We start from the raw sequence: 72,089 nt of genomic DNA, 5'->3' as shown, positions 1-72,089 counted from the left end.
AAATACTGATGCCAAAAAGTTGACAGCTGGTTATCACAAGACAGAAAGACCCTCACCTGAAAAAGACTAATCAGCTAACTTAATGTGTCCTTCTTGGGGAGGGAGAGGTGAGGGGGAGACAATTCTTATATATTAAAGGTGAAAAGAAAATAAAGTGATAGCAGAAAGGCACAGGGAAGCAAAAATACAGAAAAATAAAACAAAAAGGAATGCATAGAATACGCAAATGTGAATACATCTAGAAACTGGTGGTGATTATCTGCCATTATGCGGGTGGTAATTCTTATGATTGTCTTTTGTAAGTGCTTCTTGCTTTTCAGTTGGAGTTTAATGCGGGAGAGGAAGCAGGGCTTTGGAAAGTTACTTTTGAAGATCCTCCAGTTTTTCAGAGATAAAAACCTGGACACATGAGCCCAAGCAACATCAGAGTATGATCAAGATGGCAAATGTTACTGATGAGGAAGAACACACCAGTTAGGAAAGGATGCAGCAGTTTGTTATGCTTGAGCCTACTGGGAATGGCAAGATATTTTTCCCTCCTCTGCCCTCCCCTTCTGAGTTAATGGAGTGTAAATGACTTTTGCCATTTGAACTCAGCAATAGAAAGAAACTGAGAAAAAAAGGGGAACATGGGAGGCAGAGAGAGAAACAGGGACACTTCAAAAGCAGCTGAAAAAGTAGAAGGGTAGAGGATTAAACAGAACAATCTCTGCCAAACCAGGAAAGTAGAAGAGTATGCTTTTGAAAGTAAGGAGCTTATTGTATGGACAAAAAACCCAACTGCACCCCAACTGGATGCAGCCAGGTTGCAGGATGCAGGCAGGAGTTATCACACATAATTTTCCGCCAATTCCGCTGGGTGAGTGAAGCCCAGGTCCCAGCCACACTTCTAGAAGAGTTTATTCCTGATGTTTCATCAGCATCTGTGGGAGGTCATGGGCCTGAAATTGTAGGACCTGAACAGAGCAGTGGAGGACAGGGAGTCTTGGAGATGTCTTATCCATGGCTCAGGGTTGACTCAAGGGAAGTTAACAACAACAACAACAACAACAACAGTCTTTATTTCAGAGGAAGGAACTGGCAAAAGCACCTCTGAGGATTCTTTGCTTAAGGAAATCCTATTAAATTCATGGGGTTGCCATAAATCAACCTTAAGGCACATGCATGTGTGCACACAGAATGCAACATCTGCATTTTGCCCATAAGGATAGAAAGTAGGACAAGAATTTCCCTCTTAGCTCAAAGGCACCATAAAACTTTCTCTAAGGTCCTGTTTTTGTATGCTGGTGGAGAGGAAAGCATTCTCTTCCTCCAGCCCTCTCCACCCCCATTTTCATTTTTCCTTAAGCCTTAAAAGAAGATCACGGGCAAAATCCTTGAAATAAAATATGATAGGTGCCCCAAATCTGTACGTTAATCAAAGCTATGTTGCAAAATTGATCAACCTTCTTCTTCAAAAAGTATCTTTTCCTTTTGGCTCCTCATCTCCCTCACCCCCGGTGTTCTTCTGTTGAGCAAAGAAGCATCCCAAAGGATTTCCCTTTAGGAATCCTGATCTCAGCATGAAAACGAGTAGCACGATTTATGTTGACACCGCCAGCTCTTTTCTTGTTTCCGTTCTCTGAATGAAAATGGCTTCATCTCATCAGGTAATGCCGCCATGAATTAGTACAGTGGAAATTTCATCACTTGGATGGGGTTTAAGGAGACAAATAGCCATATAGGGAGACTGCACAGATATGTACATCATATCAAGGTAAATGAATAGTGAAATAACTTGGTAACTTTGTGCATCATGAGCTGTTAGAGGTGTGTGTGTTTGTGTGTGTGCAGGCACGCATATGGCCATACATGTGTCCTCACCTGCAAAACCAATAACTTCCTCAAATAGATGATGGCAACTAACATCAATGATCATTCCTTTCCCATATTCTTCAAGGCAAGGAGCAGGATTTGAATTCTGGTTTTCTGAAGTCTCAGTGCAAGACTGTAACTACTACACTGGCTCTCATGTGTAGCCTGCTACCATGTGTAGCATCATGTTTGGACATCCTGAGATAGCTGTTGGAGCCATTCACGAGAGCCTCCTCAGCCTTACAGCAAGCACTGAGGAAAAAAGAGCCATTGCTTTCAAGAATGAGTGGTGCAGAATTATTCACCGGTTGTTTCTCATCCACTCCAAAGACATTCTCTGCCCCAGTTTGCGAAAGATACTTCATAGTTTTCTCCCCTCACAAAAGTACAAGTGCATCTGAAATGAATGTAAGTGACACTGGCATCTCCAGCCCTTTTAAAAAGAGTTGTTTGCTACTTTCCTTTCTTTGCATTTCATCATTCATGAATGCATCCAATCACCCTAAGCTGCAGAAGCCCATAAATTCATGAAACAGCCCACACAATTCCTTTTATTTTTAAGAAAACGTGTAAAATATTTATGACCCTGCCTGCCCTTCCTATCATTTTCTCTTTGCTTTGTTTTATTCCAAAATACATCCAAAAGGCTATTAAAAATTCACAACACTACAAAATAATATAGTTAACTTGTACATCGTCACCTGCTCTTTTATGTTGCACGATCCTAAATATACCAAATCAGATGCAAGTCTAAAGAATTCAGTGGGCTTATTCTTGAGTAAATGCATAGTTTGTGTCAAAGTATTGTAGTAACAGAATGGGGGAGCTGATCTGACCCCTTTTCCTGTTGTTGATGATGATGTTCATTAAATAGATCATAGGATGGAGGAATCTTTGGTCCTCTAGTCTTGGGAGGGTCTGTTGCTACTACTTTCTCTTGAGGCAAGGATGGAAGGGAGGGAGGCTACGAAGCATCTGGACACAGCTCAGAGGGGGAAAGAAATGATGATGTTCTCAAAGATGAAGTTCACACTGCTTTTCCTTCCCCTTGGAGCTCCTGCCAGTCACCTCTTCAGCATATCAGTTCTCTGCTCCCCCTCCCTAACCGTAATAATAATAAGCAGCGGTAGACCCTCCTGGTTCTAGATTTCTGTTGGGGGAGAGAAGTTTTGGACAGAGCACAAAGGGCTAAAGAACAGATCCCTATGCTGTCATCCAAAAATAGACATATGTGCATGCAAGTGGCACTTACATGTGCATACATCGCTAACAGGATATCACCCTTTAAGCTTTATGAAAGGACAGTGAAGTATTGGTAATTTACTGCCAGGGATCCATCTCATGTACCAGAACAACATATCTGGCTTTGGATTCTATGCACCTTGGACTAGGAGAACTAGGAGTGTCGTGTACTGTTATATCTCAAGTAGCAAAATTTCTTGGGCCCACACTGGGTGGCAGGAAGTATCTACAAAATAGCTTGTTGTTGTTAACTGCCTTCAAGTTGACTCCAGCTCATGGTGACCCTGTAGATGAAATACCTCCAAGACACCCTGCTCTCCACTGCTATGCTTAAGTCTTGTAAATTTCATACCTGTGACCTCCCTAATAGAATCTATCCATCTAGTTTGGGTCTTCCTCTCTTTCTACTTCCCTCCATCTTTCCTAGAATTATTGTATTTTCTAATGAGTCTTGCCTTCTCATGATGTATCCAATGTACAACAGCCTAAGTTTGATCAGCTTGGCTTCCAGGGAGATTCCAGGCTTCATCTGTTCAAGGACCCATTTGTATCCTCAGCACTCTTCTCCAACACCACATCTAAAATGCACTGATTTTCTTATCTACTTTTTTTAACCGTCCAGCTCTCACATCTGTTATAGTGATGGGGAATACCGTGACTTGGACAATTCTAACTTTGGTGTCTTTGGTGGGAACTTGGTATCTGCAGGGGATCCGTTCCGGACCCCCCCCCCCCTTCAGATACCCAAATCTGTGGGATCTCAAGTCTCATTGTCCCCAGTGGCAGAACGTGCTCCCAGATGTGCTGCCATTAGGGACAATGGGACTTGAGGTAAAGCCCCATTGTCCCTAATGGCAGTGTGTCCATGTGCACACACCACTATTGGGGACAATTAAGGCTTGCCATCCACAGGTGCTTAAATCAACAAATGGCAAGTTCATGGATAGCGAGGTCCTACTGCATATTTTTACTCTTTAGGATCTTGTCTAGTTCTTCATAGAGGCTGTTCCCATTCCTAGTCTCCTTCTGATTTCTTGACTGCAGTCTCCTTCCTGATCTTCAGTAGCTACAGTTTGTAAAATGGCTAGAGCTTCACTTTTCACAAAGCTAAAATTGGGCTTGTAGAAATAGAACAGCACTTTGCAAACAGCTGCTTGAACTAATGGGTGCTTTCACACAAATAACTCAACATCACTGCTCAAGATGATTTCACAAATATTTTCCCTCTAACCTATTTACAGTTAAAATTCAAATAGGTTCAGTTATCAGTTATTTATGGCAAAGAAAGAATCTTAAATTAAACCTTTTTTCTTTTTTTGCTGTGTCAACAAGCCTACTAACCAAAGGGACCTTCAATTTCTTTTAATTGCTGAAAACAAAACAAAAAAAGCAACCCCCAAGTCCCCCTCAAAACAGGTTATAATGTTCAAGGAGGACAAAATAATGAAAAAGAGATCAGTATTCATTTGGGTCCCATTATTACACACAAAAATAAGGTGCTCCTTCCATTCCCCAAGATATTTCTTTCTAATCCCATAAAAGCATCTGTCTTTGATTTCAAGTGGAATTCCTGCTGTGCAGGTTTTAATGCAAATCCAATTTGTGTGTAACAAAACCAAATAGGTTGAAATGAACTCTGCATTCCAAAGATGTTTTTGTTTAATCATTACCTTCCCCCGTCTTTATAACGAATGCATAATCAAGTTATACTTTAAGAAGGGGGAAAAAATAAGGAAAGCAAAAAGAAAAATGGAGCAGTGAAGGAGGAGGGTTTAGAATGATATCTCAGCAGTATCTGCCTCCTTCTAGTCTTCTTTTGGCATGAAAGGAGAAATAGGAAGAACACCAAATGCCTTATCAGAAATATCTGATAAGGAGAGTAGCTTCTCTGAGATGGGAACACAGGGTGATTTTGGGAAGCATGGAAGGAGATGCCAGAACATGCAACCACGTTGCTGATTATGTTTGTGCCTCAGACTAAGTACACCAGGTCACCAGTATTCCAAATCCAAGACTCAAGTCTGGTTTCAAAAGGTGAGGCTTGATGATATCACAGGGTAGGGTTTAGTGACATCATACAGCAGGGCCAAATGATGTCATATGGCAGGAACTGATGGTGTCATGAAATCACAGTTTTGACACATCTCGAAAGTCCAAAATCTGATGAAATCATGGTTCACTGGCAAAGGAGTAAACACGGATGAGCAAATGAACTGTGGGTCACCCTTTGAGGAGTCACACTGATTGCTAAAAATGCCCCCCTAACAAACAACCACAACAAAAAGTGGCTTTAAATCCACTTCTGGTTTTGAAAAAATGGCTGGTTTTCAGCAATAGGTCTAAAACCTATTTAAAAGGCAAATTACCTTTTCTGGAGTAACAATTCCCCTTGCCCATTTTTTTTGATATTTTTTTTTTTTGGCCTTGGAAAGTGCAGTTTATGGTATGTTGAGGACTGATTACCACAAAAGCATCCTTTGTCATGCCTATGTTTCATCTTTGATGAAGCTTATGATGACTTCCTTGAAATCTGAAAGTAAACGTCAGCCTTTTGTAACATGGTGCCATCCAAATACATTAGATTGCCCCACTGACATCACAATCACAAACCATTCACTGCCTCCTCCTCCTCCTCCTCCTCCTCCTCCTCCTCACCTGCCATTTTTCCTTTGAGGATGCCTTGCTTGCTGGAACTTCAAAAATGTACCTAAGAAAGCACTTCCCAAACAAATGCCTATTATCCCCTAAAGCTCTGAAGGTTTTTGGACTTGCTTCACTTCAGACCACATTCACTTCAGTTTGGAGGTGATTTGCATAGCTTCCCTAAAGACTGTCCTGTACTTTGGCTTTGTTTGAAGTGGATGTTATTAAAGACATTGGCTGAAATCCTGTTGGGGACTTAGGTCTTCATAAGAGGACTTATGAAGTTCTCTGTGGGAATTAGAACTTGGTAGTTCTGAACCATCCATATCCAACAAAGGGCTACTGTTATAGTTTTTTGTGTGGTTTTCGGGCTATGTGGCCATGTTCTAGAAGAGTTTCTTCCTGACGTTTCACCAGCATCTGTGCATCTTCAGAGAATGCTTGCCTAGAAAGGAGTTGGATATGTATATATTGTTTGACCCTGGGAAGGTAGGAGTGATTTACATGTGTATGTTCTGTTGCTAATGGCAGGCCTCAGGGTGGGACGATCTGCAAAGAAGGGTTAATGTCTGCTTGCTTATTGCTCATTGTCTGCTGGGAAACCCCGGACCCTGGGAGATTTCTCATTTGCATTTGTTGAGACTTCATCTTGCTGTTTTTCAGGACTGGTAGCCAAACCTTGTTTACTTTAAGGGTTTCCTCTTTCCTGTTGAAATTGCCCAGGTTTTTGTGGATTTCAATGGCGTCTCTGTGCATCCTGACATGGTAGTTGTTGGCAAATCACTCCTACCTTCCCAGGGTCACACAGTATATACACACCCAACTCCTTTCCAGGCAAGCATTCTCTGAAGATGCCAGCCACAGATGCTGGCAAAATGTCAGGAAGAAACTCTTCCAGAACATGGCCACATAGCCCGAAAACTCCACAAAAAACTATGGATGCCAGCCATGTAAGCCTTTGGCTACTGTTATATTACTACATAGGAAAATACAACAAAATCCAAAATCCACAAAAGAGCGATGCCACTTTTGCCTGGCCTAAATGCAAAAGATACATTGTGCAGGTTGTCAAAGCTTCACTGGCTTCTTTTTTATCGAGCAAAGATGTTAAAAATCATTTATGAGAAGCAAAGTGACAATGTCATAGGTGTGCATTTTGTCACAGATGTTCTTTCAGTTATCGGTTAAGATAGTCTTGAGGGATCTCAGTGCAGAGGCCATTCTACTTTTTGACCATGTGGAGACCAGGAACAAAGGGCAATAAAAGTCAGGTAATAAAATTTCAACTCCATTATGTTAGGAAGGATCGAATTAGGGGAATTTAATTAGCTCAAATATTACGAGAGGTGTGTCCTAACAATGCACACAGTGGATCGTGTCCCTATGTGTATACCAAAGGTCATCTAGTCCAACCCCAAGAAACAGAGACTCCAATGCCAAAGAGTTGCAATAAAAATATAAACATTTATTAAAGCCACACAACCAAAAGGGATCACACACACACACACACACTCAATGCTAAAGCAAGGGAGGGGAAGAGTTTGGGAGTAAAGGAGAAAGGATAGAGGCACCCTTGAAATAATTACCTTAGGAGTCTTCTCCAAGCCACGGATGTGAGGGATGGTGGATGGTGAACACAGCCGTGGGGAATGGGGAAAGCAAGCGGCGACCGTGGTGGCTAGGAGCTGAGTTCCAGCGGGCAAAGCTAACTTAGAAGCCTGAAAGAAACAGTGAGCATTGGCTTAGCTCAAGTGATTTCAGCGGAGCCCAAGGCTCAGAGAGCACAAGCCTGGAGCAGCAGCTCTGACAAGCAAGGTTTTGAGGTATGGAACTTCAGCTCAACAAGCCCAATGAAGGCAGGAATCTAGGTCCTATTTATACTGTGAAACGTGTCCTCAGGCTATAGCTACCTGCGGAACAAAGGTCTTGATGGCTATCTATTGACTAAGTCTAAAGCTAAACAATGGATATACAAGAGGGGTCTGCCACTTCTTTGGGAGAGGACCACTATCTAGATGGCTGAGTACTTAATGCCATCAATAGGAAAGGCAAACTTCCTTTGTCTTCATTCTTTCAGGTTGCCTGCAAAACTGGTAGGGCAACTCCCAGAACTGGTTTCTTAAGGTTTAAATCTACCTTTTGCTATAGCCTTGCAAGGCTGCCTGGCTACGTGGTCAGCTCGCTTTTGGGATAATGGCGGCTGCGATGGGGTCAGTCAGGGGTCATGATTTTTGATCGCCTGGCACCCAAAATTTATATAAATCCAAACTTGATAACAATTAGCAACAGAAAAGTAACCTCCCTTGAGATCCAGATGGACTTTTCTTGTGCAAAGCTAACTTTCTTAGGCAGGGAACATTAGTATGTCAGGGAATCAGCAAAGCACCCATTGCACAACAGGTCTGATGCACAATGAGACTGATGCACATTGGGATCAATGTACATTGATCCCATTATGCATTGGGACACCAGATAGGGAATGCCAATGCCCATTAAGACACTCTTGCAGGTATCTTGTTACATCTCTGCAATTCGTTAACAAGGTTCCATAGTGCTATTCTGCCACGTATATGCAAAGGTATGTGCTGAACATGATGACAGAGCATTCTGGTCATAGTTAAATACATTTTTTTTTAAAAAAAAATCTGTTGTCATATGTTTCCAGTAACAACAGCAGCAGTAAGCTTCAGCGGTATGGCTTTTGCATTGGCTCCAACTTTGATTTTATTTGGAAGCAGGACACTGGAAACTTGTGTAATTTTTTAATTAATCAATCTGAAGCCAGTTCACTCCTCTTATCAGTTCTCAAGGGATATGAAGCTCACACCACAGAAAGGCAGTTAATTTAGGGATCTCCAAAATTCCTCTCTCTGTGTCTTCCTATGTCCTGCTTAAATTTTAGTCTTTGTTCCCTTTCCTTGAGCCCAAAATTATGTCATCCTTAGCCTTGGGTCTAGAAAATCCTGTCTTTGCCTCATTCAGGAATCTCAAGCAAGATTTATCTATCCAGAGCAGAAATCTACTCTCAACTCCCATGGAGACCCATCACCAGAAAATCCTGTGCTATTAATACAACTTTGCTAAATTGGAGTCTCTAGCCAGGTACTGCCTTAAGTCTAAGCAAAGCTGCAGTGATAGCCTCCAGGGCATAGAAATCTGATAGCAAAACACATTATTTCCCTCCCCCCCTTCCCCAACAATGCACATTTTAAAACAATTTAAATTTTAATGTATTTTGATAGGGGTTTGAGCTGGAAACTGGGTTAGGACATGAAGGTAGTGTGGAAGCCCAGGGGGACAACTCAGACTGCATTTGACTGCAGAAATGATCCAGTTTGACACAGCTTTAACTGCCGTGGCTCAATGCTACAGAATTCTGGGATTTGTAGTTTTGTGAGATATTTAGCCTTCTCTTTCAGAGAGTTCTGATGCCACAACACACTACAAATCCGAGGATTTCTTAGCCCTGAGTCATGGCAGCTAAAACAGTGTCAAACTGGATAATTTCTGCTGGGCAGATGCAGCCCTGAAAATTAGTAACTACAACTGGAGAAATGATGAACATGAGAATATAAATCAGTGCTCTGAAAAGTTACTTTTTGGACAATGCTGTCTGGAAGATTTTTGGAGCGGTAGTCCTGAAAAGAAACACTTCCCAACTTTATTATTATGCTTTATGCAAAAGTAGATAGTACTCTTAATGGGTGTGGATCATGGCCCAATACTGTCAACCTTGGGGTGTATTTTCATTGTTACATTTGTAATCCCTGCCTTGGTTATTTACATATCTCCTGCCTCTCTCTTCTGGTGCTGTTGACCTTAAATTGTCTCTATCCTCCAAGCAAGACAAGAGAGCTTCTGCTCACTTGTCTTGCCCTGTACAAGTCTCTTTGAAATGGATAAATAAAGCAATAATGCCTGTCCACACCCTGTCAAAACCCACCCCACCAGAGTCAATGAAACAGGTCAGCTTTGAAAGCTTGCTGTTTGATCAGACAAGCAAGTGCCAATGAATGCCAATTCAGATTTTTTTTAGCACCACAGAGTAATCTGTCACATAGCCAACAGGCAGTAACTTGTCCAAACCAACTGTCCCTTCAAAAATGGACATATTTCACAGACACCAAAAAGAAAGAGAGAGAGAGAGAGAGAGAGAGAGAGAGGCAATCATTTCCTCCATTTCATGTGCAGGCAAAAAAACAAAAAAAAATTGATCTAATTTGGAAAAGCGGTATATAAATAAACATTATTATTATTATTATTATTATTTTATTATTATTATTATTATTATTATTATTAAAACAGGTCCCAATGCTAATGCTTCATGGCCTTGGTGAAAGACACATACTCTTGAAAAAGGATGTTTAGTTCATACGAAGAACTCAGCTGTACTTAGTTAAGCCATGTGACCACTGGATGTCACCACAGTTCCTCCAGTGTAGCTTTTAAAGCATTTTTTAAACATTTTAATCTTTTTAATTGTATTTTATTCTTTTAATGTATAACTTGCTTTAATATTGTAATAATTTAATTCCATTTAATGTACTATTTTTGTATGCTTTTAATTGTAATATTTTTTTAAATGTTGTGAGCCACCCTGAGTCCCAGTTTTGGGGAAAGGGCAGGATATTATTATTATTATTATTATTATTATTATTATTATTATTATTATGCTATTTCACAACTGACAGTGAAAAGGAAAATGGGCAAGAGCCATAGTAGCCCATAGCAAAGTTGCATTTGTACTGAAGAAAAGGATTGGAGAAGAAATCTTTAGGATTCTTCTTTCTGCCTTCAGTCTCAATGTTTTCTGGAAAACTATTCTGGAAGGCTGGAGAAACTGTCCAAAACAGCAAGGGAAGCAGTGCTGAGGTCTTGAGAAAGGAAGGGGAACTGGCAAATTTGGCCTCCCTGAACAGTAACTTAAACTACTGTAGATTCTGGTGATTTCCCTGAACAGAGAGAGTGCTTCCGCTAAGAGAATATTGAATCTGGATTAGGGATGCATATCCGAAATAAATGTGGGTTAGGGAGTGGAAACCCTGAATTGGATCTAGGTGTTGTTAAGACAGTCTGGACCTGATTTGGGAGTTTGAGCCTATACCGTGCTAGCAGAATGTGGTGAGCTTGGGATGAATGAGTTCAGGGTATTTAGTCAGTGTATGCAAGTCCTAAGTAACACTCTATTACTCTTAGAGGAAGGCACTGGCAAACCTACTCTGAATAAACCCTTTCTGCTCTTTTTTTTTTTTTTTTTTTTGGCCAACAGGCAAAGACAGTGTGTCTAAGATCCTACATTGAGGTAGTGTACTTTGAAGCTCAGCATGTAGTTATGCATTAGTTGCACTGTGGAGCCCTTCCACTGAGTGGCAATGTTGTGTAAGTGAACCAAACATGGTGCAAAGGAATGAACAACTGAATGCACATGTGTAGCCATGTGCAATGTGTATTCATTCAAAAGTACATTCATGCACAATGGCACTGCAGGAACAACTCCACTTCTGCAGCCTTTAACCAAAGGTGACTTTTCTGCATTGCACAAAAATGTCCACTTCACATGCATACATAAGATACCAAGAAGATTCTGGCCAATGACTCCTATAATCTCTCCACATTAGTGATAATGGTGAGGTCTCATGGGAGTTGTAGTCTAGCAATATCTTATCTGGAGACCCACAGTTGTCTGCCCTGACCTACTGCACCTCTGCTGCTATTGTTGCTTTTCTTTGTTGTTGCTATGTGCCTTCAAGTTATTTCCAACTTATGGCGAACCTAAGGTGACCCTTTTATGGGTGTTTCTTGGCAAGATTTATTCAGAGGTGGTTTGTCATTGTGTTTTCCTGAGGCTGAGAGCATGTGACTTGTCCAAGGTCACCCAGTGGGTCTCATGGCTGAGCTGGGGAAAATGGTATCTAGAGTCATGGTCCAACATTCAAACCACTACAGCATGCTGGCTCTCTTTGCTCTATTTTTTACCACTTCATTCTTCCCTCTCCACAAGAAGGAGCTGAAGCGGGGTGGAAGGCATAGACACTTCCAAAGGGACTAAGCTATATCCCTGGTTCTGGGAACTGCAGTCCAATAATGTCTGGAGGGAAAGATAATTTTAAGATAAAATCTAAATCAAGATTCTGCATCACAGTCTAACTTTCATAATGTTACAAATCCATAGCTGCATTGCAGAAATGGAATGAAACACTGTTACGGAATAGTAAAGATGTGCATCAGGTATGTATGATGCACATTAGGCATTTTGGATGTACACTGGAGACTCCCATTGTGCCTAGGCACTCCTTGGCTACTGTTGTGATGTGCGTCAGGGAGTGCCCCGATGTTCATTGATGCACTCCTTGCATTAGGTCTTACCACATTAGTCAATCCATTGTCTGCCATTGCTCAATGGATTGTGCATTGTAACATCTCGGCTCCCCTTAGGTGAATACAGATGTTGTAAAAATATGCAATTCAGTTTTGTGCCTCTGTAAAGCCTTTAATGAAGATGCAAGTTCCAAGCGGAATATCAATCTATATAAATGTGTAAGATAAATACATTTTAAATATACAGATTTCTTAAGCTACCATCTTCTATGTACAGATATGATGACAATATCATAGTATTTTCTTTGCTGTATTACCTCTTAACAGACATCATTAGTGTATTCCTTTGCTTCCCAAAGACCTCTTAGGAGAAATCAGGCTAGAAAAAAAATCAAATACAAAACAACTGCAGAAGGAATCTTCAGAAGCCCCATGTTAAACAGCAGTCTAATCTTCTCTGTGATTATGACTTATTTTCCAGTGTCACTGAAACAAAGTAATATAAAGTCAGAAAGCAGAGGACTGGGAAGGAAAGTGAGAAGTCAGGAGTGCATGTCTAGAAGTTTAACAGATGTGCCGGATGATTTGCAAGCCTCCAAACAACTCGTCCTTTGAATGATTTTTATTTGCAGTCTTCTGAAATCAATCAGGCATTAGTCAGCACTACAAAATTATTGTCATTTTCTTCACCTTCCCAGTTTCCTCCTCTGTAAATGCCATATTTTAATACAGTTTGCAAAGGCTGAATTAAATTGGAGCCAACCTAAGGCAGGAAAGCAGAGGCCCTTGACTTTTAGGTATTCTTCACTCTTCCTTTATTCAATTTGGCACAAACAATGAGACTGCATATCATGTCGCAAATAAATGGAGGTGTGTGAGATCAGCCATACATTGGAAAAATTACTTTTTTGTACTGCATTTTCTAGAAACCCAATAGCCAACATGATTACTGGCCAGTAAGATAAATTTTATGCATGTTTCAAAGTTCACTACAATTTCTTTCCAGGTAGATGTGTAAAGGTTTATATCTTCAGAATTATGTCCATATTGGCTCCTCTTCTGAAGTAACTAGCATTGAAATTAACTGAGTCACTTATGTTATAGGCGTGGCATTTATTTCTTCCTCTTGTTCTGCTGTTATGTGACTTCAGTTTGACTTCAACTACTAGTGACCCTGTTTCTTAGTAAGATTGAGGCTGCTGTTAAACTGCAGTTTGATACTGTTTTAGCTGTCATGGCTCCATCCTATAGAAACATGGGGTTTGTAGTTTGTTGTGGCACCAGAGCTTTCTGACAGAGAAGGCTAAATATCTCGTAGAGCTACAAATCCAAGAATTCCATAGCATTGTGACATGGAAGTTAAAGCAGTGTCAAACTGCACTAATTCTGTACTGTAGATACAGCCTTATTTGGAGGAGGTTTGCCATTGCTTTCCTTTAAGGCTGAGAGAATGAGATTTGTCCAATATAATTCAGTGAATTTCCATGGCTGGGCAGCAATTTGAATCCTGGCCTCCCAAGTCCTAGTCCAAAACCAAACCACTATGCCATCCAGGTTCTCTGGGTGCTGATGCCTCACAAAACTGCAAATCCTAGGAGTCTGTAGGAAGAAGCCGTAGCTTTAACTTCAACACCATCCAGTATGAGAACCAGAACAACTGCTTTGTGAGGCACCAGCACTCTTTAGCAGAGAAAGCCAAAGACTTTATAAAACTACAAATCCTGTGATTCCAATGGCTGGAGCTACAGCACTTAAAGTGGTGTCAAACTGCATTATTTCTAAGCTTAATAAATGGAAGAAGAGCAACCTGTTTTTGCTTCCTGAAAAGAACAGAAAAGGCAACCACTGCTGTTCAAAGTAGAAAAAGTGAACAAACTAGTAGTTGAATTATAATTAAGTGCTGGTAAAGAAATGGCATCTTCCATCCCATGTGAAGGTAGTGTAGCCTAGGAGGTAGAGGAGAAGTTGTTCCTTTCAACATCCATTGATAGAACTGATAGTGTTGTGCCTAGTGGCACAGAAAGCTTTAAAATCGAGGCTTTTGGACACAGGAGTGGAGATGGAAGAGATGTGTCTATAACACCATCCCTAATTTTTCAGTTCTTTTCTAAAAATGCAACAATTGATTTTAGAACATTTTGAATGAATTGACTGCTGCAGGGCTACAGTGCCTCACTCCATGTGAAAGCCATAAAATTCAGCCAAGTTAAGCCAGTAGTGAATTTGATCCAAAGAGTTTTGTGGTAAACAAGAGGATGAAATATTTCCAGGCTACAATATATAAAAAACTTTTACTTGAAAGAGAAGGAAAGAAAAGAAAGGAGGACAATCTTATTACTCTGAGATGTGTTGCAGGGGAAATTTTTCTTGCCATTAACTCAAAGAAAGCGAGTCAGGCAGCAGAAAACATTTGGTTGCGAAAGCAGTCCAGCCTCAGCTTAAGCAGATTGTTCTTGGGTTGTGTTATTATTAGTGCAAGCTGGACAGCTTGAGTGTGAGAATAATTTATTCCCTGTACACTTCTAATTACAGCAAAAGAGGTTCAATCAGTGACACACTTGTCCATCTTGTTCTTTCTTGTCTTTCAGGCATGGCTGGTTGCAGCTCAGCAGACAGACCAGCGCAAAGCATACGAGAAACACAACTCTTGTCAGAAAAGGACTGAAGTGTTACCGTTAATTATTCTGGACCATGTGCTCATTTACAACCCATCTAACATGAGAAATTGTCTCAGAGGTGTCAAACAGCATCACTTACGTAAGTGCAGGGGGAAGCAATAACAAAATGTTTGACTGACTGGATTTGGGTGACCTGCCAGAGACCTGCACCAGAAGCTTTGAGATTTAGCTCCCAATTTGTGTCTTCAAGTTTGATGCAGAATTTAAATTGGGACTCACTCTTCAAAGGCTTCCTTCTCCTTTCTTTCTTTCTTTCTTTCTTTCTTTCTTTCTTTCTTTTAAAAGCACAGGAGGAGGGGGCAGGGAGAGACCCAATCCCTATCCCCATGAACCTGTTCTGATGCCTTGTTCATGTGTGAGTTTTACCTTTGCAACAATTTACTTAAATAAAACATAGGAACATTGCTGCCGTTTCCTTCAGTTCTCACAAAACACGATGAAGAAAAGCGATGAAGAAAAAGAATGACCTATTTGTAGCAAAACCACCATTCTGAGTGTTAAGTCAGTGTAAGAATGAAGAAGACATTAAGACAGAAAGAGAAGCTGAACATAGACTCTCCATGGAACCACATACTTTCTTAATATAAGCATGCAAACTATGTCTGTCTGTCTGTCTGTCTGTCTATGCACGCATACACACAGAAAGACACATACAAAAAGTTTTTCAAACATTTTAAAATTCTTTTTTAGCATTTAACAATAAGAAACAATCCTTAACTCCCTATCCCGCCCCTGACTATTTCAAGTACTATCCTATGGATCAATTGGATTTTTGTCATAGTAGATATAGAAACAGAGAAACTAAAAGTAGACATTACAGTTAGACAGACAGACAGACAGACAGACAGACAGACAGACAGGAAAACAGATCATTTATTGGTGATTTGATAATGTACGCACACGAAATGATTTATCTCCCTGAATTCTCTTTATTTTGCTAAAATCTCAAGGGAAGTGTACAACTATTCAAACTAGAGCTTGGAAAAGTCAATCTTTCTAACTACAACTGGGGGCTCTTCAGGAAAGTAGATTTTCTAAACTTTGATTGAAACCAATGGAAAAACATATGGAAATTTGATTAAAATTAATGATAAAAATCTGGGGGGGGGGGGAGATTCAGCCTAGATCCCACTTTGTACTGGCATCATGTAACTCACATAGTTATGTAGAGGTGGAGGTAATATAGTGCCACCTTGATTAGATTTACTGTCACTGATAGCCTTATCCTTCATGAGGATACCATCCAAGATGGTGACCATCACTACAGTCTGAGACAGCAAATTCCATAGTTGAACACACACCAAGCATAATTTGATATACTTCTGTCATGTTTTCTCACAAAAATTCAAACTATCTACTTTAACCACACTATATATGAATGTATCTCTTTCACAGTACACCCCTTACTTGCCTTTGTTTTGTCTTGAAACCCATTTTGGGAGAAAAGCAGGCTCTAAATTCAATAAATAAATAAAATACATAAATAAATGTATTTATTTATAAATAAATGTGGTTGTGTAAGCGGAGTTCCAGAAGTGTAATCATTTCACACGGAGTTGTACTTTTGTTGGCTGCTCCATGACTAGTTATCAATGCCTTCAAAGTATCACTTGATTTTCTAAGGTTGCAGACACAGACACAGAGGGTTCCCTATTGCAAAGTGGAACTATAAGCAGGAACACTAAGAAATAAGCAACTGGTTGCATAGTGTCAATATTCAGCAAAAGGGTAGTGTAGTGGCAAATGTGAATGTGGATTTCACCTTGCAAGCATAGGCTTTATCACATTCTCGCCATAATCACATAAATAAATGAAAATGAAAACATACCAGTTTTGTGAGCAGGCATTATCACACGTCTTCACAATCGTGCAACTGTGGTTGCTGCTACCATCCTAGTCTCTTCCACACACAGCCTTACTCCACTCCCATCATGCATTAAACTTTATTTTATTTGTTGTTACTTTTTAAAAATACTTTTTAAAAATACATTTCTGCAACTCTGGTAATGCGATATATATTTTTAAAAAGCAATCAGAAAATAAATATATTTAAAAAGTGTATCAGGTTGCTTGTAATCAGCAAGTGGAGGGAGAATGGGAGCGGAAGAGACTGTAACACTACACAAATGCTAGTGTTACAACTGCAACAGTAGTGAAGTTTGACATTTGAGGAGTTCTGGGACTGCAAAGCAATTAAGAGCCATTGATGCATTTCCTCCATCAATGAAAAAAAATGTCTTGACCATACAGCAACAATGGGCCGGAGGTGACGTCATGCGATAAGATGCTACTTTATCATTACAATAATAGTTTATAAGCCACATTTAGTAATCTCCCATGATTTGGGATTTCAGTAACTGTGTTGATAGTTTTATCTGCTCCACCCTAAGATCATCTTTGGGGATGAAAGAAAAATTGGTACTGGGCATATACGGACAAATTGGAACGTCTTATATTTTGTTCCCATTCTTTCCAATTTTATACTGGGTTAAAATAAACCTACCTGAGGACCTGGTATAAAAAGTCTCTGATTGTACTGGGAACTGACAGAAAATATTTTGGGATAAATGAAACATTTATGGATCTCCAGAATAAAATCAGAAAGAAGAACAACAAAACCTGAGATTTTCTGGTCTTTCTTATCACTCTGGATGCGCCCATGGAAGACTTTAAAATAAATAAATTAAGAGACCCATCTATCCTCTCCAAAAACAGCAGGCATCAGTAAAGCAAGCATTCCTTTCTGCTAATTGGTATGACGATAAGACTACCCTGTTCTTATTTACAAAACTGCAGATTTATGTCAAGCAAAGCCAATTATACTTAATGTTTAAACTATTGCAGGTGCTGAATGACTTTGTTGCTAGGCACTGGAAATGAAAAATGCTCTTTTAACGCATCTCATTGCAATGGAGAGCATGTGCTCCATCATCAGTGCAAACTCAACAGATGGATAGCTTAATCCTTGCCACTGATCTCTCTCTACACCCCTTTCTCACTACCTCCCTCTCCCCCACACACTACCTGAGACAATGTCCCACATGCTTTGTCTTGCTTGTAGTACCTGGAAATGGTTCAATTTTTTTAAAGCCAGTTCTAATGTATTTTATCAGGTACATTTAACTCATTCACAGCATGTTTGGTCATTCACTGTGCTATAAAAGGAAGCATGCTTTGTCTGTTGCTGTACAGATTGAAAGGGTTTAACAACTAGTTAGTCGGCTGTGATAATTTGATGATGGATAATAGGTCTGTACTGCATCCTGGTTTAAAAGCCTTCTCTCATCTCTACAGTACTGTGGAAATTGTACTGTGCGATGAGAGCTAGGGTAAGATAAAAGAGAATTCCCAGGACCTTAAAAAAAAACTATTTTTCTAATTTTTTGGGGGGAGGGTATCAGGTGAGGCAGGCCCTAATCCAGGAAAGTTTATGTTGTAATAAATTGGTTAGTTCTTAAAATGACCCAACATTCTTTGCTTTTGTTCTAAAAGATTAATGTGTTTACTCCTCTGGAAGTTTGTATTAGTGGCTGTGAATGGAGCCTTCATAAGTCAGTATGAGCCCAAGGGTCAGGTTACTATTCTGTTCTAGTTCCATTGCCGAGGTTACTGGAAATCAAGTTTCTGACCCTATCTTGTTATCTGTTGGGAGTCCCTCAGGGGTCTGCCTTGGCTATCAATATCACCTTTACACCGATGACACCCAGCTGTATTTTTCAGCTCCTGAGCTCTCCCCAGATGTTGAATAGCAATTATCATGTCTTGCTGCTGTTTCTGGGTGGATGACTCATCGGCGTTTAAAATTCAACATGGCCAAAACAGAGGTACTTGTTTTCCCACCCAAGCCATCTCTCCATTATTCTTTTCCAATTATGGTAGATGACATTTCTCTTCAACCTGTTAATGAGGCCCATAGTTTGGGCATTCTGTTTGATTCCACTCTATCATTTCTTCCACAGATCCAGGCCACTGCCAAGTCATGTAGATTTTTTCTCCACAATCTTGCCAGAATTAGGCCTTTTCTTTCTCTTTCGACGGCCAAAACTTTAATACATGTGCTGGTGGTCTCACACTTGGACTGTTGTAACTCATTTCTCACACTTGGATTATTGTAACTCACTTCTAGTGGGTCTTTCTCTTTTCCACCTGGACCCTTTAATTTCTGTACAACGCTCCATAGCCAGGATCCTTTTCTCTGACCATCATTATGACCATATCACCCCATTATTCCTATCTCTCCATTGGCTCCACATTCCTTTCAGAATCTGCTACAAACTCCTTCTATAGACTTTTAAAGTTCTTCATCAACTAGCTCCCTCCTATTTGTCAGTGCTCGCTTCTCCCTATCACCCCCCTTGTGCATTAACATCTTATGATACCAGTCTCCTGACTCAGCTGAGGTTCTCCTCCTCCCCTGCTCAGATTCATCCCTTCTCCCATGCTGCTCCCTATGCTTGGGATTTCCTCCTTACACAGTTAAGAACTAACACTTCCTTGTCCAGTTTCAAGACTGAGTTGAAGACGATTTAGTTTAGGAAGGCATATCATATCAACTGGTTCCTAATTCGTGATGTCCACTTTATTTTTGCTGTACTATATGTCCACTTTACTTTTGCTGTACTATTTTAACATGTTTTTATTTTGTAATGTTGGTGTTTTAGACTGTATGCAGAATGGCAGGTTTTATTACTATTTTATTCTGTCTTGATCTATGTCATGTAAAGTGCTGTGCAAACTTTACAGCAAAATATAAGGGTCTGTGTCATGCAGCCTGGAGCTGGCAGCATGATTTACTGCATTGGGGTGACATCAACCCAAGTGACACCACTGACTAAACCATTAGCATTACTATTACCTATGCTGCTCCCTGCCACTGCTCATGGTCTATTTCGCTGGATTTGCCCAACATCTTACAGAAACCCAGTTGGCTGAAACATGAGACTTGGGCAGGATGATTTAAGGTTGTGTAATAGGAGACTTTATTAAATATGAAGAGTCTTCTTTTTTTTTTAAAGTGAAGTCTTATATACAATACAGGACGTGAAAGTGATAAATATTCCTCTTGGCCATTTAAAAGGCTCTGTCAGTTGAGGGGGGTCTCCTAAATAGTCAAGGAAGCAAGTGGTATGGAACAGCTGGGGACTAGGGCCTAAATGGGAACAACCTGGCAGCATTTAAAAATGTATATAAAGACATGAAAAAGACAAACAGCAATCCATTATAGTTAAGTCCATTCATAAAGACAGAAAAGAACGTATCATTAAAATCTGACACAATACTCTGATGACTGACTATACGAAGTGCTCAACCAGACGTTTTCAGAGCAAGATTTCACAGGGGATTCTCCACAGGGGACAAAGGCGAGGGACAATCCAGGATACTGTCATAAAATTTAAGTGATTTCTCATGCTGTAAAAGTTGCTCTTGAAGAAGACTCCCTCTGAATCCTTCATCATAATCTTGCCGCAGGTTATTGTATCTGCAAAACAAAAATAAATAAAGCCACATTTGCTGTGCAGTACAACATAATATTTGGGTGTGCCAAATATATTTAATATCATTCAAGTCCAATAAAAATATTCAGAGAGAATGAGAACAAGGGATAGATTGAATGGTCTTATCCTAACGTGAACAAATGGTCACTCCACCCCAACATCATTTCTTTTCTCAGGGTCAGACACCCCATATTTGATGCATAGGTCTATGGACTCAGAGAAGGTGTCTCTGACTGTGTTTCCACTATGATTTAAAGCGGATTGCTGATCGGGTTATATGACCATCGTTCCCTTTTGAAACCTGTCCCAATCCTATTGTGATTGGTTTCAATCATGATGAAGTGAGGGAAATGCAAAAAAATCTGCTCTTTCCTGACACTAGTTCTTTGGTGTTTTTTTTAAAAAAATCTTGATTCTGAAGTGTGTTCAACAAGTGGGAATGACAGATCTGAATCACATAATTTTGGAAGGGAGGGACTAATCACAGAAGAGTCTTTACCATCCCTCTTCAGTTTTTGGTAGATCCACCATTTCTCCCCCCTCCCCCCCAGCACTGCCTTTGTGTTTCTGGTGCGACCTATGGTTGCATGATTTTGTTTTAAAAAAAATGATAGAAGATTTGATTCATTAATTTTGCAACTACTTGCAATTACTCAGATGGCAAGCCGGGCAATTGGGCCGACAACAGCTCAGTGAGACAAGCAGTTGCAAAACCAATCAATCAAATCTTCTATCAATTTTTTTTAAAAAAAACAGTCCCCAAGCTAGGCTGCTGCTTACATCATCTGATGATGTTCAGATGACTTGACACACATTTTGAAGTGGTGCAAACTAGTGGGGACAATTGTGCTCAAAAAGAAGCGATTATAGGGGGATAAGGAAAAGATCCACTTCCATAGTAGGATCGACAGACCTTTGGAATTGATTCATCACAAACTGGTTTAAATGTAAGTGGGAATGGGGCCTGAGTAAGACAGGGAGTTTTTCCCCAATTCCATCTGGCTACTCCAGTGCAGCCAACTCTAGGCAGCCTTACTACCAAGTGACCATATCTTCTCCTGCATTAGAAGCTTGTCTTGATATCATTTTCTGGCATTACTGTCATTCACCAGTTCTGAAGAGACCAACCCAAAAGCCTAAGCAGAATCATGGCCACCTCCATGGCATCGGAGTCAATATTACTGGAAGCAAGCAAAACTCCTTTAACCAGAAAAGGCTTCTCCCAGTGGAAACAGATGTAAATGCTGAATATCTAAGAATTTACCTATGTGAAATAATCCAGAAGCCCAAAGTATTAATCATCATTAATGAGGCCAAGAAAAAGTAAAATCTCTCCAATTTGCCCTCATTTAGAATATTTGGAAACCAGTCACCTGTATGGAAAAAAATTATAGACATTAGAAGGATTTTAACAAGTCAGTTAATCAGTTCATGAATGAGTACCGTACACAGTACTCTATCCTTCTTCATATGATCCATGAATATTGAGGGCAGAAGGTTATCTAAACCCTCCTACCTATGACTACAAAGAATACTGCACAGTTACAAGGATAGAGAAGTAGGAATGATGGTATTGGTGAACCCTTAAGAGCAATCGGCATCTTATACATACACCAACATTTACAGTGCTAAAGAATATAAAGATATAAGGGAGAAATCAGTGTCCATCACAGGACATGTAGTGGACATACATCCTGTCTGTTTGGATGTGCTTTCATCCTCTTCAGAAACTAGAATGGATAATCCTTCTTTACACACAGTAATACACTTGTGTGTAAATTGGGAATTGCCTGTCAGAACCAGGAGGTATTGTGGGGGTTTCTGCTGACTGGAAAATGTATGCACACTCTACAAACAATGACTAGGATACTCTATGGCACAGTGTGATCTAATAGTGCTGCAGGAACAATTACACCACATGTTTTCTATCAAGACTCTATCAGACTTTGTAGGTCCCCCTCCTACAGCCACTCTGGTGGAGAATGGTAGAATGGTGTCAAAGAAGCGTGTGGCTATGTTGCCATAGTCAGGCACAGACTGATGAGACCTATTGCCATCACACAGAGGTTTCAGCATCTGGATACGGAACATAGTCAGATGCTTCTCCAATTCCCCCTGTTCTCCACAAGCCAAGAAATGGCTGAGAAGGGGCTGCAGTGGCTAAATGGTGAATCAGGGGTTATTGTGGATAGTTTAAGAGAATACCAGTTTTTAATAACAACCCCCCCTCTCAAAGATCTATACAAGTGGACTTACCCTTACCCACATCACTAACAGGATTCCAGCTATTGTTTGTAGGAGCTGGTTCTGAACTTTAAGGGAGCTGTCCAAAGTGCTGAATCCCATCATCAAAATGGCTTCAGCACTTTGAACCACCTTTAAAGCTCCTTCAAAGTTCAGACAATTTGCTATCCCACCTAACATGGAGGCCACCAGCTGCTCCTGTATAAGCTAACCTTCCAAACCAGTGAACAAACTCTAATAAGCCTAGTAAAAGAATGTATGCTATTGAAAATTATGCCCAGCATGTATTTTTTGCAAGCCAGTGGGGAAAATCTGAACAAAAGTGTGTAGAAAGTGTGCAAATTAATGTGGAGAAATTAAGAACATTATGGAGAATGCATATAAAATATGATTAATTTCCATAAGTAAAGGGAAAACAGTTTCTCAGCAGGATACAAACCAAGGGTGTGATGGGAATGCAGGTGGGATTCAGGAAAAACAAAACAAAACAAAACACAATGAAATAGAGACTGAGGATTTTCGCATCCCTGTCAGGCAGACCTATATTCTTGCAGAGTCCCTTGAGTCCCATTTAATTGTAAGTAGGATAAACTATGCCAGACCTGTTCTACAAAGTATGCTAAACCATGCCATACCTTAGAAGGTGGTATAGGTAAATAATGTTTTTGAAAACCAGAGAGACATCCTTCTCAGGCAATTTAAAGTCTGCCCTGTGGCACACAGGGTAAAAAGTTTAACCTATATCTTTCTGGAAATCACATCTTTGCCAAGGCCTTAATGGGTTTGCCATGCCAATAGGTCTTGGCAGTGGATGCCATCTGATATGACTTAAGGATGAACTTGTCGAATGCACTTTAAAACTGCTCGGCTGCTCTGATCTCAGCTCCAGAGGCACAGAACTATAAAGTGTAAAACCATTTCTTTTGAGGAACATGAGACAATAGCCCTGTGGTGGTTCTCAGCTATGGAGTGTGACAGGAAAACTGGTCAATAATTTAGGTATGGATATGCTGGTGAGATCATTTTGGAAGAATGCTTCATTATTAATAACTTGGTGGGTGGGAAGACTGTCATACCTCCAGAGCATCTTTGATGCTCTTGAGACATATATTTAGTTGAGATTATATTAGCTTTTCTATGTATTAGTTTAGAAGGGGAAATAGAGATGTACAGCTTTAAGAAAGGCAATGATTGTGGGAAATCCCAGGGTCTTGTGCTGTCTCCCTCTAGTTAGTTTCAGTGTGTAGTAAGATTTCAGCCAAGTCAGACCTGGAGAGAGTATTTTCCTTTGACAAAAAGATAAGTCCACAAAAGAAGAAAGATAGTCCTCAGAAGGAAAAAGATAGAATCCACCAAGAGAGAGCAAGGTATTTAGGAAGGACTATTAAGAAAAAGGAGATCAGTTTCATGTTTTGTGTTTATAACCAGTAAAGCTTTTGAAACTTAAGAAATTTGTGGACAAGTCTTTTGTTCTGGCTGTGTTCCTGAGAGCCAGAGGCCTTACTACACCCAAAGTCCATAGCATCGCTCTTGGGACAAAACAAAGACTATCTGCTTAGATGAATACAGAAACGTATGTGATCTCTTTCACATTACACAATTATAGCAACTTCAGTCTCTTGGAATTTATAGTTCGGTGATGCACTAGAGCTTTCTGGCAGATAATTCAAAATACCACATGAAATTAAAAATCTCAGAATTCCAGAGAAGGGAGCCATGGCAGTTAAAGCAATGTACAAGATAGTGTAAGTGTGTAGTGTGAAAGAGACCTACACTTCAATAGTCATTTTATACCTGAATAAGTCCTCTCGCTTTGCCTTTCCTTTCCTTTCCCTTTTAGGATTGCCAGGATGTTCAGAGCTGAACCAGCAATGGAGAAGCTCAGGAGTGCATGCTTCCACATGGTAATCACATTTATGGTGATGGACATACTTCAATAGATAGTTGCTGTTGGTTCTATGTTTGTTTGTTTGATTTACTGCAGGTACTCATGTATAAGTCTAGAAATTTAGGCCAAAGAATTGACCCCCAAAACCTGAGTTGACTTATCCACAGGTCGATTTAAGGATTGTAACTCTTATTTAAAAGCAGGAACCATTCCCTGGTGAAAGACAAGAGTATCGTCTTTCCTGGAAGCACCAACTCCCTCTACTCTCTCATTAATCCTGCCTTAAGAATGAGCACAAAGAGTTATGTCTGCTGGAATTTTGTAAATTTTTGACATCGTTTTGCTTTGCTTCATGCTTTAGATCATTTGTTATAGGCCCCTAAGTTTTATCCTTGACTTATCCACGAGTCATATCAAAACCCATAATTTTGGCCCCACAACATGCCCTTGAGTTATATATGAGGTCAACTTATAGTTGAGTATATACAGCATATTCCACTTTTCTCCTGAATAGACCTCAAAACAGCTTAAAGTCTAAATTAAAACATCTAAAACAAAGTGAAACACAAAAGTATAAAAACACATTAAACCAGATATTCAGTTAAAACACTAGATATTCAATTAAAACAATTATTCTGCCCTGATTAGCCAAAGCTTCTCTGCACAGAAGTTTCAGTTATCTGTCAAAACACAGGTTAGATAGATGCCAAAGGACTTGTTTGCTAAGGACATGTCAAATCCTGTTTCTAAAGCCAACCAAAGTCAAGGTTACCAGTCATAGGGCATACTGGGATGAAGGAGTCAAGTGCTGAATTCTCTGATAGGCACCAGTGTTTCAATAAGATCCCACTTATTAGGAAATACAAATATAATCACTACAAACAGAAGGAGCAGAACCTTTTCCAAGCTTTGGGGAACAGCTGGGAGGTAGGATCCATCTCATGAAGAATGAAACCACCACACTACTGGTAAGATGGAGTCACAGGAAAATGGGTTCACTCTTAACCACCAACACAAACTCCACTGCATGTATTTGCATTGCAACTTTTAGAGAAACTTATTTCCCTAACAAGTAACATGGGGGGATAGGTTTTGTCATGCGTCTCATTAAAATGTCAGGGGAGGTATAAAGAGCCTTAAGAAATCAGTTCCTTCAGCTCGTACTGAAAATATCACTGTCACCCGTCATCTGTTTGCACTCATCAAATTTCCAAGAAGTCTTATTTTTATCACATTCACACCATCCTTCATAGATGCATTTTTTAAAGAAATGATTAACACCACTTAAAGCTCCGAGTGACTATCTTATCTACTTTGCCAGAGAAACACAACTTGAGACAAACAAGATGCTACCAGATGCAAATATTCCATAAGTATTCTATCAGATACATTTTTGAATTTCTTTGCCACTGTGGATTTGACAAATTGGGTTCCAAACCTCCACCTCCAATCAGTTGCAATGGAGAGATACGGAGATACTGCCATATACTAGTGTCACATTCTTAATGGGGCAATCAGCCTGTAGTTAAATGAAAGTCATACTGCAATGCACAAAGGCATGAGGCAAGCCATTGTCTTTCAGCAATCCCCACCTGGGAAACTATTAAATTTAATTAATTAAGTGTTATTAAATTTAATTAATTAACTGTTATTAAATTTAATGCATTAAATTTATTATTAATCTATTCAGTCTGAAGTTCGTCACACTAAAGTTTCATGGAAGTAACAGGGCACAAATTAATTGCAATTAATTAATTTGTCTTATTGATTTCAGTGGAACTATTATCTTGGTCTGTGCCTGAAACCAAGGGATTTATATGCTGATAACTAAAAATGATCAGAGTGGCTCACAAGATTACAAACATGGGATGCAAATAAATAAATAAATAAATAAATAAATAATTTTTTTAAAAAATTGAAGCAAGAATAATATAAAACATCAGAGCAGCAAGAAACAAAACAATAAGGTCACCAGAAGAGATCATCTAACAGGTAATAATTTTAATCAATGATATTTCAGAAGGAATGGCCAAATAAACAAGAAAGCCTTTTGTTGTGGTTAGAATTCAAAGACATAGTTGTGTTAGTCTGGAAAATCAGTCTGCAAATGGATCTTGAGAGTAACTGAGAGAGAGAACGAAGTTGGGAGCATAAGCTTTTGTAGACTTAAGTCTACTTCCTCAGATGCATGGAGTGAAGTTCTCAGGATCAGAGATTTATAAGCAGGCTGTGTGTAATTAGCAATAGAAATGCAAACTTTGTGGGTATGGTGATGAAGTGGCAAGTTGTAGTCAAATGCAAATCCCACTATGCCACACCAATTCTCTGTTAGAAAGCCTTTATGCAACACCAAAACCCCTGCAAACATGCTGCCTCAACAGAGAATGTGATGGGAGAAATAAGTGACATTGGGTGCATTCAGACTGACTGAAAAGTCATCAATTTTGTTCCTTTTTGTTGCAATTTTATGCTGGGTTAAAATAAATGGACCTGGGGAGCTGGTATAAAAAGTATCTGATTGTATTGAGAGCTGACAGAAAATTCTGGCATACACAAAACATATATGGCTCTCCAAAATAAAATAGGAAAGAAAAGGATCAAGGATTTGGGACTTTCCAGTCTTTTTAATCAAACTGGGTGTGCCCTTGACCAGGCTGGATGTAATTCAAGATTATTAAAGTTCTGGAAATCAAGTCTTATGAGGTTAAATGTAGAGAGTTGAGTATATTTAGCTTGGAGAAAACTTGGAACTCATATGATGGCCATCTTTAAATATCTGAAGGGATGTCAAGCATAAGATGGAGTGAACTTGTTTTCTGCTGCTCCAGAGGCTAGAAAAAGAACTAGTGGATTCAAGTGACAGGAAAAGTGATTCCACCTAATCATTAGAAAGAACTTCTATATTGTATGAACTGTTTGACAGTGGAATAGACTGCCTCAGATGGCGGTGGTGATACACTGTTCTCCTTTAAAGGTTCTTAAATAGGGGTTAGGTGGGCATCTTTCTGGAGTGTGGTGTATTTCTTTGGGGAGTGGGTGAGTGAGCTGGGGCTGTTTTTGACATGGTGTTCAATTATACTGAGGTTCATTTCACCAGGAATAAGTCTATGATTAGTTCAACAATGACAAGAGATCTCAGTGCTTCATGTCACCATGAAAATCTGAAGATGCATCAAAATATTAGAACAGTCAGGCCTTTGCATGTACCACCAACTTGAGTTAATTTGTGGAACAAAATTCAAGTGGTACCTGCAGTGGAGATATTCTGTGGTGTTCAATCTCCGTATCCCAAGCATGGCTAGCATACCCTCCTATTGTCCCAATCTGGCAGGGACAGATCTGACTAATCCGTTCTTATCTCACTTTTTCAGTTGCTATTAAAATGTCCAGTTTTCTTTCTCCTTCCCTCACTTTCACTCTAACCTCACTTGCTGCAAGCTGACTTACTTCACTTGTTGCAAGCTGAATTCAAAGTGCAAAAGTAGTCTGCACTCAATTAATTTAGTGGAGGGAAAAACAGGATCTTGCATCTCCCTGTATTTATTTATTATTATTTCCAGGATTTTCTGTAGACTGTGTAGATTACAAACCATTGCAGCTTCTCACTGCTTGTGTGTTTTTTCTCATTAACAATTTTTGCCATCTTCACCATGCTTTGTTGTGTGCCTTCAAGTTGTTGCCTAATTATGGTGACCTTAAGGTGAACTTATCATGGGGGCTTTCTTGGCAAGTTTCTTTAGAGAGGTTTTGTCATCACCATCCTCTAAGGCTGAGAGTGTGTGACTTGTCCAAGGTCACCCAGTGGGTTTACATGGCTCAGCTGGGATTTGAACCCCGGTCTCCGGAGTCATAGTCCAGCATTCAAACCACTACACCACTCTGGGTCCAACTCACCATACTCCTACTTGACCAGGTTTGTCCCAGTATTGATCAGTGAAATGTTGGCTCTCAGCAGGTGTCAAAGATAAACATCCTAATGAATTATTGGTTTGGCCCAGTTTGGTCTATCTGTGCATTTCATTTTTTCTGCCTGTCTTTCTTGCATTTCTCCCTGTTGAATTTTTTTTTAAAAGTTTTGGCCTAGCTCTCTAATGTGTTAAGGTCAAGATGGCTTGGAAACTGCAGCCAGTACAAAATGCAGCAGCTGATTGCTGACTGAAATTCCCTGGCGCCAGTCTTTAAAGAATTGCCCTGGAGCCCAATATACTTCCCGTCTAAATTGGAGGTGCTTGTTATGACATCTAGTAAAGCCCTAAACAGCTTGGGACCATCTCTGCCTACATATATGCCTGCCTGAGGACTGAGATCTCGTGGGGTGCTCTAACCAGTTTATCACCAGAGAACAATACACTGTGTGAGGCTGTGGGGGAGGGCATTTTCAGCTGGGGTGCCCCAATTGTGGAATGCCCTTCCTTTGCAGGCCCAAATGGCACCAACTTCATTGAGGCAAGTAAATACATGACTATTAAAATCTTTGAGCCTCTTGGATTTATCTCAAAGAGCTAATGTACATGGTTTAACAACTGTTTAAATTTTTAACCTGTTTTAACTTCTTAAATATGTTTAATATGTGTGTCTTCAAGCAATTTCTGATTTATGAGAACAGTAAAGAGAATCTTGCAAGATTTATTCAGAGGAAGCCTGTTACAGACTGCCAAAATAAAGCTGCTTCGGGTCTCTTTGGAGATATGCTATTTAAGTGATGCATGAGTCCTAAGAGTCCGGAGGTCGTGCCAAAGCCACATTCCATTCCTAAGCACTGGAGTGCAGCTTCCGGATTCTTAGGATGCATGCATCATTTAAACAGCATACCTCCAAAGAGACCCGAAGCAGCTTTATTTTGGCAGTCTGTAACAGGCCGAAGTTTGCCATTGAGGCTAAAACAATGTGTCTTGCCCAAAGAGCCTCAGTAGGTTTCCATGGCTGAGCAGGGATTTGAACCCTGATCTCTCAGAATCCTATACCAGGACTCAAACTACTATAACATTTTGACTCTTTAATGTCATTTTTTAAAGTTTATTTAAAGTTTTGTTATGGTTTTAAAGTGTTTAAATCTGTTTGTATTGATTTGAGTTCTATGCTGTCCTGAGATTGTTTGGTATAGGATAGAATATTTTAATAAAATGAAATGCATTCATAAATAAACCACTACTGTGACTGTGGTGGGGACAGCTTTATCTCTATCTCTATTTTATGCTTCCCATCAAGTGCCTAGAGAGGGTTAGGAATCTTAACACCTAACTGTATCAAAGAGAAAAGAAAAAGAAATCTTATGACTCTGCATATTTTCAGTGCAGCAAAATGGAACCACCTGACCTCATACTTAAAATATCGCAATTCACACACCTGCTCACACCTACTGGCAGAATGCATTACGATTGCTTGGCACCTTGGGGAGATTTTTGACCTTAACATTTAAAAAAAGGAGAGCAGTAAAAATGATAAATTAATTTAGGGGGTGGGAGGAAAGAGTCAAGATACTAGTCTCAAGCCAACCAAGTATCTTAAAAAAAGAAAGAAAGAAAGAAAGAGGTGGAAAATAAGAAGGTGAAAAGAGAGACTTGACATAAATTCTCAAATATTTAAAAAACCCTGCCATAAAGTAGATTCAAAGACAATTCTTCCTCACAGTTACTAATCTTTCGTAAAGCAGCAACCACATTCTTTCTCTATTTCTTCCTCTTCTTGTTTTTTAAGACTATGGTCCATGCATTCAGGAACTTCAAGCTACTTTGAATCATAGAGTTGGAAGGTAACACAAGTGGTATCTAGTCCAACCCCCTGCCATGCAGGAATTCACAACTAAAGCACTCCTGAAATATGCCCATTCAATCTCTGTTTAAAGACCTCCAAAGGTGAAGAACTCACCACCTTCCAAGGCAATCTCTCCCATTTTTGAACAGCCTTTTTGAACAGTAAAAAAAAGTTCTTAATATTTAGATGGAATCTTATTTCTTGCACAGAGGGTCCTTGGCATCTTGTGGTCTCTTCCAGCTCTATCATTCTGTGATTTAAAGATAGCTTTCATGTCACCACTGTCTTCTGTTCTCCATGCTACACATATCCAGCTCCCCAAGTTGATTCTCATAAGGCTTGGTTTCCAGATCTTTGACCATGTTGATCAATGATCTCTGGACACTTTCCAGCTTGTAAATATCCTTCATGAACTGTGGTTCCCAGAACTGGACACAGTATCCCATGGGAGGTCTTTGACCAAAGCAGAATAGAATAGCACTATTACTCTTGATCTGGACGCTATGCTCCTATATAGTTAATTTATGGTGTTGTGACTTCTGAACAGTTTGCCAGCTCCAGGCAGCGTATACCTACAAATGATTTTTACAGTTTATTATGTAACATGTAAATAATGAATTATTTTAAAAATCTTTCCAAGCTCTGGGCATTTAAAGGTATATGCGACAGAGTAGATACACATGGACACATGCACTATAGGCATCAGGATGGAACATTAAGGGTATGAGATGAGGCAATATGATTTAGTGGTAACAGTTACTATTTATCCTAAGTTTCAATTCACATTCATCCAAAAAAGCTTTGTGAGATAGCTCACCAGCTGTTCTTGATCTAGTTACCTACTCTCTTCCACCCAACTTTCCTCACATTGTTGTGAAAATAAATTTGGAGAGGGGCAGAACCACGTATGACACCCTAAGCAGAATACAGAACAGACCGAATAAAAATATATAATAAACAAGCTCCAGAATTTAGCACCTTTAATAATTGAAGAGCTTTTCTCCTATATTTGTTGACAGGCAATTTGCAGTGCTGTTTTAGAAAAGCTCAAATGGGTGATTTAATGGGCAGATGCTGCTGGTTGTAAAGATCAAGCTTCAGTACACAAAATAGCTTCACATCTACTTTGAACAGAGAAAAAAATGTATAAACAGAAACCAACCCTTTGCTCCAGGCACTAACTGGAACTTTCAAAGTATGGTATTCCTCCAACATTCCATGAATGAAGAATAGCTACACTCAAAGGCATACCTCCCACTATAGTGCAAAGATACAGACATACTATATGAATCCACACTGGTACCTGAAAGAGATGCTGAACTACAACATCAAAAGAAAAGTGCATATTTTTTAGAGATACAACTCTTCTGAAAACTCTTCTACTTTTGAAAACATCTGTCCAAGAACTAGTACTGTCTTCTTTTCCTGTAAAACTTGAGCTAAGCAAACAATAATTTTATATGGGAATATTCATGTTTTTTCATTTATAGTTCAACACTAACTCCCTTATTGTCTTACCATTGTCTTGGTTGGTTAGAGCTGCTTGGAGTTGAAGACCAACAACATTTGGATGGCACCCCTTTGTCCATCACTGTGCCACTAAATTAATGAGCAAAGTTTGTTTGGAAACAAAACTTGAAGGCGGGCTTCTTTACTATTACACTTCTTTGTTGCAGTGAAATTAATTATGCAACAGGCAGATACACAAATGGTAGCATGTGTTTGTTCCTTCAAGTCATATGTCAACTTATGGTGACCTCATCAATTTCGTTGGGTTTTCTTAGGCAAGGAATGCTCAGCGGTGATTTTGCCAGTTCCATCCTCTAAAATATAGCTTAAAGCATCTGGTATTTCTTGGCAGTTTCCCATCTAAATACTAACCAGGGCTGACCCTATTTAGCATCTAAAAAGGTTAACCTTTTTAAGGTATTTAGGCAGATATACAAATACAATATTACCGTCACACTAGCTAGCAGAAATGGGAGAACCAGCATGGTGTAGTTGTATGAGTGTTGGATTATGACTTTGGATAACAGAGTTCAAATCTTCGCCTAAGCATGAAAACTCACTGCAAGACCTTGGGCAAGTCACATGCTCTCATTCTCAGAGGAAGGCAACCCTGTCTGAACAAATCTTGCCAAGAAAACCTTGTGATAGGGTTGACTTAAAGTCACACAACACCAACAACAAGCAGTAATTGAGACTGTAGTCAAGAAATCAGAACCCTTAGACATGGAAAGATAGCTATGAAGGCACTAGATAAAATCCTTAAGAGTAAAGATATATTATTTAATCATTAAATACTAAAATCAAAACCATCCAGGGCATCTTATTTCTGATTTCTGTGTATGGTTGTGAAAGCTGACAGTGGAGAAAGATAACAGGAAGAAAATTGACTCATGTGAAATGTTGTGCTGGACTACAGATACTATGCACTTCCAAAAAGACAAATGAATGGGCCCAAGAACAAAATAAGCCTGAACTCTCATTAGAAACAGATGACTATATTGAGGCTGTCTTACTTTGGACATATCATGAGATGACGTGACTCACATGTCTAAAGTAAGATGGTAATGTCTGGTTAAAGGAAGGCAATAGGAGAAGAGAAGGACTCCACTACAGGTGGATTTATTCAGTCAGGGAAAATATGGCCCTGAGTATGTAGGATGTGAGCAGAGCAGACCTCTTGGAGAGCTTTAGTTCATAGGATCATTAAAGTTGATTTGAGGGCAAATAACAACAAATGAAGCAGAATCTTATCAACATCTTATGCACACTTAAATGGGGCAAGTAAATATATTAGAGACCTGTTTGATCAGAGTATTCAGTGCCCACCACAGCCAACCAGATCCCTATTAGAAGGCCACAAGAAGCTCATCTGCCTAATAGCACCCTCTTCTCTGTAGATATCAGCACTATAGCACCCAACCCTGCTACTCTTCAACTGATATTTGTGTGTGTTCCGATTCTGGTACTGGTGGTGGAGTATTACCATGATTAATAGCGCCTGATAATATCATACTCCACGGACCTGTTTAACCTTTTTAAAAAACCATCCAAGTTGGCAGCCATTACACAACCTGCGATAGAAAATTCCATCATTTAGCCATGTATTGTGCAACAAAGCACTTCCCTTTCTCTGTCTTAAATCTCTCACCATTCATTTTCAGTGGATGACTTTGGGTTCTAGTACACTGAATCCAAAAACAAAAAGTGTCTCCATCTCTCCTTGTTCCATAACCATGCATAATTGGATGCACCACTACTGTGTCCCTGCACAAAAGGTCAAACTAGATGATACATTTAGTATGTCGACTAATACTAATGCTCTCTCAAGTGGTGAAAGGTGTATGCTTGTGGTAGCATGACATTTTCTTTGCCCACACATCTTGCACTTAGTATTCTTCATTTTGTCATTGGGAGGTGAACAAGGGAAGCTCAGTTTACAAGTCTAGTTGTGAAGGTAAAGGCATACCTCTGTTAACAAAGCCTCTGACAAAGAACCTTCTTTTTTGTGTTTATGTAATTTTAAATCTTAATTGTTTAATTTTCTTTTTAAGGGGGGGGGGATATTTTGTATATATTGTTATATTATTTTTAATATTGTAAGCCGCTTTGATTGTTTTGACAAAAAGCGGGGTAGAAATAAAAGTTTTATTTTATTTATTTTTGGCTTTTTACAAAGTCTTTTTATGCCTGCCCAGCCCACCTTTCCTCCTTTTCCTTAGTTTAGCAGGAAGTCTTTAGCAGCATCAGCACAGGGAGGATGGTGAAAGAGGGCTGGAGAAACATAGAGTTTGGGTACCTGATTACAGCAGTGGTTCTGCAGTAATCAATGCAATAAAAGCTTGAGCTGGGAAACAGCAGGGTTGTATTCCAGCCAATCCTATTGTAGCCAAATGTCTGCAACAGGCAAAGTAAACAGCAGCTGCCTCCAGAAGCCCTTACTGAGTATGTGTGAACAGCAAAATAAAAAGCAGCTCTCACCATCTTCCCCTGGCATGTTGTAAAAACATGGTCCTGGCTATGAGATGGAAATGATAATAAAAGTAGAGGCTGGTGAAAGATGGATGTAATTTAGGAGAAACTTTCAGGTGATCACTGGAAGATTTAAAATGTTTTTGTTCACTTACACAACCTTATTTGACCCAATTTTTTTCATTTCATATATTGAAATGAATTGTATATAGTATATTGTTAGTTTTGAATAAAGTTTGCTGAAGCATTCACACTGTTCATCTGTCTGATTGTTGCTGTTGTTGTTTTGTTATGTATGGACCTATCCCTATAATTTCAATATTATTTATGCCTCTGGTAACCAAATTTTTTTTGTTAAAGAAGTGATGCTCAAAAGCACATTTACTTTGTTAACTGAGGTATAGCTGCACACATCTAAGAAAATTCTGTTGTGGGGAGGGATTTATCATAAGGAATACATATGATTCTTAACATCTTTAACATTGTAGGTGGACCTTTACTTACTGTCTTTTCTAACCTAAACATCTGCACCTGTCATAACCTTTCCTTAAAGGGGAATTGCTTCAAACTCTTAATCATTTTGATTGTACTTTTTTGTATCTCCCCCAGCTCTGCAGTATACCTTTTGAATATCTTTCCTTAAGATGCAAATTTGTTTCCTTCTCATCTTATTTCTGGTTAACAGAAATACCTTTTAAAAAATTCAACCCACTTTTGAATAATGATGGATTGATTTTATAGTAATGCTATTATTATTTGGTTTTTTAAAAATATTTAAAATGTGATACAGTTGATTCTATAGAAATTCCTTGTTTTTATGTGTTTTATGCTATTCTTTTAGTCTTTGGTTATTTATTTTTTTGTAATAGTTTAGGCCAGGGGTAGGCAAGCTTTTTGAGCCGGGGGCCGGGTTGCTGTCCCTCAGACAACTGGGGGAGCCGAAGCCAAAATTTAAATAATTAAATAATTTTTTAAAAAAATAATTAAATAAATAAACCGGGACAAATGTCGGACAAAATTTTCAAATGGAGGACACTTTTATTAAAAAATGGAGGACACGCAAACAAATTTGCTGATTTTTAAAAAAATGTTAATATAAATGCATGTTTCGGAGGGTTCTATAGACAATTGCCCCTTGCCTGCCGCTTGCCCCCCCTTGCCCGCCTCCTCCTGATAGGCCAAAGGCCCCACACCCTCACGCGAGAGGCCAAAGACTCCGGCAGCAATCGGCAGCAGGACTGGGCGGGGGCCGGTCCCAAGGCCTTGCCGGGCCGCATCCGGCCCGCGGGCCGCAGGTTGCCTACCCCTGGTTTAGGCACTGATGTTAATACTATCTACTTTTTTGTCTAAAATAGACATACAGTAAGCTAGCTTAGGAAAATCTTTGTGTTGAAAGATGGTATATGAGTTTCAAACATAAATATTCAAATATGTTTCCAGAATTTTGCCCATTCCTAAGTCAAATCTTTTCAAATAACCCTTTGCGGAAATCATGATAGATAGTGATATAAGCACAGATAAATATAGATGTCTATGTCATCACTGTGCTCTTTTAGTGTAACATGAGGACTCCTAACACAATTTCAGAGGACAGAAGGCTGTCCTGTTAAGACACCACACATTAATTATTGTGTCTTTCAGAAAAAGAATGATTTATTACATTTTGATGAATACAGCTGCATCTTAGTGACCTATCTTAATCATGAAAAAGAGATCAATAAACTGCTGCCACCTAGACTTTTAAATATGCTTCTAACAGAAGTCAATAACCAATAGGAAGAGGGTACAGCTCCCCAAAGAGGGGGGGGGGGAGATATTTTCACTATGCTTAAGGATTGCTTCACCTTGTGAGCCAAAGTAAACCACTTGGATGAAAAAGGCCCCCAGAATGCTGCCAGCTCCACTGAAGAAAGTCGAGACTTGCATGGCAATCCCACGAATTCTACTTGGCACAAATTGGAATATAATGAAGGAACCTTTGTAAAACAAGAAAGGAAAAAGACATGAAGGGTATAACAGGGGTGTCATGATGCATTCCTTGTTGCTCTATATTCATAATATTTCCCAGAGCATGTGAAACTGCAGCCAGCTGCTGCTTGGGCATGCCCCATCTTTGCACAATCACTCCATGGCCATGGGATGTACATTTTTATACATATATACACATATATATCCCATATGTACATTTATGACTTGGAACTTATAGTAGGGTCTCTGTTCACACAGAGAAAAGGTAGAACCCCTCTTCAGGTCTTGCCACTTCAACTTAGCAAGTCAGAAACTAGGGGGCAGCATAAAGGTTGACAATTTTTTCACAAACCAATATAGGACAACCTGCTCTATTGCCCAGACAGACCTATATAAAGCCCACCTCAATCCTCCTAAGTGGAAGACCTCACATTAATGTTCCAGGATCCTGAGAGATTAGAAGTCTCATGGGCTATTCATGTGCCTGCCTCACTTATGATCCTTTACATGCATTTAGATACCCTGTCCATCTTTAGCCTCAAACTGTTTGATATGAATAAAACTACAGTCAGCCCTTCTTATACACGGATTTCTTATACATGAATTCAAGCATACACGATTTGAAAACATTCAAAAAAAGTATAAATTTCAAATATCATACCTTGATTTTCCATTTTTTTAAGGGACACAATTTTGCTATGTCATTATATTTAATGAGACTTGAGCATCCACAGATTTTGTTATACACGGGGGATCATGGAACCAAACCCCAGTGTATAACAAGGGTCCACTGTATTAATGTTTTTTTTTAAAAATATTGATGTTTTTGGCTTTAGTTGTCTGTGAAACATTGGAGGGTATGCCACTTTAGTCCTGGTATCTCAACTTCCTATCTTCCTAGCCTTAGCTTTAGCACGTTTACTAGATGTAATGGATGGAAACCCCCACCAGAGGTGGCCAATTAGACATTTTTCCTATCCACAAAGAACATTAGTGTTCAGAACGCAGCGGTAACTACTAGAATGACAAATGAAGCTCTTTCTGTTCCAATGATGAATGAGCCTGTTCAGAAAAGCAGTGGAAGAACGCCAGGGGTGACGATTCTGATGAAAGGTACTCAGGCTGCCCCTGTTCAAACAGATGTCATTCTGTGCTCAAGTCAGTTGGTTTTAAGGCTAGAAAATGAAATGAAATGGTCTTCTTACAGGTGGGAGTCACCAGAGCTTCTGCCACACCAAGCAAGATGTATTGAGGGGCCAGATGGACACACGGCATGGAGGAAACAAGGAGTATTTTGCCTGAAACAGTCTGTTCCACTGAAGGGAAATGTTTCCTGTGCACCTCAAAAAACCCAGCAACCATCACAGACAAGGCAGCAAAGGTGTAACCTACAACTGGGTACAAAAGGCATAATAGTAATTATTATTAATCATTCTACATCGCTTTTCTGAATTACGTCTAGTATGCTGGAGGCAACAATTAAGGCCTTTTGTGTATACCTCTGAATTCAGTGGAGTTTTCATGATGTTTGACTTTCAGGTCTTATAATAATCTTTATTCAAAATTTTGACATATAAATATAAACACAAATACCAAACAAGACAAAATAACAGAAAATAAACAGTTAAATGTCTCATCCCATCCTTGCCTCCTCCCACAGTTCAATTAAATGGGGGAAAGCAAAAAAGAAAGAAGGGGGAAAGGAGCAAAGAGAAAAAAAGAAAAGCCAAAAAGTTTTTTAAAAGTTTAAAAAATTGACCTCCCATTTTCCCTCTGACTGATCCTTAAATTTATCTATTACATCTTCCTCTCTACACTATTCATTGTCTACATTTATCTCTCCTAAATTTATAAACCATAAATCGACTGTGTTCATTTCTATTCACAAATATAGAAAAATGAAAACATATAACTAGCATAAAACATATATATAACTTTCAGTCCTTACAAGGCCACTTTGTAATCAGACATGTCTTCTTGATTCCCAAGAAGGTGCTCATTGCTAAAACACTTTTGCTGATTTTTTTTTGCAACCACATTTTCCAGAATTCAGCCACTTTTCACACATGTATATTCACAAGCCTCATCAGGTTTTCTTTGCTTCAATCAGAATCAGTCAAGTAACCACAAAGTTCGGAAAAAATGGCAAGTTGCTCTTATGCTATTTTGCGGAAACATAACTCTTCGATAACTACAAGGGGACCCTGCCATTCTAAACAGATTATAACAGTCTGGAGAAAATTCTGGGAAGGAGGGTGGGTGGGAGATTTCAGCCTTTCTGAATAATAAATAAGAATAAATGAAATGAAAATAACACCAAGCTGTACCATGGAGAGAATTAATTATTTGCTATTTGACGTTTTTAATTTGTTGCCTGTTTTATTGAAACCTTTCCTGTATTGTTATGTATTATTTATATGTATTATGCTATTATTTCTTAGATTGTATGCCATGGGCAGATTTACTCTTATCTATTTTATTGTTTGTATGTACAGCACTGTGCAAATCTACAGCACTATATTAATAAAGCATAATAATAATAATAATAATAATAATAATAAATGAAATGATTCCTTACACTGGAAGTAGGAATTGCATTTAGGGAGGGATTATGCTAGTGCCAGTGTGGCATAGTGGTTTGAGCATTGGACTGTGACTCTGGATACCAGGGTTCGAATCCTGGCTCGGCCATGTAAGCCCATGGATGACCTTGGGCAAGTCATTCTCTCACCTTAGGTTCACCATAAGTCAGAAATGGGCCTAGGGATGTCATTGGAGAGTATGGGGGGGGGGGGGGTTCAGAGTGCACTGGGTGACAACCCAGAGTGGGGGTGTACACCCAGTGAGTTGGTACACCTGGTGGTATTGGCATAGCTGCTGGGTAAGTGAGAATGCCACACCAGACCCTAAATGGGCCATCCAGAGGCTGCATCACTGCCTCCCAGCAGCAGTCTATCCAGGTAGTGGGTGGCCAGCTGGGGGGACAGATGAGCGAGGCAGTCCAGCACTGCCAGCCCAGGCCCTTCCGGACATCCGCACTGAGTGACACTAACCAGACTGATGTTACTGAACTGGCCATCATGTTAACTGTGATGGGAAAAAGTACATAATCTTGGGAGAGTTCAGTATTGCATTCTTCTACACACACTATGCCAGTGAATGAGGCTTCAAAGAACCATGAGAATTCTCTGCGTGGTACCAAGTGAAATATTTAACCTTTCGAACTTTTGCAGCATCATTAGACTTCAGGATTTCAAGATGTAACCCGAAGAACTGTCAGCACTGCTATCCAAGTGTTCTTTTTTCCAGCTCAATTGAGCCGTTATTTTATTTTAAATCCTGAGTAATTGCCACCTGCTGTTTCATACCCTTCTACTTTGCACAAAGCTTAACAACAAACTTAATTAGGCTAATTCTAGTCAGATTAATACTTCCTGTCTTTCGGCACTGGCTGAGCCGCATACTACAGGGGGCTCGAATTAAACAGTAGAGAACAGGAAATGTTGATTTCTAAGCATGCGTGTGTTTTAAACTGCACTGCAGGATGGGGGGTAGTTTAAATTGGAAGAGCATTCCAGATGCAAAATTCATGCAAATGGCAATTGATTTCCAATTTTTTAAAAAAGACTGCTCTTTTATTCTAAAAATACACACTAGCTAGAACTGAGGGGATTCTCATTACTTCTGAATGTGCTGGATGCCAGAGTGTAAGGAGCTTTCCGTCCCACAAAATCTGCTGGCTAGGTGTGGCTTAGGGGACAGCTTGTGGTCGCCCTGTGATGACGTATGCATTTTTCTGTGCGATAATATCCTCCCCCCCCCCCCATTCAGTCCCAATCCCCTCTTATGCCCAGATCAGGCAAAAATGGCTATACGATAACCTCCTAATACTGGGATAAGTCAGACAATACAACTCTTTGTCAAAGCATTTCAAATGATTTGAGTTAAATCTTACAACAACTCTCCTAGTACACTAATATTTCCCCATTGGGTGCTGAAATAAGTCACCTGGCGATTGTCTCCTAGAGGCAAAATTTGAACCAAATACAGTTTGTTGTTGTTGATGTTGTGTGCCTTGAAGATGTTTCCAACTTATGGCAAGCCTAAGGAGACCCTATCATGCAGTTATCTTGGCAAGATTTGTTCAGAGGGGGTTTGCTTTTGCCATCCTCTAAGACTGAGAGAAGGTGACTTACCCAAGGAAGGTTAGCCAGTGGGTTTCCATGGCTCAGTGGAGATTTGAAACCTGGTCTCCAGAGGTGTACTTCAATGCTCAAACCATTACACTGCACTGGTCCTCTGACCAGAGTGAAAACTGCAGGAGACTAATCATTGAGGGAATTTCAGCAGGCAAACTTTTTTCCTGGTTGTGGGATAAGCAACTCCTGCTGAAATTCCCTGTTCTATACTACAAGAAAAGGTGCAGCAGCCTTTTCAGTTTTCAGTCTGGCAAACCTACTCTGGTTTCTTTGCCCCTATGCTACACTTCCTATATCCACTGTATCTTCCTGGAGGTATTTGTCTCTAGATTGCTGAATCACCATGAGTTCAAGCCTCATTTTTAAAAAAAACTAATGCTTCTTTAAATTTCAAAAGGAATTAGATGGAAATGCTTTTGTGTAACTTCATTGGACGCAGCTTTAAACATAAGCTGGCTACCATATAGCCTCCAACTGTACTGATTTAGAAGAAACAATCTAACTTAGCTACATTTTAAAGTGCCACTTTGATCACTTTCTGATGTTGCTTGGTGACATGTGTTTCAGTGAACTCCTTATTAATCTTGATTTGCAACTTGAGTTCCTTGTCAAGTGCTCTGCTGATGTATGGAAGAACAGTGTCCCTTTTTTTGTGGTGGGGGGACTGCAAAATAGGGCAGTTTTGCTATGTGATCTGTTAATATTTTACTATCCTTGCTGAGTAGTGGTCCTACCAGTTCCTTCCTAATTCTCTTGTTTTGAATGTATTTTTTTTGGGGGGGGGGGGACCTTTTTGTTGCTCCTTGCTTGCCTATCCAGTCTTAGCTCATTCTGAGTGTTAAATTTCCTTACACAGTTCCTGCAAGCTTGGGCTACTCATCTATATTCTTCTTTGATTCACCTTTCCTTCCATTCTGTATACATGCTCTTTTTTCTTTTCACTTCCTCCTTGAGTGTACTGTGCAACCACTTTGGCTCTTTCAAGATGTTTCCCATTTTGCTTCTTCCATGCAATTGTTCATGATTGTGCTTTCAGCAGTTCCTTGTTCATGAAATTCCACCCACGCTGGGTATCTTTTTCCTTTAGCATCTCTAGCCATTGTATTCTGCCCAGTATTTCTCTGAGTTTGATAAAATTCGCTTTCCTGAAATCCAAGGTTCATGTTTGGCAGGCAATAGTCTTTCTTTGGCCTGTCCCTCAGTCATGAATTCCAGCATTACATGATCAATCCCCGTAAAGTGACTCCAGTGACTAAGGGCCTGAACAGACAGGCCAAAATAAAGCTGCTTCAGGTGACTTTGGAGGTATGCTGTTTAAATGGCACATGCATCTTAAGAGCCCAGAAGCTTCACCAAAAGTGCACTTCAGTCTTGAGGAGCATGGCCTTTGGCATGGCTTCCGGCCTCCTAGGACACATGTGCCATTTAAACAGCATACTTTCAAAGTAGCCTGAAGCAGCTTTATTTTGGCCTGTTTGTTCGGGCCCTAACTCCTCCCTATTGGTTAAGAGCAAGTCCAGGATTGCAGATCCCCTTGTTCTTTCTTCCATCTTTTGAAAGAGTAAATTATCTGCAAGACGCATCAGGAACTTGTTGGTAAGCCTACACTTAGCATAGTGAAGTCTCCTAGCAAATACCAGGATAAATGAAGTCCCCCCATAACTACAAATTCCTGATTCTGAGAGATTTATGAGATTTATTTCAAAAAACACCATTCACCACCTCATCTTGGTTTGGTAGCGTGTAGTAAACAGTGTTGATTTTATTTCTTTCTCCATTTCACTCTATCTAAATATTCTCCATTGGTCCAGTTTGATCACTTGCATGCATTTTTGTACAAGTGAATTTACCTTTGGGGCTATCCAAAATGCCTGTGTTCCTTCTGGCATGACATCCTGTTTGGATGATGCAGACTAAAATCCTGGGGCCAGGATCAGGCTGGATCCTGGCAGTCCAGACATGGCTCTAGTAGATCCAGCCAGATCCTGAGATAAATGGCCCTTAGCAAGGGTCAAAATCACCCCGGTTTGGTGTGAAGTTTCCCAGAAACACCATGGCAAACCTTGACTGTTTAACTGACTCCCTGCCTGCCCCCTCCCCATGCTCCATACCTTTCTGTGCTGCCACTCCTATTGGGAAGCCCTACTATTGCCATATCTGACAAGGAAACAGGGTGCCCGGCCAGGTGGGTGCAACCAGGCACTCCTTTTCTGCATCAGATGCAGTAATGGGGCAGAATGGTATGGAGTGCATGCTGGTAGTGGGTCCCTGGACAGCACAGGGACAGGCTTATAAACACCTGCCCATCCCCACACCTGCCTGGGAAAAAACTGAGCACAGGTTCAGCCCATGCATGGGCTCATCCCATGCTTTCCTGGCCTATCTGCTCAAGGTCTTTGACTTAAAATGCTACTCCCCCTCATTTTCATTCCCATTTATTCCTTTTGAACAGATTATTTCCTCCAATTGTTATATTCCAATCATGGCATCCATCCCACCAGGTCTCTGTTATAGCTGAAGCTCTGTCTGGGCAACTCACAAAATAAGCTTGAAACCACAGAGAATAAAAACATAAAAAACTGTAATATCAAGATCTAAAACAAACTTCCAAAAGAGGAGCTGGAATGGGATAAAACTCAAAGTGAAAACCTAAATAAAACTCAAAACCAAACAGTTCCAGTCTATATCACCCATGGATACACGAGGCACACAGTCAGAAATTGAGAAATGTCTCTCTCAACCACCCAGAAAGTTTATAAATCAGTATGGATAGGTAGCCTGCCACACACACACTGCTCACCCATCAGGACTGTAGAATATCATGGCCTGATTCCTAGAGGAAAAACTATTGAATCAATGGGATTTACCCAGATGTTGGTTCCAGGTGTCTAGCTGGGACTTCAACACAGGTAAAAAGGTTTTAAATGAGTTTGAGAGAGAAAGCACATTCAGCATTTGAACAGTAGAATAATCTGTACTTTCCCAAATTTCCCAGAATTTGCTCTAGTTAATTCAAGTGAACAGCTGCCGCTAATCAGGCAGTAACATAGAAGCCTGGGTGTCGTTATCCTCCAAATAGTAAATCATTCAATGTGCAAAATATTTGAAAGCACAGTCTGAGATTGTAATCTGGAAGTATAACATTGCTATAATATCAAGATAGGGCTATGAAGAAATCTCACTGGTCTCTTCCACAGTACACAGTTATACCATTTTGATACTGCTTTAACTGCCTGGATTCCGTTATGCAGAATCCTAAGGTTTGTAGTTTGAGGAAATGTAAGAGGGAACCAGTATGCTGTAGTAGTCTCATTGTTGGACTAAGACTCTGGCAGGCCAAGGTTTGAATCCTTGTTCAGCCATGGAAACCCACAAGGTGACCTTGGGCAAGTCTCAACCTCAGAGGAAGGTAATGGCAAATTTCCTCTGAATAAATTTTACCAAGGAAATCCTATCATAGGTTCCCCTTAGGGATGTCTAATGACTTGGAGGCATAGCAAAACAATGACACACTAGAGCTATCAAGCAGAGAATTCTAAATGAAATGACAAATCCCAGAATTCCAAAAGATGGCACCATGGCAATTCAAGGAGTATCAAAGTGCTATAACTGTGTATGATGGATTCCCTCAGTTTGGGCCAATGTTTTGTGAAGTCCTTTCCATTTGTGAAGGAAAATACACACAATAACAGAGGGAATGGGCTGATTACTTCAAAGGATGTGAACAACCCCCAACACCTCTGAAATAAAATCCTAGTCTGGATTCACCATAGCTCTGCAATGGAAGCCAACATCTGCCATCTTGTCATAGACATTTAGGGAGAGGCAAGTAACAAAACCCATTCATTTTAGCAAAGGACTCTTGTTCACCACCAAGCAATTATTTTATCTACAAATACTACTTCCTTGCTAACAACGAAAAAGAACCCCCACATCAATAGTTGTTGCCTATCAAAATAACTCTTTTTTTTTTAAAGGTACTCACCAATGCACATAGTAGGAGACCATCCACTTGTTTTTGCATTGAAGAGACAAGTGCTGAGACACTCCAGAAAGGGAGCTAGAATCAAGAATGGCAGGATGCTGATCAGATTCATGGCTGCTATTGGTACGAGAAATCCATTCAAATTCAGAGTTGAATTTATCGCCTGCAGATAATATCCAGAAGGTATCTAGTGTGAAAGGAGAAAGATTTGATTTTGATTTGGTATTCAGAGAGAAATTCTGTTTCAGCATACAAAGTTAAAAATGGATCCTGTAGCACCTTTGAGATTAACAGGGAAGAAGAAATTACTAGCAAAGATTTCATGGATGCATCCCACTTGTGGGTCATTAGGACGTGCTTCATTTTATGGTCCAGGATATTATTTTGGTTTGGCACTAGAACTCTCTGGCTGAGAATTCTAAAATATCCTCCCTAAACTGCAGATCACAGGATTTTTTTAGGATGGAACCAGGACATTAAAATTGGAATCATAAGGCTAGAATACAGTACTATACTGTGAAACCACAGTGGTTTAAATCTATATTAAAGGTGCATGATGTACTTTAGACTAAAATGGTATAAACAGTAAGTTAATCAGCCTGGACTGAGAGGGAAGGCATGCAGAAAATATTTATATACTCTAAACAATTATAACTCATTCTTAAAATACATTTTGCGGAAAACAGATTATAAGTGTGCTTGTGTGTGGAGGCAGAACATCATAACAATAAAACACATGATTATGCAAAGTGAATACAGTTGAAGAATTCTTTTTGCCAAAATCTTCTCAACTATGAAAAAAATTCCCCTTTTAAAATATGAGTAATATGAGTTTAAATTTATAGATAAGCTTGGGACAATCGTACATTCAGGGACCCCAGAATGCTGTGCATGGATGGGGAAAAGAGCTCAACATTTGCAGGCTGGTTGTTATTAATTTGGCCTGTTGTTGTTGTATGGCTTGAAATCATTTCTGACTTATGGCAACCCTAATGCAAAACTATTGAAGGCTTTTCTAAGGGCCCAAAGAGTGTAACTTGCCCAGGGTTACCCAATGGGTTCCCATGGCTGAGTGGGGATTCGAACCGGGGGGGGGGGGGGGGAGCCTGGAGTAAAAGGCATACTCCTGGCAAAATTGCCTGATCATGGTGAAGATTTTCAGACACATCACACTTATCCAGGACTTAACCCATGAAGATCCAGAATGCTCTAGCAACAAACCATTCATGGGGCCATCCCAGGAATTGTTTGTTGCTGGAGCATTCTTGGATCTTCATGGGTTAAGTCCTGGATAAGCACAATGTGTCTGAAAATCTTCAGCGCGATTGTGAGACTTTGCCAGGAATATGCCTTATTCTTCTCGGATTTTCCCTTGGCTGATAATCTTCTTGGTCTCCTAAATTGTAGTACTTGAAAACATTGAAAGGAAAGGCAAATTATTCTCCCCATCCATTATCATTCAGATTGTCTTAAATATGAAGACTCTTACAAGCAAAAATCCCTTCCATATGTTCAATGGAGCTTTATTCCCAGGTAAGTGTGCATGGAATATATTGCAGCCTTTGTTATTCCTGGGAGGGCTCAACAACAGCAGGTGCCTTAATATTTCTCAGTGATTGATCATTTAGTACACTTCTGACTGTTATTTTGTGAAGGCCCTCAACTACGTAGAAGTCTTGCTGGTCTAACTTTGCCAGATCTAGCCTCGAAACCCCCCCCCCTCCATGCTTTAGGGTCCATATGGACATTACAGAATGGAGACTGAGGCTGTCACAAAGGCCAACATGAAAGGAAGACATAATTAAGGTCCATCTGGAACGATAGCAGCTTATGGTGGCAATTTGGAGATTTTTTTAAAAAAATTAATAGGGAATTCACAGCGGGTAAAAGGTTACAAGGTTAATAAAAACACACTCTTTAGTTTGAATTCTCTACACAGACAGGGGTACCCTCTGCTAATTAATTTAATCCTTTAAAAAATTCTCTAAAGCTATGGGCCATCACCTCATTCCATGAGGGTGAATTTGATAAATAAATTATGTACTTTGTGAAGAAGCAAATACTTTCCTCAGTCCTGAAGCAACTGTCTGTCTCCTTCACTGAGAGACCTCCACTACTACTGGCATTGTGAGTGGAGAAAGTGGAGAGAAGAAAGTTGTCATCTCTTTTATTTACAGTCAGTTTCTAAAAAACAGGCCTGAACTGACTTCAGCCCTAGCAACTTTGTTTTACTTGAACCCCAAGATTTATCAGATGGTGCTGGGGATAACAAAAAAAGTTAAAGTTTTTGTACCTCAGTCCCCAGAGCCACTGGCTGGAAATATAAAAAAAGGAACTTTCAGTCTAAAAAACCCTACCCTCCCAAGCTTTGGGTGAAGCCAGTTACATACTGAATACCATGATGTTGGTGCTGGGCTAACCCACATATAGAGAGACAAATCTACATTTTTGTTACTGCAGATATGACACTCTGATCTATTTTTTTTAACTGTTGCTCTTATTTTTTTAAAGAAGCTAGATCACCTTGCCAATCTGCTGGATGCCATCCAGCGATCGATCTGTCATATTTCTTGACATGCATCATTAACTACCAACATATCCCTGCTTCTCCCTGCAATAAAAATTTTTTAATGCAGGGAAGTCCCACCCCCTGGCACTGGGTGACACCCAGTGTAGGAATGCCAACACTTCAGCCTTTTCAAGCCAGGAAGGTTCACATGCAGGGCAAACATGGAACCTAATCTTGTCCAGAATCTGCAGCTGGTTCTATGGGACCTCTGCCAGAAATTGACCTTCATTGGGAATACATTAGAGCAGTGCTACCCAATGTGATGGCCTACAGACTGGTGCTACTTCATGTGACATCAGCTGCTGCTCTCTAGTGAGTTTCCAGAAAAGAAACAGCATACCCAACTCCCAGTGTCCTAACTGGGCAGGGACCATTTAATCCTCTCTTATCCCACTTTTTCAGCTACTTATAAAATATCCCAGTTTCTCTCTACTGCTCCTACTTTCTCTCTTTGCTCTCAGCTTATTCAAATTGTTGCAAACTTAGTTCACAGTGCAAAAGAAGGTTGTTTATTAACTCTTTAGAGAGGAGAGGAGAACAGGGAATCGATTCTTCTCCCTTCCCCCTAGGCTCAGGCAAAACCAAACTGCTGCAGCTTCTCTTAGCTTGTCTGTTCTTCCTCATTAATACTTTTTGCTATTTTGACCACACTTTGTTGTTTCTTGACCACACGTGCCCTGGTTTTCATCTGTGAAACATTAGAGGGTATGAAACATGTCATAGCCAGTGGTCACAAATAAGCTGCTAGTCCCTGGCATGGTGGGGAGAAAATACTGGTCCCCCACATCAGATACCTTGAGAAGCAGTGGCCTAGAATATCTGGATGGCACCTCTATAACACAGAGCAGCTGCAAAGTTGTGAAACCAAAGGTAGATTCACCACTCCTGTGGCAATAGATCCATGTGCTGACCCTGCTCCAACCTCCTTCTCATTTCATTATTTCTTCTCTATTATAACCATATTGTCTTGGAGAGGGCCTAGAACCGTGGTGGTGAACCTTTAGTATGCCCTCTCTGACATACTAAGCCATCTCTGAGGGCACGTGGAGACAGCTGAAGGCAAAAGAGGGCAGGGGAAGAGGAGGAACAGGTGTATGCCTCTTCCTCCTCTTTCCCTGCCCCCCCCCATACAGTTAATCTCTGGGGAATTCCCACCCCCCTGGCACTGGGTGACACCCAGTGTAGGAATGCCATTTAGTTGGGCACTCAGTCTCTAAAAGGTTCACTATCCCTGACCTAGAACAATCCTGTTCCTATGTGTTTCCAAGTGCTTTAGAATCCAGTGCTGCATGTTGTTACTGCATCTCCTATCTATTTCTCCCAATGTTCCATGTAGATCACACTGTTATGGGCCACACTCAAGACCATGGCTTAAATCTAACTGCTAGTCCCAGTGAGAAAAGATCCACTGAATCAAGAACTGAAATGATAGGCAAACACATATAAATCCTAATTGATTCAATGGGTCTTGTCTATTTGGGACTAGCAACTGGATTTAGGCCAATGGGTCTGCTCTAACTGGTACTGGCAACTGAATTTAAGGCCATGAGTAGAATAGGGTTGAATCAGACACAACACTGAGGTATGGTAGGATCCTGTGATATAATTGTCACTATAGATTATAAGTCAATCAATCAAAGTCTGTCAGTTATATTGTACCTTGTGCTCCCTAGCAGTAAATCTGCACCGTAGAAATAATGCAGCCTGACACCACTTTAAGTGATGTAACTCCATCCTATGAAATACTGAGATTTGTAGTTTTACAAGGTCTTTAGCCTTCTCTGCCAAAGAGTGTTGGTGCCTCAGAAGCCTATAAAACCCAGAATTCTGCAGCATGGAGCCGATAAAGTGGTATCAGACTGCATTATTTCTGCAGCGTAGATGAACCTACAGTATCTTGAACCACAGACCCAGAAGCCTAAGGTAGTATATCTATGTTTCTGGGAGTTATAGTCCAAAACACTGGACACCAACATTATAATGTGGATTATACTTTGTTCTGGACTGAACTCCAAAATGCATGAAGGATCAAAAGATTCACTCACTCACCTGCATAAGGCACATGCGATAGAGGACTTGAAAGGCAAAGAAGGGAAAGAGACGAACAAGCATTTTTGTGCTTTCCACTTGAGTTTCGCTGTACTGGCCACCATAATTTTCTTTGGCATGGTCTAGCCAGTTTGTCACATTCTCACTGAAGTAGCGGCATTTTACACAACACACCTTCAAAGAGTTAGCAACTACACCATAGACTGTTAATAGAGAACTACCTGGGGAGAAGGTCAATGAATCACATCAGAATCTTGGCAATGTTGAATATTAGTGACATAGTTTTGCTTGTGTATTCTTAAATGGCAGGGGGTTGGACTTGATGACCCTTGAGGTTTCTTCCAACTCTATGATTCTATTATTTTAGTATTATGAATTACATCCTGTGCCTAGCATGGGAATAAAAGCTGATGCACTCATCTCCTTAATTTGTGGTCCCTTAAGCTTAGTTACAACCCTCTACCCCACTTAGATTGGTCAGAAGTAGAGTTTTCACTGCATCCTGCTCAAAAATTATATCAACATATACCCTCCCCTGTGTGACATTTGAATTCAGTCATTTGTAAAAACACCACCACACAATTTCAACATCTCACAGTCAATATATTAAGAAAGAACAGCTTCCTATGTTGCTAGACTTTCCAGTGTGAAAATGTGCAGACTCAATTGCACCACTGATATTTAACTGCACTGAAACCATGAATAATAATAATAATAATAATAATAATTTGTTTTATTTATATACCGCTATTCCAAAGATCATAGCGGTGAACAGCAAGTAAGCTAATTAGCAAGTAAGCTAATTTGCCCCCAACAGTCTGGGTACTCATTTTAGCGACCTCGGAAGGATGCAAGCCTGAGTCGAGCTTGGGCCCTTTTGTTGGTCTTGAACTCGCAACCTTGTGGTTTTGAGTGAATGGCTGCAGTACAGGCATTTAACCACTGCGCCACCAGCAATTAAAACATCCAGAACATTGAACTTCATATAGATGCTTTTGCCCCCAATTGGAATGAGTGAGCTCTGCCTTATGTGAGGGATCAGACATTTTAATTATCTCACACTTCTCATGCAGGGAGAACAATATTCCTATTTCCCACCCTTCTTCGGGTATGAGAAGAATGATGAAAGCTATCTACATCCCAACACCTGACTAACCCTCTGTTAAAATGCCCAAGTTTCTCTTTTTGCCTCCCACTTTCCACTCTTGTCCTCAGCTTACTCAAATTGCTTCCACCCTCTGGGACACCTGGGAATGCTACACTGTCCCTCTCCCTGCTTTCCTTTTGCCAATAGGCAATGTTAAGAGCAGTGCTCTGGGTTTACTGGTTTGGGAAGAAAGACTCTCCAGGCACTAGCCCTCTGCAGGACTTTACAGATTAAGGTAGAAGTGGAAAAAATAACCAAAATAGCTCCCCTCAAAAGAAAAAAATCAGGTTGAGGACAAGAAAAAACAATTATTTCTTTATTAAAAGACAGAAAAAGATATCAGTAGAAACTGACAGAACAGTCTACATTCAGTTTGCACCCTGCAAATACCAAACTCAGGCATGGGGCAAAACTAGACACAGTGATTTTAAGCAGATAGGCAATCAATGAAATATTCCTGTCTCTCATTTTATTTTGATTGCTGCAAACTGAGCTCAAAGAAGAAAAATAGTTTGTTTTCAATTAACTTAGCAGAGGGGAAAGGAGGGATGCAATCTTCTTCTTTCTTGTAGACCCCAGGAAAAGTAAACTGTGGTAGCCTCTCCAAGATTGTGTGTCCTCCCTCATTAATAACTTTCACTATCTTGATCACACTGTGATGTTGTTTGCTCATATGTGCCCTGGTTTTCATCTTTGAAATGTTGGAGGATATGTAGTCTTGATGCCCCAGCATTCAAGAGAATACTGAACTCTCCCATTTGATATTCATATGTCAAATCATAACTTTGGCCCGGTACAGACTGTGCTTTGTGCCGGCTTGGAGCCGATATTAGGGCTCCGTAGGGCTGGGCGTCCATAAGCGCCCAGCCCTTCAATCGGTGCCCATGCACCATCTTGCTGTGGCCCCATCCACATGGAGTGCGGCATTGTGACACATGCGCGTTCATGCGCCCAAATGGCTCCAGCTGGAAGAGGTGCCATGGCACTGCTCCGTGGCGCTTATGACACCTCTAAAAAGAAGCTGCTCTAGGCAGCTCCTTTTTACGGATCGCATTGGTGCCGCACCGTGCAGTTGGTGCAACACCAATGAGGGGCAAAAACAGGTGGCATGAAGTCGCCTGTCTGTATCCCCCCCTTGCCATATATAACATTTTAAAATCCCCTTGAGTGCAAATTTAGTAGATTTCAGACGTCAATTTTCAAAGGTAAAATGTTTACCCACCAAGACCTCTGATTTAAACACACTCTGATTTCTAACATAATGCAATTCCTTACCTTTGGATGGCTGGTAAATCATTTCACTTCGTGCCATGTGAATTGTGATCAGAGCCATTAGGACAGATACAAAGGGAATAAGAAAGCCCAGGTTTTTGGCCACTGACTGCTGGATATACGAAATGCTGACAAACACAATGGCTGAACCTAAATTTACCAACCAATAAAACCTGAAGGGAAAAATGTCAACAGTAGTCAGTTTTGGAAGGGTTATGAGGAATAACAGCTATCCATTAGAAGAGGCCAACTGGTTTTAAAATGAAATTCATATTAGTAGTGTACCAACACCTAGCAACAAAAAGTCAAGAATATCTCAGAGGAGGCAGTATAATAGGGTTAGATAGTCTTATTGTTCCAAAATGTCCCTGTCTATGGAGCTTAACTCTTTATTTACCTTAAAGCTTAATTCGGGTGGCATCCTGATGTTATCAGAAGGTTTTTGCCACTGAATTTGCCACCCAAATACAGCCTGGGCGCATCCCTGCTTCCAGGAGCACTTCTGGTGGCTATTTTCTTAAACCAGAAAAGTCCCGTATCTGAAAAGAGCTGTGCAGATCCTGGAAGTGCGGATGTATTTGGACTGTATTCCAGCAGCAAATTTGGTGGCAAAAACCTTCTAATAACACCAGGATGCCTCCTGAATTAAGCTTTTAGCTGGATAGAGGTAAATCGATTTATTAAGCCATGGGATAAGCTCCTATGTATCCTGAACTTTCTGTGGTGTAAACTGATACTCTTATGGATATAAGGTCAGATTTACTTTTCTGCTTCTCGAAAGTACCCAACAGTTTTTTTTTAGTTACATTTCAGAAAAACCTGAACATGGCAGCACAAGGCATAGCTTGAGCCAGTATTTGAACCATGCATTCTCTCCAACTGCTGAGTGAAGCCACATACACTGTAATTTTAAAAGTAACTAAAAGTTACAGTTACACTACAAAAGAGATTCCCTCCCATTGAGCTGCAATCATAATGTAAGTGTTCTTTTTTTACTAGAAAAAGAAACTAATTACAAATATTTCACTATTTATAACTAGTTCTTTCTGAGTTCTGGAGCTGGAAACATGAAAACAATATTCTCTTTCTCTTCTGCACTGGCTGGCATGAGCCCAAGTCTCCTCCACAAGCCTCTCATAGGTTTGCTCTGACCAATTTCTTCAATAAGACTGACAGCCACAATTCTAAAATGTTTTTAAAGCCAAGTAATTTAAGATCAAGAGTATCTTCGAAGAACTCCAAAGGTCAGGGCAAAATCTTTATATGTTGGAAGCACAGAAAGCAGAAGAATCCCCTAGTTGGTGTTAACTCTGAACAAAATAATCTTTCATCTCTTTAGAATGACAGTGGATGATTTGGAGCAGTAGCCTGCCAAACAGAATACAGAAGACAGCCAAAGGAAAGAACAATGACGGACCCAATTTAAGGGAATTTAGTGTTGCTGAGAACTCTTTTGTGCTTGTCAAGGGTGTTGGCAAACCACCTGAGCACCAGGGAACCAAGATTCCCATCCACCAAGGTCACCTTCAAAAGACCAGAGAATTTCAACCTTTCTTGTAAAACAAAAAAGAAAGAAATTATTGTGGCCCATTCCACATCAGTTTAAAACATCTGAATTTGCATGAGTGATTTGGTGATACTTGGCCTTAAGAGATTATTACATTTGCAACAAAGAACAATTTTAGTTCTCTTTTGGCTCTGGAAATGAAAAACTTTCCTAGCTTTGCAAAGAACTGCGATTTCAAACAGAGTAAAGACTGTACAAGAAATACCATCACATTGCTAAAAAACCTTACTCTGTGTCTACTTTTGTATCCCTTCCCCATCATGTGAAATACTACATTTCATAGTTTTTTGTGGTTTTTCTGGGCTATGAGGCCATGTTCTAGGAGAGTTTATTCCTAATGTTTCACCAGCAGGTGTAGCTGGCATCTTCAGACAATCCCATTATAACAATAAAAATGTAATTCATTATACTGTTTATCCCTTTTGTAAATTTTGGTTATTTTACAGGGAAAAAATCCAGAACTGTTGAGAATGGCATAAAACCTGGAAAATTCCTATACAAATTCTGCTGAAAACTTTCTGCCCTTCAAAGTAACTTTTACAAAACAAATAGAAAAACTATACTTGTCATACAAAGAAAATTATTTTGTTCACGCTTGTTCTGTTAATTCTGGAATGTTGAACTCATCAACAATATTCCTAATGTCCTTTTCACATGTCATACTGCTGGGCCATGTATCCCCCATCCTGTACATGTATTCCCCATCCGGCACATCCATTTGAATTTAGTGGCCTACATGTAGAATTTCACATTTGCCTCTATTTAATTTAATTTTATTACTTTCTGCCCCATTTTCTACTCTGTCGAAGTTCTTTTGAATTCTGTTCCCATCTTCCAATGTGTTAGCCACCCCTCCCAGTTTTGTGTGATCTGCAAACTTGATAAGGATGCCCTCTACCCTGTTGTCTAAGTTATTTATAAAAACGTTGAAAAGCAATGGCCCTAGGATAGAACCCTGAGGCACTCCACTCAAGACCTCTTTCTAGTTTCAAGCACAGCCAGTGATAAAGAATCTTTGAACATGGTTTTCTAACTAGTTGTGGATTCATCTGACAGAGTTTCCATCTATTCCACATTTAATAAGTTATGGGCGACCTTATCAAATCTATTGCTAAAATCCAAATAAATAGCATCTACAGCATACCCACCATCTACAAAACTAGTAAACAGAGAAAAAAGATATAAGATTAGTTTGGCAGGATTTGTTCTTGAAAAAGCCAGGCTCGCTCTTATTGATTACTGTATTGTCATCAAGATACTTGCAGATAACTCCTGTATATTCTGTTTGGAGAGCCAGTATGGCATAGTGGTTTGAGCATTGGACTAGGGCTCTGGAGACCAGGGTTTGAATCCCACTTTGGCCATATAAACCCACTGGGTGACCTTAGGTGAGTCACAGTCTCTCAGCATCAGAGGATGACAATGGCAAACCCCTCTGAAGAAACTTGCCAAGATAAAACCCATGATAGGATCACCTTAGGGTTGCCATAAGTCAGAAACAACTTGAAGGCACACAATGACAAATAGCAAATATTTTGCTGTAATGTTTTTCTTGGTACTGAGGTCAGGCTAATGGCTCTGTTGTTTCCATAGCTAAATGCTAAGGAATCTTACGATTTGTGGTTTGTTGTGGCATCAAAGCTCTCTGACAAAGGAGGCTAAATGTCTCACAAAACTTTAATTCCCAGAATTTCATAGCACTAAGCCATGGCAGTTAAAATGATGTCAACCTGGATTATTCTTGCTGTGTGGATGCAGCACAAGGTTTATAGTTTAGAGATGTAGAATTCTCTTCTAGAGAGCTTCTTTGCAGTGCTACTCAAAGTGATAGTCCATGAACTGGTGATGGTCCATGAACCATGGAGTGTTTTCAGAACCAACTGTACCCAGTGGGCACAGATATGGTACCAGTGTGATGTAGTGGTTTCAGTGTTGGACTATGACACTGGTGACCAGGATTCAAGTCCCTGCTTGACCATGAAATCCCCTGGGTGACCTTGGGCAAGTCACATGCTCTCAGCCTCAGGGAAAGTCAATGGCAAGCATCCTCTGATCAAATCTTCCCCAAAAAACCCTGTGGTAGGTTCAGGTCACCATAAGTCAGAAATGACTTGAAGACACACAACAACAAACCCTAGAAAATTGTGGAGGAAAGCCTGAGAAGCACTGCTCTAGTGGACACCCCTGAACTATATGCTAGAGAACTCTATGGACTTCAGCAGACTACAAATCCCAGAAGCCCTAGGATAAAGTCATGATAGTTAAAGTGGTATCAAACTGTAAGAATGGTAAAATACAGACATGCTCAGGGACACAAAAATGTGATAAGAAAAGTCCTACTGGATCAGAATATAGGCAGAAGGACAGCCAGGCATTTTCTACCTAGACATACTGTAGTTCCATCATACAAAAGACCCTTCTTTTCCTATAGCAATACTTCCAACTATTAAACATTAACAGGGAGATAATGATATAGGGGTCAAAGCTTGAGATTTACTTATAACAGCTGGAATCTGCACTTCTCACAGTGACTCAGCTTTTAAAAAAAAGAGTGGGGAGAAAGAAAAATCACACAGAAATTGCAAACATTAAAATCTACAGGTTCTTAACCATTTGCTGGGTCATGGACTGGTCTGAAAAACTTGAAGAAAGCTATGGCCCTTTCCACCACTTCCACCCTCAGGGGAAAAAATGCATTTAAACACAGTTTTCAAGATGTCATGAAGGAAATCAAATAGGTAACCTGTACCCAAAATAATTTTTGTTGTTGATGGTGGTTCATAAAGCCCTTGAAGCTCATCCAAGGACTCCCTAGGGGTCCATGGGCCATAGGATAAGAACTGCTTATCTAGCGTGAAGACAAAATGTTGTCCCCACTCTGTTAAGGTATAGAATAAAATTATTGGCTGTTGCTGCTGTTGTGTGCTATCAAGTCATTTCTGACTTAAGGTGACCCAAAGATGAACCAATCATGGGGTTTTCTTGGCAAGATTTGTTCAGCATGGGTTTGCCTTTGGCATCCTCTGAGGCTGGGAGAGTGTCACTTGCCATCCAGTGAGTTTCCATAGCTGCGTGGTGATTTGGACTCTGGTCTCCACAGTCTTCGGCCAGTGTGCAAACCACTACATTATGGTGGCTCTCTGTATCTGGAGTACAGAGTCCTATTTCCAGACTAAGGATAATGCCTAAACAATAATAGCTCCTTGAAAGTTTGGATTAAACCCTGAAGTATATTCACCAGCATCCCTACCATGGAAGTCACCAGCCACCAGTATATGATGCGTGGACCAGAAGATAATGCAGCACTTCCTTTGTCCCTGGCTTTGTGAGTATAAAAGTAGCCAAGATTCTGGAAATAGAACTGATGGTAAATATTAAGGGTTGCATTACCAGGAAATTCTCTTTTAACGCCTATATAATATATATGGTATGGTAGTTTGGGTGTTGGAATAGGACACTGGGAGACCAGGGTTCAAATTAGGCCTTGGCCATGGAAACCCATTGAGTGACAATGGGCAAGTCACACTCTCTCAGCCTCAGAGGATGGCAATGGCAAAACCCCTTTAAAGAAATGCGCCAAGAAAACCCTATGATAGCTTTGCCATAGGGTTGCCATAATAAGTAAAAAAATGACTTGGTGGCACACAACAAATCCAACAAGACCAAACAGTGCATAAAGGAGGCATCACTTGTACTTGTTGTTTGCCATCAAGTCAATTTCAATTTATGGTGACCCTATGAATGAGAGACCTCCAAGAGACCTCTTCCTTGCTCAGACCTTGTAAACTCAGCGCTGTGTCTCCCTCCATCTCTTCTTCTGTGCCTACTGCCTCTCACTTTACCATTACCATATTTTTCATGGAGTCACACCATCTCATGATATGTATAACAGCCTCAGTTTAGTCATCTTGTTTAGTCAGTCCTAATTCCAGCCTAGCAAAATATTCAAGCTTATTAAAGGCTCAGAGTGTATCTGTACTGTGAGAATACAGTCAGCCTTTCTTATTCACATATACAATCATCCATGCTTGAATACATATATTGTATTTAATGAGAATTGAACATCCATGGATTTTGGTGTCCATGGCGGGATCCTGGAACCAAGTCCCAGTGAATAGCAAGGGCCCACTGTAATGCAGTTTGACACCAATTTAGGTGCTGTAGCTCCATCCTATGGAATCCTGGGATTTGTAGTTTTAGAAGGTCTTTATCTTTCTCTATGAAAGAATGCTGGTGCCTCAGAAAACTACAAATCCCAGGATTCTGTAGGATGGAGCCATAGCCATTAAAGTGGTGTCAAATGGCATTATTTCTACAGTGCAGATGTATCCTTCATTTAGTTTCCCTAGATTTTTCATCTCCACGATGTGCTCCTTCTTTTTCCAGTTCCTGTGCAGCTATAGAAATTAGATTTTTATCACCTGACTTTCTTAGTGTAAGAAAAAGCCTCAAGCAATGCCCAGTGTGGATTTTCCCAAAGAAATATTTTATATGCATTCATCTTTTCCCTTTGTAATGAACATCAGAAAGTGTCACTTTGATTTTGAAAAAACCCTCTCTCTGAAATGCTAGGACTCCAGCACAATAAATTCTCCTGAGCAATAATTGTTCAAATCAGACTCCTGCCTTAATTCTCCGGAGTCTTATTTAATCAAAATGATGTTGCTAATTAAGGATTAAAACCCAGCACTGAAAATTTTAAAAAGACTTTCCTCTCTCTACTACTCTCTTTTGGGTAGGTCAGTGAGGAAGAATTTGCTTTAAGGAACTAAACAATCTTTTCACCTTCAGTTAAATATTTAGGAATGAACTCAGATGTAATCCAAAAATGTCCCAGGGATGGTTGGTTAAAGAAGTTTTTCCTGAGAATTATATTAAGGAAACTGTCCCTGTAGGAATACAGCTGTGATTCATTTCCATCAGCACTTTCATTAGCAACATTAAATGTATTTAACATGTTTTTATGCCATGTTCACCTCTACATATAAATCTATAGTGGTAACTTCCAGTAAAGAAGATATGGATGCCTGCTGCCAAGACCAGGGGGCCATTCACACTACAGAATTATAACATTATTATTCCACTTTAACCAATGTGGTCCTGTTATATGTAATCCTGGGATTGGCAGTTTAATGAAGGGCATTTAGACAGAGATCTCTAGTGCCTCACTAAACTAAAAATTCTAGGATTCCATAGGGAGCCATGACAGCTAAAGTGGAATCATAGTGTTATAATTGTGTAGTGTGAATGGGCCCCAGGTCAGATGACCAATGAGGGAGGAAGGAACTATCACAAAAGTATTTTCCATGTTGCTGCTTTTATGTAGCAAAGACAGCATGTAATAAACACTCCTACATGACAGGGTTGTAAGTAGATTGCCATGTTTCATTCCTAATTTTTAAGGCGGTAGTGAAAGTGACATATCAGGGGCACAAGCCTGTCAATATGCTTAAAAATAAATGTATACAGAGGGTGATGTCTTTGGGAAAATATTTTAATTAGGGGTAACTAAAATGTCAAAAGTAACTTTAATCAGCTTGCCATCTGTGTGGAGGTCTGGATCTGTTGTGCAGATGAGTTCCAGTTAGAGGAGCTGTTATTTACCATTGATTCCTTAGTACATCTCTCACCTTGACTACTGCATTCTTCTTTTGACTGGGCTCCCTTAGTCCTCCTTTAGTCCTTTAATCTCCATTCAACATTCTGCTACTAAGATTATCTTTTTGGCTCACAATTTTGATCATTTTACCCCACTCCTGGTATCTCTTCACTGGCTGCCCATTTTTAAAAGGATCCTGGATAAGTTGCTTCTGCTAATGTTCAAAGCTCTACATAAACTCACCCTCCTTTATCTGTCTGTTCTTATCTCATCTCATCATCCCGCTCAAGACCCACAGTCCAGGGGCTTGGGCTCCTTGTTTTGCCAAGGGTTTCATCTTCTTTGGATCAGATTCATCCTTTTCCACTTGTGGCACCTCACTCTTGGAACCACCTCCCCAAACATTGATGGACGATTTCCTCTTTCTTATTCTTGGAAACATTTCATATTGTAGTTTGATAGTGTTTGTTAATCTAGATTGTTAATGTATTATCTTTTTTATAGTTTTTAAAGGATTATTGTTGTATTTTAATGAGATAATTAGTCTAATCATGGTATATTCTTTTTATCTGTCATTTAATCATAGAATCATAGAATAATAGTTGGTAGAGACAACAAGGGCCATCCAGTCCAACGCCCTGCCATGTAGGAACTCACAACCAAAGCATCCCCGACAGAAGGCCATCCAGCATCTGCTTAAAGAACTCCAAAGAACACGACTCCGCCACTCTCTGAGGGAGTGTGTTCCACTGTTGAACAGCCCTTACTGTCAGGAAGTGGCAGGTTATGTGCTGATATTATGATGTCTGTAAAGTGCCACGTAGATTTGTGGTGCTATTTAAAACAATAACAACAACAGGCTTAAACAAACAGACCAAAATAAAGCTGCTTCAGGTCACTTTGGAGGTATGCTGTTTCAATGACACATGAAACTTAAGAGGCCAAAAACTGCACTAAAGCTATTCTGCAGTCTTTAAGACTAGAACGTAGCTTTGGCGTGGCTTCCGACCTCTTTGGATGCATGCACCATTTAAACATCATACCTCCAAAGTGACCCGAAGCAGCTTTATTTTGGCCTGTCTGTTTGGACCCAGTAATAATAAATATTATGCATATGTTGATTGCACATTGTTGGAGTCCTTGAAAACCCTACTTGGTTCTTTACTGAAGATAAAACATGGTGAATAGGAGTGTCATGATGTGGAACCATCACTTTGGACATAGTGATAGCTGGACTGGAGATGAGAGTACAGAAACATTTGCAACAAACTGGCTGTCAAACAACATCTCTCATTCAAGGTAGTAAAACAGCTGGAGAGGGAGTGATTTTTAGTGGACAAAGGAGGAAATAAATCATTGTTGTAATGAGCTGTTTTGACAGCTATTGTGCATCAACATCATAGAATGGAGTTACTTTTTTTGCCTGTGTTGGCCATGGCCATAATTCACTATTTTGCAGAGGAATGGGAATAGATTACTCATTACTGTGTGTGTGTGTGTGTGTGTGTGTGTCTGCGGACATAACCTGAGCAATGGATGGGGGGGGGAGCATAGGCTCACACAGGTGGCTGCCTTGTGCTGTAGCTAGGAAAGGTTGCCTTTCCTTTTTCTCAAATTTCCAAGGTGCAGTATCTGAACTGACCACTTGGGGAATCAAGGAAAATTTTCCTTCAATTGCGAATGACAACAGTAAAAGTTATGGTAACTTGCTATTAACAAGCAACTCAGTGAATTACCATTCTTCAGTGCAGTAACAGTAACAAGTAATGACCTGTTGAATGATCAGAGTAAAGAGTAAAGTAACTAGTTCTTTTTCAAAAAATAATAACCCAAACTGTGGACAAATGACCATAAAGGTCAGTAGTTCCTTCTTCTACTGTTCTTGTCCAAGCACATATACAGACCTTTCTTCTAATTTAACTCCTCCTGCAAGAGAAACACATACAAGGACACCAATACTCAACCCACATTTAGGTGTGAATATCAGGGGCTAGCATAAAATTTGTCATTCGAGATCAGTGTGACATTCAGTTGTACTTGTTACAGATTTATTACACTGCACTCCTACCCTCAGTTACTTGGGAGTAAATCCTTAAGAATTCAGTGGGATTTACTTTTCAGTAGACATGTCAAGAACTGCACTATTAAAGACCTGCTTCAACCCAACAGCCAGTTCCCAGATATTTGTTGTTCTTATGTGCCTTCAAGTCACTTCTGAATTATGGTGACCCTAAGGCAACCCTATCACAAGGTTTTCTTGTCAAAATTTGTTCAAAGAAGGATGCTGGCCATGAAAGCCTTGGACTTCACAAAGAAGGATTGCCTTGCATTCCTGAGACTGAGAGCATGTGACTTGCCCAAGGTCACCCAGTTGGTTTCCATGGCCAAGTGGGGATTCAAACCCTGTTCTCCAGAGTTGTACTCCAACACTCAAACCACTACACCAATATTGCTGCACTACAACTGCAGGAATTCCCTACCAGTGGCAATGCTGATTGGAATTTCAGGGGACTGGTCCAGCGACACAAAATATTTCACTTTTCAGGAGAAAGGAAAGAGAACAGAATAAAAGGAAGGTTGCACAAGTTCTTGCAAAGATAGGATGCTAATGATGATATAATATATCGTATTGTAATTAATTGCCCGTGTCCTTTGAGATCGCTCATTGCCTGCTGTTACTATCAGAATGGAAATTCTTGCTGTTGCCAATGAAGATTTTTCTCCGGGGGTTAATGATGGCTGTTTATATCTATATGGGCATGTGATTTTACCTGAGACTGCAACAGGGTAGGAAAATATTAAACTTCTCTTTCTGGTTCTTGTGTTTTTGAAGAAAAACACACATACTATTAACTTTTTTTTTCAGCTTAAAACTAAATCAGCATCATATCTAGCTTGGTCCTCTTTATGACTTGGTGACCACATGTACCCCCCCCCCCCCAGTCCCTATTTATTAAAACAGAGAACAGGCCTCTATTTGAAGGGCTGCCAAAGGATAGTCATCTTTTGGAAGATATTCTTCTATTTCAGTGCTGTCTAGTCTAAAAGTAAAGCAACAGAACAATGGAGGATTCTATGAAATCCTATGGAATGGCACTAAAGCTGTCTGGCTAACAATTCTAAATACTCTTATCTATTTCAGGAGGCTATAGCAGTTTGCTTTTGCTTGAACCTACTGGGAAGGACAAGATTCTACCCCCACCTTTCTTCCTCATGCTGATTTAATTTACAAACTACTTTTGCACTTGGAAATTAGTCTACAGCAACTAAAGTAAACTGAGTAAAAACTGGGAGGAGGGAAAAGCATTACTAAACAGCTTTCAAAACAGGATGATAGAGGATTAATTGGGATCGTCTTTGCCAAATTAGGACAATTAGAGGGTAGGCAATACTTCTCTTCTTAGAAGTACTAGAATGTTGTATTCTATACTTAGGTCACCTAGCATGATTAATTACAGTATAACAAAGCAGAAAAATATTGGTGTGTGTGTGTGTATAGTGAAAGGTGTTTAAATTTTTAAATCTATCTATCGATCGATCTATCTATCTATCTATCTATCTATCTATCTATCTATCTATCTATGGCGGGATACAGACGGGCAGGGGAAGACGTCTTGGAGGTGTATTCTGCTGAATACGGAGCCTCCAGACCGCCTGCCCTGGGGGCGTGGCTCAGGAGATGGGGCTTCCACATGGGGGGCACTGAAGACGCCTCACCTGGGGCCGTTTCTGACCTGCAGTTTCCAAACCGCCACCTCGGAGGACGCTGCAAAGAGAGAGGCAGCTTCCTCACGGGCGGCCAAAAACAGGGCTTTTTTTTTTCCTTTGCCGGCTGGTGGATGCGCAGCTGCGCAGCTGCAGCGCTAAGCAGCGGCGGCAGAAAGCCTATGGGCACATTTAAAGTGCCCAAGCCCCTTTAAAACTTTCCCCCCCGCTCTGCCCAAGAACAATGGTGGTCTCCTGCCAGCTGGTGATCAGCTGGTGTTGGCATCCTTGTCCTCTTGCACTTTGCCAGTGTCACCAGCATCATGGATGCCTCCTCTCCTTTGGTCCCCACGCTCTTGCTGAATCTGCAATGCACAGCCACAGCTGTCGCCGCTGCCACCACTGTCCCCCTGCCATCCCCCATCACCTCCCTTGTATATATGTAAATATTTACAGTTTTAGCGGTTTTTATTGTTAGGTGAAAATGGCACAGGAATGTGTGTAGGGGTTCACTTTAAAGTCCAAACTTTCCAAGCAGCGCATGTGTACATGTTGCTCTAGGGTTAGGGTTAGGGTTAGGGTTAGGGTTACGAGTCTTAAAATGCGCTGCAGCTGTGCTGCAGCTTCCACACCTGCATGGCAGCTGACGCTGCAATTAAAGCCTGACTGCAAACTGCGCATGTTCCAGGACCCCGACTCATTATGCGACGCAGCAGACACGGAGCTTTTAAATGGGCAACTTAAATTAGCGGCGTAGCAATTCTGACATACCGGTGCAGCTGCTTACAGACGGAGCTGCGCAGCTGCGCATCAAACGGAAAAGAAGCGGAGAAAAGCAGCACCTTTTTAATGTCGCTTCTTCCCGCTTGGGGCGTGCGGGGCGCGTGTTCATGGCGGCATTCAGGTAAGGCCCGTCTGAAGGCTCTACCTTCATGACGTCATGAATACACCCCTTTTTGCCCGTCTGTATCCCGCCTATCTATCTGTCTATCTATCTATCTATCTATCTATCTATCTATCTGGATATAAAATTTTCCACATCTTTCACATGTGTGAAATATATATAGATATAAAAATTTTCACACCTTTACATGTGTGTGTGTAAGTGTGTGTGCACCATCCAGAAAGGGAAGAAGTAGGATGAGAAGAGAGAAAGGGGGACATATTTTTAAAAAAGCAGCTGAAAAAGTGAGATGGCAGAGGATTAATGAGGACTGTTTCTGACAGATCAGAACCGTTTCAAGATATGGTGATGGCTGGGTGGGGCCCTACAGGCATCAAGTTGATACTGAGGGCCACAAGCAGCCAACAGGACATAGTTTTCCCCATCTCTGCTCTAATGTTATATTGCAAAGTCCATGAAGCAGAGATGTATGCCTTATCATTAAGTATACTGATGATGCTCTATTGAGAAAGGATGTGTGTGAAATTCTGGCTGCATCTGGCATGCAGAAATAATGCAGTTTGATACCATTTTAACTGCCATGGCTCAATACCATGGAATTCTGGAATTTGTAGTTTTGTAAGATAGTCAGCTTTCTTTGCCAGAGAGCTCTGGTGCCACAACAAGCTACAAACCCCCAGATCGAACCAAATCATTTTAAATGGTATCAAACTGCATCGTTTCAGCAGGGAAAATGCAGCCTCTATCAGATTTGGCTGGAAGTTATTTGCAATTCCAAAGGCATCAGCAGTCAAAATAACATCTCTTTAGAAGAAACAGATAATATTCAACCACCAAGATCTTTCCATATACGTCCCCTCCCATTCTCCCATTGCTTATTCTCCTATTGCAATAGGTACTGACCAGTTGAAAAATGTCATGAGCTCCTTTGGACCAGGTTCATTAAGATTGCATAAGCGCAGAGGACACACTATGGCTCTTATTCCTCCTGAACCAAGGCAGGTGGCAACCAGTCCAATGTAAAACAGAATCATCTGTTCCCTCTTTGCCAAGGTGTGAATAACGTAGCGTTTATCTATGAAGAAATCTTCAAAAGGGAAGGCAACCACAGGTAACAGGGCTGTACCTGTAACAGGAGAGATGGGCACATAAGACCAGCTGAAGGACTAAAATATTACAAATAAAACCAGATTTTTGAAAAGTTTCTTTTGAGTAAAACTCCCAGAATCTCACAGCCAACATGACTGCGGCCATACCGAGTGGGGGAATTTGAGGTTTTTTAGTCAAAAGTAACATTCCCAAACTCTAAAGAATGTATTCCTTGCATAGGGTTGCCACACTGAAAACTGGAGAACACTCCTGTACCTTTAATGCTTGTGTAGAAGAGAGTGTTGCTTGTCACACAACCAGGTGACAGGCAATATCTCTTCCCTCTTCTCTTCTTCATAAACATTATCTCTTCTTCACTGATATTAAGAGTACAGAAACCCTCTCTAGGTTTCACTCTGGCAACTCGGGGGAGGGGGGCTAATGTACCCCAACTATCCAGATAAGGGCCTAAATCCAATTTTAGTCGTAACAAAAGTAGACTCATTGAAATTAACGGGGCTTGCATTAGTCAACATTAGTCTCATTCATTTCAATCTGAAATAAAAATGAATATAGCCCATGTGCAGGAATCATGGAGACCTCCAGTTTTTATTTGATTGCAGCTCCCAGCAGCCCCAGCCACTATAGTGAGTAATCATGGGAGTTGCAGCCCAACAATATTTGGAAGGTTGCACCATTCCCACATCTGATTAACCCCAGGAGTCCAAGCTTGTTAAACCTTTGTCTGTTCCTATCAAGAACCGGTTTCAGCCACATCAATTGCAGGTTATTGTTTCCCTGGTAGTAAGTTGATCATTACACTACAAATGCTACCTTTTGTCACTTGCAAAGTATCTAGTGTATTCAGTCCATCTCCATGTTGATACTGGAGAACCAGACTTTAGGAAGCCATTGTCTGAGCATACCTCACACTACACATGACAATGAGAGAACATTCCCCCATGCTCCCATAGCAAACAGCAAAACAAGATAAAACTTACCTATAAAATGCAGCAATGCACAGATATATACCAGTTTGAGCCGCCTTTCTGGACGTTCTGCAAGCCAGTCCATCAGAGCAGGGGTCATCATATAGGTACCCATAAAGCAAAGATTGATCATGGCTGCCTGGTAGTTGTAGTAGCCAAGTTTGATGGTGCAGAAAAGGATCATGTTGCAGACAATGCCAAAGAAAGTGAACTTTTCACACAGGTCCACCAGGATGGCACAAATCGTCACCTGGACCTCTTTCTGAAACTTTGAGCCAAATTGGTGAGGTGGGCACTTTCTTCTCTCCTTCTTGGGACTGTCTTTCAGAAGTTGTGCTTCTTGGATGAGCCTGATGCCTGAGGGAGGCATTGCTTTTGATACAGTCAGATAAGACAAGCTTAGAGCAACACACGTTTTGTGAGAGCCCTCAGCAACCCTCTCCTGTAATTAACACAAAAGTGAGACCTTTGTGTTAAATTCCACACCTTGCTGCAACAACTCTCAGAACTTCTCTTATATTCATGTTTTAGGATCCAAGACATCGATAGTAACTTATTCGAGAGCACAATTTGGGTGGAAACCAATCTGTTTAATTAGCTTGCTATGTGGCAAATGCAATCTTTGTGCCTTCCTTCCTTCTCCCACCCGCAAACAATTGCCTATTAAAATTATGTGAATCCAATATCATGTGCTGCAAACTTTATCTGCCCGTTACAGATAAAGGTTTAAATACCGAGGAAGTCTAAAGCACCTCAGCAAAATTCAAATATTAGGATCCAGAAAATAATGTGGGGCTAATATTCCAATGTTTTAATTAAGCAACTGCAAATAAAACTGGAAGCAAAGAGATAAAGTCATGAAGGATACACGTTAGCAGATGAACAATAGTTTATCGTTATTCCATTTCTTGTTATTTTTGAGTGAAATTCAGATAAGGAAGTTAATTAGAGAGGGAATAATATGCCACTAGATTTAAGTGTAATAAGTAGCACTACCATTAATACTCTTCTTCCTAATAATTACAATGTGTTCATGTAAAGTTGGGGGTGGAGGTGAAACAAATCTTCAGGGGATGTCTCTAAGCCATTTTCTCCTTGCAATTGAGTTCTAAGCCCATTTTGGGAATTTGCCTGAACATATGAGGTCACTAAGTGGGCAGAGCAGGGTGGGGAATGGTATGATCTTGCAGATGGTGTTTAACTGCAACTCCCAGCATTCTACAGCATTGACTATGTTGGCTACGGTAATGGAAGATGTAGTCCAGCAATGAACCAGTGTGGTACAGTCATCTGAGTATGGGACCCCAGGAGAGCAGGATTCAAATCCCTGCTCAGCCATGGAAACCACAGGGAAACCTTGGGCAAGTCACACACTCTCAGCCTCAGAGGAAGGCACTTTTTCTGAAGCTTAGACTTGCCAAGAAAATGCTATGGTGAGGGCCAGCATGGTGTAGTGGTTGGAGTGTAGGACTACAACTCTGTAGACCAGGGTTCAAATCTCTGCTCTAGCATAAAAACCCACTGGTGTCCTTGGGTAAGTTATACTCTCTCAGCCTCAGAGGATGGCAATGGCAACCCCCCTCCAAATAAAATTGCCAAGTAAACCCCTATGAAAGGTTCACCTTAGGGTTGCCATAAATCAAAAATGACTTGGAGGCGCACAACAACAACAACAACAAAAACTTGCCATAAATTTGAATCAACTTCAAGATAAAACAACAACAACAACAACAACAACAAGTTTAATAATACCTGGAGGGCTGGACTGGGCTGGAACACAGCTTTGGCGCAGCTTCTGGATTCTTAAGATGTGTGTGTCATTTAAACAGCATACCTCCAAAGTGACCTGAAGCAGCTTTATTTTGGCCTGTCTATACGGGCCCTTCTTTCCCCACTTTGTCCTCAGCTTACATCCAGCTGCAAACTGAGTTCAAAGTACAAAAGTAGTTTGCACTCCATTAACTCTGCAGGGAAGAGAAGAGGGGTAGAATCTTTCCCTCCCCCATAGACCCAGGCAAAAGCAATTACAGCTTTTGTGCTTCCTCATAGACTCATAGAGTTGGAAGAGACCCCAAGCCATGCAGGAACTCTCAGTCAATGCATCCCTGACAGATGACCATCCAGCCTCTGTTTAAAGACCTCTAATGAACACCACTCTATGAGGTAGTGTGTTCCACTGTCAAACAGCCCTTACTGTCAGGAAGTTCCTCCTGATGTTGAGGTGGAATCTCTTTTCCTGTAGCTTGCATCCATTGTTCTGGGTCCTGTTCTCTGGAGCAGCAGAAAACAAGCTTGGTCCATCCTCAATCTGACACCCCTTCAAATACTTAAACAGGGCTATCATATCACCTCTTAACCATCTCTTTTCCAGGCTAAACATACCCAGCTCCCTAAGTCTTTCCTCATAAGGCATGGTTTCCTAGACCTTCACCATTTTAGTTGCCCTCCTGTGGACATGCTCCAGTTTCTCAACATCCTTTTTGAATTGTGGTGCCCAGAACTTGGACATGTTAAAAACTTTTGCCATCTTGATCACACTCTGACATTGCTTGGCCACATACATCCTCGTTTTCATCTGTGAAATATGGAAGGGTATGTGTGAGCCTGAAAGGTGGTACTGGATTTTTTTATGTCTTTGTATGCTGAAACAGACTAACATAGTTCTCTATTTCACTACTTTGGCACTACAAAGTTATAGCATTTTGATACCATTTGAACTATCATGGCTCCAGCCCATGGAATTCTGGGACTGATTGTTTGCTGTCTGTTCTGCAATTCAAGAGATTGTACAATAGCTCTCTAACTCTCTCTCATATCTACAAATCCCAACATTCCATAGGAGTCGTATCAGTTAAAGTGATATCAAACTGCTGTTAACTGTGTAGTTCAGACACACTCTTAAAAGTAATTTAATTCTTGTTAGACCAAACCCCTTTTCTTTAGGTCATTTAGTTCTCCCACCTTTGCCATGTCTCTCCTTGAAAGTAACTTTATATCTAGTCAGATAGAATAAAAACAAAATTATCTCTGTGCATGTACAAAGTATACTTTTTCCCCAATCATCTGCTACCTGTATAAACACATGAAGGTGTATCTGTGCTCCACAATTACGGGAATTTGATAGCACTTTAACTGTTAATTGAATCCTGGGATTCGTAGTCAGGTGAATTACAATAGTCAGCTAGAGAGCTCTAGTGTGATCTCCTGAATTATGGTTTACAGTTTACTTTGATTTAATCCTCACTCTTCTTCTCAAATTAACTTGAAGGGTGAATCCACACTGCACAATTATAACAGCTTTATGCCACTAACTGCCATGGCTCCATCCCATGGAATCCTGGGATTTGTAGTTAGTAGGATACAGTGAGCCCTAGGTTCCAGGACCCACTGTGGATAACAAAATTAAATACTATGGTATTGTATAATGGTGTCCCTTAAATAAAATGGCAAAATCAATGTTTGCTTTTTGGAATTTATTTATTTTAAAAATATTTTCAAGCTATGGATAGTTGACTCTGTAGATAAAGGATCCGTGGATATGGAAGGATGACTGTACTTAGAATTTCTGACTAGAGAGCACTAGGCCAATCTCTCCAGAACTACAGCTCTCTAGGTACCTTGATTTAATCATTAACCTCTTATTTCTTAGGGCATCTTGGGTTCAGGGCAGTTCATCACAATTCTCTAGCAGAGAAATCAAAGTACCTTCATAAACTACAACTTCCATAGGATGAAGTAGTATTAAAGTAATTGTGTAATGTAGTGTGAAGACACCTTTGGGAACCACAGTTCACATTATGAAGTTTATCACATGGCCCCTAAAACAGGCTCAGTGCGTTCTAAACGTGAACGTGCACAGGCGTGCACAGAACAGGATGGGGCCAAGAACCCCATTTTATTGCATGCTGGAATGCCACCTTTGCCGCTGGGCATTCCAGTTGCGTCCCTGTTCCGTTCCAGAGAGCGCCATTTCTGGGGACGCTTAGAAACAGTTCCCAGAAATGGCGCCCTCTGGAACGGAACGGGGATGGAACTGGAATGCCCAGCAGCAAAGGCGGTATTCCAGCGTGTGATAAAATGGGGTTCTTGCCCCCATCCCGTCCTGTGCGTGCCTGCGCACGTTCCCATTTAGAACGCACTGGGCCCATTTTAGGGCCAGTGCGATAAACTCCATGTGTTCTTTACAAAGTGAAGAAAGGTCAAAAAGACATCTTTCAAACAGTTATAAGTAATTGCAGATATCCCTCATAATGAGACTTTTAAATACATAGCCGTGTCTGAAAAATGAGTATGCAAAGGGATCTTGTACCACCTTTGCGACTAACTGAAAAATAGAAGTTGGTAGCATGAGCTTTTGTAGATTTTCCCTTAGGAATTAGGCTCAAGTCTATGAAAGCTCATGCTACCAACTTTGTTCTTTTAGTTAGTCACAAAGGTGCTACAAGATCCCTTTGCGTAATGAGACTTTTGTGAGCCTACTTTTACTCTCAAGTGTCCAAATTATACACGGAAACATAGAGAGGCAATTTAAAAATATCCAGAAAGCTCCCTGACCCCCTCCAATTTTAGGCAAATCTCTTGTTAATCTCTACTAGCCAATGATGAGAGATAGAAAGGATAAGACTCCCTTTTTCATCCTACTAAAGTCCTGCACCTTTAAAGAGAGAGATGCCTCTGTTGTAGGGAACTCAGCCCTGAGATAGTTTGCTGGCATTAGACCAGAGCTAGGAAGAGGTAGAAGTCAGTAAAAATCCTTGAACATGTTTAAAAAACTGGATCTGGGAAAGATGATGGGTGAGAGGAAAGTTGCTTCTGGAAGTTAAAGTTACAGACTTAATTGTGGTCTTACCTGTCTTCTGTTCTTTTTTCTATATTCTGTCAATGGGATACTCCATTCTTAAATGTTTCCTGACAGACACTCAATCTTGCACTGAATAAGTTACAATCCAGGAGTGAGGCAGATTTAAGGAGAAATCCTGTGTACACTCCTTTGGGAGTAACCCCCCCTGGGATTTTACTTCCCAGTCAACATGCAAAGGTCAGAACACAATCCTCAACTACGCAGCATGAGCATGAGACCCTTACAACCCCACTCTATGCAGCTCCAATTAGAATGGCAATCCAGTATCCTAATACCATTCATATTTACTTGGAAGACAACCTAGTTGAGTAAAGTGGGATTTCCATTTTTAAAAATATGCGTAAACTCAGGATCTAAGTAAATCAGAGTATATTTGCATGATTTATTGTGTTTCCAAGTAGAAGGATTACATCTGTGTTGCAAAATTTTTAGAAGATCCACATAAGCCGAAAAGGGGGAAAGTGTGCAAACCAGGTATAGGTCAGCAGGAAGGAGAGAAGATAGTAGCTTCAGAGAAAGAGATATGAATCCAGTCTTCCTGTTTGTTTATGGAAAATCTTTTAGGCAATATTGTTCTTGTTCATTGAGAAAACATCCCATATGTTTTTGAGTGTTTCTTTGCAGTCTTCTGGACTGGAAGCCTGAAGAAACAGGGACTGAAAGAGTCTCATGACACTCATTTCACAAACAGGTATATAGTGAAGGACACATTTCTGTTCTTCCAACCCAGGTGTAGCCACCCTGAGCAATTATAGCAGTGTGGTACTAGTTAAAATCCCGTGGCTCCTTCCCATGGAATTCTGATATTTGTAGTTTGGTGAGATACTCACAATTGTCTAGTGCTCTTCTCTGAATAACAGTGTTAGAACAGTGTGGCAGAGACTTCCAAGAACCTCACAAAATGACAAATCCCATAGGATAGAGTCATGACAGTTAGTGGTATAAATGGGTATGATGTGGCTATACGGTCAGTTTCTACTTGCTTATTTTTATTTTTATTTTTATTTTATTTTTTGCAATCCTTGCAAGGAAATACGGCAAAAGTATATTTAGCACTAGGGCACAACATTTCTTAAACTTGGGGAAAAAAGCTACTTTTTTGTAAAACCTTGACCATGGTTGCTAGGGGATTCTGGGAACTGTAGTCCAAAACACAACATTCCAAAGATTTGTCTGTTTCTAGGTGACCATAGGGAGAAGATGGGATGTTCCAGATTCCAGTGAATAAATTTGTGCAAAGATAAGAGCCAGAGTCTGAAGGGATACTGGATGGACTGCAGGAGAGTACATCAAATGTGAACCCTGATTCTGTGTGGTTTGAAAGCTCATGCTGTGCATGGACAGAAAAACATTAGGAAATACCATAAATGAAATATTGCTCTCATAACTATTAAGTGCAGCTCTTCTCTTCCCGAGATACAGAAGCTTACACCCAGATCTTGAAGCATATATCTATTGAGAAGCAAATTCCATCATCCCAATACTTACCTCCTACTCAGTATGTTTAGGACAGTAGTCTCAGAATGATTTCTCTTCACACAATGAGAGCCTCTGAGCGTGAAACCAAGTTCTTCCCTGCCTTGATTATCCAAGTTGTTGTAAGGAAGACTAGCAAATAGAGAGTTCTGGGCTGCATCTACGCTGCAGAAACAATCCAGTTTGGCATCATTTTAACTGCCATCACTCAGTGCTATGGAATTCTGGGAATTGTAGTGTTGTGAGACATTTAGCCTTCTCTGTCAGAGAGCTCTGGTGCCGCAACGAACGTACCTAGAATTCCATAGCACTGAATCATTCATTGAATCATGGCAGTTAAAGTGGTGTCAGACTGGATTATTTCTGCAGTATAGATGCAGCCTTGGAATAGGCATACAGAACAAATCCAATACTTTCTACAAATTTATTTTATGGATATTTACTCAAAAGTAAGGTGGAGCAAATTCAAGATGGTTTGCTCCCAAGTCAGTGCTGGCATGTTTGTGGAGGATAGCCTCAGTGTGCCACACATTTGATGGCCGCGTAAACAAACCATATTTTTTGATTAGCCATGTCTCTTCAGTGAAGATTGTTTAGCAGCCAAAATCATATAGCA

The 72,089-nt window shown here is 40.3% G+C and overlaps 1 protein-coding gene across 1 annotated transcript; it reads right to left on the bottom strand.

Annotated features, from left to right (window-relative positions):
• Positions 1–19,722: 19,722 nt before the first annotated feature.
• LOC149311687 (solute carrier family 15 member 5-like) lies at positions 19,723–65,506 on the bottom strand. The gene is made up of 9 exons (XM_089526687.1): positions 65,149–65,506; positions 63,962–64,184; positions 51,287–51,456; positions 48,865–49,085; positions 44,247–44,433; positions 37,268–37,456; positions 35,939–36,070; positions 21,495–21,603; positions 19,723–20,214 (listed from the first exon to the last, which is right to left on the bottom strand). The coding sequence occupies exons 1-9, from the start codon at positions 65,504–65,506 to the stop codon at positions 20,067–20,069; spliced, it is 1,737 nt and encodes a 578-aa protein (XP_089382813.1). The 3' UTR covers positions 19,723–20,066.
• Between the last annotated feature and the right edge of the window lie 6,583 nt (positions 65,507–72,089).

Source organism: Sceloporus occidentalis, unplaced genomic scaffold (genome assembly GCF_023333645.1).
Source record: "Sceloporus occidentalis isolate IW3139 unplaced genomic scaffold, rSceOcc1.0.p SCAF_5, whole genome shotgun sequence".
NCBI lineage: Eukaryota > Metazoa > Chordata > Lepidosauria > Squamata > Phrynosomatidae > Sceloporus > Sceloporus occidentalis.
The sequence above is the reverse complement of the archived record's forward strand: the minus strand, read 5'-3'. Positions and strand labels throughout refer to the sequence as shown.

What these genes read in the sequence shown, in the direction of transcription:
- LOC149311687 (XM_089526687.1), bottom strand. Translation starts at nt 65,506, where the DNA reads ATGCCTCCCTCAGGCATCAGGCTCATCCAAGAAGCACAACTTCTGAAA. An exon ending in GATTTACCAGCCATCCAAAG is followed by an intron (nt 49,086 to 51,286) that starts GTAAGGAATTGC and finishes CCTTCTCCCCAG; the next exon opens with GTAGTTCTCTATTAACAGTC. An exon ending in AGCTCTGGTGACTCCCACCT is followed by an intron (nt 36,071 to 37,267) that starts GTAAGAAGACCA and finishes TGTTTTACAAAG; the next exon opens with GTTCCTTCATTATATTCCAA.